Genomic DNA, 72,089 nt, shown 5'->3' on the forward strand with positions numbered 1-72,089 from the left:
CGCAGGAGAAGAATTTGAAGAGTTCCAAGGCCAGCAAGGCAAGTCACCCGGATCCCAAACAACCCTTTGAGCATGTTGATCCCGTTTAAAGCTATTGTTTCTATTCAACTATTGCATTTATTTTCGAATGTCATTGGGTGGAATTAACCTATTGTTTGTTATAGCCCTTTTGTTCTTGATTACTTTATTCGTTGATACCTTGGGTTATTGTAACTTGACTAGTTGAGCTCTATATATTGGTTCAGCTAGATATTAGATATGATTGCTTAGCCATGCTTAGAAACACTAGCTCATATAAATGGGATACTTATGACTCACTATTATTTAATGATGGCTTAATGATAGCTCACGATGGTCAATCGTGATTGGTTAATTAATTAAATTGCCAACTAAAACTTGATAATGGTGGGTTGTGAGCACATGGTTTTGTTGGTCGTGCTCATGACAATTAAGGACCGGTTCACGAGTTTCGGTTGTGAAACATTAACCGTGCCAACCACAAGCCAGCGTGGGCAACTGCTTTACCTTTTGTATAGCATGGTCCATTGCGGAGCACCAGACTGAGAAGTGGCGGAGATAAGCCCACGGGGGTCGCTGGGGAGTCCATGCCTTGTTTATAAGGGGGTGATTATGATCCAGGAACGGTGCACTGTGGTGGATTGTGTTGTACGAGGGGTACTATCACAGCTCCTTTCCGAGGTACCGTGGTGGTATTGAGGCACATGGTGACATGTTGTGGGGCTGTGTCTTGTGGGTACAGTGGTACACCTCTGGCCAGAGTAAAACTATTCGAATAGCCGTGCCCGCGGTTAAGGGCGGGTCTAACAATGTCTTTCGTGATTAGTCTCACACTTCTTATCATAATAAAAGAGCCTATAACTGGTCATGATTTGATTAGCTCCTGGTTTGGAATGGTTAATTCCTGGTTTAGAGATAGAACTGTGCAGCCGGGATGGTTGTTCAGAATGGTTGGGCCTATGCAACAGGGTATGTTGTATAGCGTTGGATTAATATTGTTTAATTATTACTTAACTGTTTTATTAAATTCTGAAATGTTTATTAATTGCTGTTTATGCAAATGAAATCCTATTATGCCATCCTTTGTTATCCTGTGCACTTGCATATTTGTTGCGTGGCTTGCTGAGTATGTCATATACTCACCTTGCAATCATTCATCAGAGGAGGAGTTCTACAGTGATGCTGATGGTGTAGAGGATTAGGTGTAGCCCTGGTCAAGCTGCCTGTGGAGTGGAGTCGTCTGCGCCGTTTATCTTATTTTTCCGCTGCTTAGATCTTTATTGATTGAGAGGAACTATCTACCTCTGTAATGACATTTTATTCGCTTATTAATTAGAGTAATAATTGTACTCTATTATCAATTTGTTATTGTGTGCCTCGGCTGATTCCTGGACGAGGGTTCACACACATGTAAGCGTTTGGAATTTTGGATAAAAATTCCGGGCGTGACATAAGTATATATGATTATTAGAATTTTTATTAATTTTAAATCATATATTTGCTTATTACGTTTTATCCACTTAATTTATTACAGACAACAATAATTTTTCGAAGTAATTGTAATTAATCTTTGTACTTTAAATAATTGTAATGCATTATCTTCTATTTTAGAAACACATATGTAATGGAAAATAATATTCAGTGCGCTGATCAGTAGTCTCGGTTCTTAACCCTAATCGGGTTTAAAAAGAATTTGGAAATAGCGGGAAAATATCTTTAGTCCCGGTTGATGAGAACAACCGGGAGTAAAGATACTTTACTCCCGGTTGTTCTCATCAACCGGGACTAAAGATCTAGGGCTATATATATTCCCGATGCGCGCCCTCGTCTTCTCCACCAACACTTAGAAGTTTTTGCTCGATCGATCTCTCTCGGCTTCTCCTTCGCCGCCACTGCCTAGGGCGTCCCCGCGCCGACGCCGCCGCCGTATCTCGCCGTCGTCTCGCGCTCGTCGTCGTCGTCGCCGCCGCCTCCGCCTCCTCCGCTGCCGTCGCATCTCTGGGGTGAGAGCCGCCGCCGCCTCCCTCTCGATCTCTCTCTCCGATCTCGATCTCTCTCTCTCCCTCTCGGTTGCCGTCGGCTGCCGAGTTTCAGACGCTGACGCCGACCTCGTCACGACACGACGCCGCGCCACGAGACGCCGCGACGCCGCCGCGGCACTGCCCCGGCGCCGCGTCGCCACGCCGCCGCCGCGCAACGCCGCGCCGCGAAACGCCGCCACCGAGCGTAGCGCCACGACGGCACCGCGCCGCGCGCTGCACGCCGCCGCGCCACGCGCCGGACCGATGCAGCGCGCGGCACCACGCCGCCGCCACGCCGCCCCGCCGCCGCTCCGCTGCCGCCACACCGAGAACGTGAACGAGCGAACGAACGTGAACGAGAACAAGGTGAATGAACGTGAACGAGAACGAGCGAACGAACGTGAATGAGAACGAGCGAACGAACGTGAATGAGAACGAGCGAACGATGAATGAACGTGAACGAGAACGTTGTCGGACGAACGTGAACGAGCCAACGAACGTGAACGTGAAATGCAATTATAGGCAGGTTAATGAACGTGAACGAACAAACGTAGGTGAATGAAACGTGACCTTAACGAGAACGCGAACGTGAACGATATGGTGAACGAAACGTGAATGTCAAATGCAATATATGTTACTTCGTGTTTATCGTAATACATCTTTTTGTATCTTGCAGAAAAGACGTTGTCGGAGTCGTCCCTCAAGCCGGAGTGGTAGAGCTAGCCCTCGAAGGAATTCGCCCAGGCAAGTGACGTAATTATATATATATGATTGTTATATTTGTAATGCAATTAAGATTATTAGATTTGTAATTAGACTTAATTAGCATATAAGATTGTGTAGTGTTCTAATATACGACAGTTACACTTAGAATACATGACTATTTGAGTTTTAGTATAAGATTATTGGAGTTTTAATATAAGATTATTATATTTGTAATTAGACTTAGTATATAATTATTGACTAGCTAGGGTCCTATAATATACGTCACCTAGACTTAGCATATATCAATATTTGAGTTTTAGTATAAGATTATTAGATTTGTAATTAGACTTAGCATGTAAGATTGTGTAGGGTTCTAATATACGACAGTTACACTTAGCATACATGACAATTTTAGTCTTAGCATATAAGATTATTGGAGTTTTAATATAAGATTATTATATTTGTAATTAGACTTAGTATATAATTATTGACTAGCTAGGGTCCTATAATATACGTCACCTAGACTTAGCATATTTCACTATTTGAGTTTTAGTATAAGATTATTAGATTTGTAATTAGACTTAGCATGTAAGATTGTGTAGGGTTCTAATATACGATAGTTACACTTAGCATACATGACTATTTTAGTCTTAGCATATAAGATTATTTGGGTTTTAATATAAGATTATTATATTTGTAATTAGACTTAGTATATAATTATTGACTAGCTAGGGTCCTATAATATACGTCACCTAGTCATAGCATATATCATCACTATTTGAGTTTTAGTATAAGATTATTAGATTTGTAATTAGACTTAGCTTCTAAGATTGTGTAGGGTTCTAATATACGACAGTTACACTTAGCATATAAGATTATTTGAGTTTTAATATAAGATTGTGAAAACATAAATGTCTCATGACTTAGCAGATGTTTCCTGTATGAACAGATGGCTGATCGCGATGAGGAACAGATATTGTACGATACAATCGCGGAGGGAAGCAGCCAGTACTGGAACGAAGAAGAGGGGAACGAGGATCCAAACCAGTATTTGAACGAGGAAGGGAACGTGGAGAGGGATGCGGAGGGGAACCAGGAGGGGCACGTGGAAAGGGATGTGGAGGGGAATCAGGAGGAGGCTAGTGGAAGTCAACCCTCCGTTGGACAGAAGAGGGCACGCGGGCAACGAGGTGCCGCGAAGAAGCTTGAGGGTCGGCACATCATAACGGAAGTGGAAGAAGATGGACGACCTAGTGCCCCGGCAGAAGCCGCCAAGAACTATGTATGTCACAGCGGTTGGGTTGTGCGGGATAACGTGCCTGTAAGTACGGTGTACTGGCGAAGAACAAGGGCACGCGGAGATCATGAGAGCTTTGTCCCAGATTCGGAGAAAGAGATGCTGTGGACCACAATGCTCGAGACATTCACCCTTCCCGCGGGTACAGAGGACAAAGTGAAAAGGTGGACTCTGAAGAAAATGGCAGAACAGTTTCAGAGCTTCAAGGGAGATCTGTACCAGAAATATATCTTGAAGGGGCAGACACCGAACTTCGACACATTCCCAAAGCTAAGGGATCACTGGGACGAGTTCGTTGCATATAAGACAGGTGAACAAGGGCAGGCGATGATGGAAAGAAACAAAGAAAATGCCGCCAATAAGAAGTACCATCACCACTTGGGGTCAGGTGGCTATAGCGTCGCGATGCCGAAGTGGGAGGAGATGGAGGCTAACTTGCTTGAGAGGGGTATCGAACCGGCCACCGCTAATTGGCCGGAACGATCGAAGTTCTGGTACTATGCTCACGGTGGAACGCTCAACCCAGCTGATGGCTCACTGGTCTTCGGTGCTCAGATACGAGAGGCTGCGCGTCGACTAACAGACGCAGTGGAAGCCTCTTCTCAGGGCACGTTCCGACCGGACAGAGAGAGGGACGAGCTGTCACTCGCCCTGCAGACTCTAGAGCATCCAGGACGAACACGAGGGAAAGGGGTGATTCCTTGGAAGATTGGGTTCAAGGAGGACATCCACACGTACAGGAGTCGAATGAGGCGCAAGAGAGATACCGAGGCGAAGATTGCAGATCTAGAGTTCAGGGTATCAAGCTACGAGCGCAGTATGCAAGAGGAGGTGGCAAGGAAGGTTGATGAACGCATGGCCGCACATCGGTCCCATGATCCCCAGCCGACCATTCCTCCTGCAATGGTGAGCCCGTCAGGAAACCGTAGCAGCTGCGCCTCAACGGGGCAGGTAGGATCACAGAGCATGGACGCCATGCAAACCCAGGACGAATCCACCTGCCCCGTTGATGACATCACTCAGCGGACACCATGTGAGTTGCATATTCCTTTCAGGAACTTATCAATAAAGGTAAGCTCGTAGTTTATATATTTTAGATTTGCCCATTCCGCTAGTTGCTGCTTATATATGTTGATTACTAATAAATAACCTCTCACCACATGAAGGTGGCGTCGGGCATGGCCATCCAAACGGACCCTTCAGGTACTTACCACTGCAGGCCGATTCCAGCAGGATACTCCAAGGTCGAAGTTGAGTTGGTCGAAGGCACGTACGAGGACCTCGAGCCGGATTACCCTGGAGGAGACGGTGAGATGCATCTACGAGACACAAGCCATGCCATTATTCTATGGCGCAGGCGGTACATCATCCTCCCTGGGCGACAAGCGGCGTCTTGTGCACCATCTCCTCCGGCTCCGCCATCTCCTCCTCAGGATCCTGCACCGTCTCCTCCTCATGCTCCAGCACCGTCTCCACTTCAGGCTCCTGCACCAACTCCTCCTTAGGGTCCTACACCAACTCCTCCTCGGGCTCCTGCACCGACTCCTCCTTGGGCTCCTACACCGACTCCTCCGCAAGCTCCTCTTCCGGCACCTTCAAAGTCAAGGGCCCCCCAAGCTCCACCGCCTGCCCACACAAGGGCAACGAAGAAGGCGAAAGTTGACGCTGCCAAGAACAAGGACCCGGGGTACGATTGCACGCAAGAGGAGCTTGACGCTTACGTGGCATGAGAAGTCAAGAGACAATTCAAGCCTCGAATTCCAGAAAAGAAGATTCCTATAGACCCGAGTATCATGAACTTCTTCAGGGGTATGTCTGCACCTGCCAAGGAGGCCATTAAGCTATCGGACTATGAGCGAACGCTGAAGAAAGCATCTTCTGGAAAGTCCAAACCAGTCCCTCAGCTTGGAGAGCAACCAAACCAGGAGATCGAGCTGTTGGTGACCGGTAAAGAAATGACGATAGAAGAATTTATTACTGACACCGGTCTAACTATGGATCAATTGCTAGGAGTCGCACCAATCGAAAAGGCGGAAGTGAAATACATGTACGAACTCGGTAAACCGCTTGTCAAGCCTGAGCTGCTGCAGTCCCTACCCACACAAATGAGCGCCACCGGTAGAGAGATGATCGGAGCGAGGATCAGGGACACGGACTTCTTGCAAGGAGATGATATTCTCTGGATCAATTTCAAGGGAATCTACGAACTATACCAGCTAGACGCCCTCGACGTCTCTATTATGAGTTGCTGGATTTTGTAAGTATATCGTTCAGTTAAATTTCTTACTACGTCTCCTTTAATTAATTAGGTCCTTGTATATAAGTAGACTATAGAAAATAATATACTCCCTTTTATCGTTGTAGAATGGAGATTCAAAGGGCCCGACGGCGGGGGGTTTTCGATACAGGATTCATCGACCCTCGGAAAGTAAACATCGCAATGCTCGACCAATATCCGCAAGCCACAGAGGACAATCTCGTCCATCTCCTGAAGTAGCAGCATTACAAGACGTTCATACTGTTGCCGTACAACACAGAGTTAGTATAATTTTACTGTCTTCCTATACCAAATTTCATTCCCATACGAACTTGCTAAGTGTTTCATATGTAATGCATCCCACGCACATTGCAGATTCCACTGGGTGCTTTTACTCTTCGACCTGTCGGCCTGCACCGTCAACGTATATGACTCAATGGATAAAAAAGAGTCTACGTTTGACAAGGTTTTCGAACTTATGGACAGGTACCGTCATAATTTCCTCTGTTAATTAAGAAAATCTTGTTATGTTAATTGCTACTACGAATCATAGCTTTAACTCCATGTAGGGCTTGGTATCGGTTCCGTCATTTGGTCCGCGGCAAATGGAGAGAAAGACTTAGGCGGAAGTTCAAATTTCCTGTGAGTACACATGCTCTACATTTATATTTCTCCGATTCAAATACATACAAGTGTATATTAATTAGATCTCTCGTTGTTTGTCATTTATTTGTAGTGCGCAAAGCAAAAGCAGGGAACTAACTTGTACGGCTATTACGTGTGCGAGTATTGCCACTGCCTTGCAGACCAAATCATCACCACAAGAGAGCTCGATGTACGTACAAATAAATTCAAAATTTCATTACGTATCGATTTCTTGTTTAATTACTAATCAATTTCATACATTCATATAGTTTATTCGCATGAGGGATAACCTGATCACACACAAAGGAATTTATCGCGGCGGTTCAAGAACAACTCATGGGATTCATCAACGAACAAATCCTTGATCCCAAGGGTGAATTCTACTACGACGGAAACACAATTCATAGGTCCTTAGCTTCTGAGCTAGCGACTACTACTACATCGAAATCGTAGCTAGCTAGGACATATAATGGATTGTAATTAATACATGACTACATATGTTTCTATATGCATGTGTACACATTTTCTATAATGTAAATATATTTTGGTCATATATATATATATACATATGCATTTGCATAACATATATATGTATAAATACATATATATTATGCATGTACATATGTATTGAAACATATATAAATATAATGTAATATATATATATATATATGCATATATATGTACTGAAACATATATATGCATGGTTTATATATGCAGCAACAGGGCCATGAAAAAAAAAAGGTCAACTCGATCTTTAGTCCCGGTTGACTAAAGATCGATCTTTAGTCCCGGTTGGTAGTCCCGGTTTGGAAACCGGGACTAAAGGGGGGTTACGAACCGGGACTACAAAGGGTTTCTCCACCAGTGTTTCTCAGTTACACCAAAAACACACACCCACACATTCTATGCGCTTTACTTATATACACCCTACACATACCCGCGAATGTAACACCTAACATACACAAAGAGATGGAGTGAATATTTGGTATGGAGCACGTGAATAGAAAATAATTTGTGATTGCTAAAGTAATTCAAGGATATGTCCCACGCTCGAGAATGAAGTACAGAGTCAGAAATCAATAAATCTTCTTAGTCAAAATAATTGAAGGATTTATTGACATGTTGATACATATACAATACGATCTGTAAATAAATATAACCCTTCTACCTTTTAGATTTTATCCATAAATAAAGTATTTATAAGGTACTTTTCACTTTTTTTTTTGTTTCACCCCATGTTTTAACTGTAGATCACACTTTCCACGGTTCAACTTCCTAGGACACGTTGAATGTGTTTCGAGTAGAAATTGCGAGAGAGAAATGATTTTCATTGATCATCTGGGGTTACAATATATACGGGCAAAAGAGGCAGTAACTATGGGCGCGATGGTTGGGGAACCATAGCACCCGTTGCAAGGAGCATCACAAGAGCAAAAAGGCATGGGGCACGGCACAACCACCATGCGTAAGACATCCACAGTTGCCGATCCATCCTATATATATGGATTAGATCACATATCTTGTTTCATAACACAATGAAGGTCATCATCGTGAAAAACATTGCCTCGATTTATTTTACAATATATTTAATTACTAAAAAAGATAGGGAATCCTTATATTTGTCGACATGTGGATCATATTATTAAGTACGTTGCTTGAACTTTTATCATAATTAGTTTGGGATTTTGCCATCATTCTGTCTCGATCATGGGTAGACCTCAATGACGGATATAAAACCTAAAATGGGCTTGATTTTGTAATCACTGAATCCTACTTCAAAAAAAATCTTTTTCCACTCATGCTCCTCACGCTCACCGCCACCTATACCCATCATGTACACATCAAACAACACTTGCGTCTCTTTGAGAGCATTGTCTTGTGGTTCTCCAGACCCGACCACCGCATTTATGATTATCACTTTTCCTCCGTCACCTCTGGCAGGAATTGCTTTCTTGCACTGTTGAAGTATTTTGATGCAATCCTCCTCTCCCCAACAAGGTAGAACATACTTAAAAATTATACACGCAATTCATCAATGATTAATTATGCACCCAAGTAATTAAAAGATAGTTAAGCAATTCATCAATGATCCGGCGAAGGTGAGGGAGCTTGGCCGGGTGCACGCCGGTGTCGGCGGCGATGTCGGAGATCGTGGCGGCGCCTCCCCGGCGGTGGATGGCGCTGGGGACGCCGAGATCGGCGGCGCACCGGAGTGCCATGGACTTGAGGTAGCCGAACAGATGGTGGTGGAGCTCGATGTGGCCCTGAAGCATGTCCGGCGTGCTGAGCTCTTGCTCCGCATGGCACGACATGTTGTGCGTACAAAGGCTTAGCTGGCGTGGGCGAGATGTTGCTAGTTTGATAATTTACTAGTCATATGTTCTTTTGATGAGATATATTGTGAACGGGATGTATGGCCATATAAATAGGCATCGAACCACGCACTCATACAGAGTATAAATTTGCCAGACTGTATATTTTATTTTTCGGAACACTCCTAATTATATGAACACCTTCAAATATAAACCCATATATCTTGAGATTAATGAAATCAGACGATGACCATCAACAGATACACTATCTACAACTGAAAAATAATTAGCCATAATTACAAGCACTCATGTTAAGTTTAGAGCTTAAACTTGAACAAGTTCCACCACCAAGAGCGTTTATATGCTCGCCTCGCAGCATATATACTATCTCCGTCCCAAATTAATTGTCGCTTTGACTTTTTCCTTATAATGTTTGATCATTCGTCTTATTTGAAAAATTAATGCAAATATAAAAGAAAAGATAAGTCATACTTAAAGTATTTTTAATAATATAAAGCAAGTCACAAACAAAATAAATAATAATTTCATAATTTTTTAAATAAGACGAATGGTCAAAAGTTACAAAACAAATATTCAAAGTGACAAGTATTTTATTTTATAGGGGTAGTATTATTCTAAAATGTGATGCGTTTGATTTGTACAGAACTACAGATAGCTAGCTGAGTAGCTAGGATTGAGTCTTATAATCAAGGAAGTGCAACTAGACACATTCAGACAGCTCACAGGCACAGCCGCACAGGTCCCAGCAAATTGCTAACCCTGCAGCCCAACGACAATACGACATTTACCATCCTTGAAGTGCGTGGGAGCTACCCAATCATATCCTTGAAGTGCGTGGGAGCTACCAAATCATTGTGCCAGATCTGCCATGTTGCTAGTTTGATAGTAATTTACAAGTGATATGTTCTTTTGATGAGATATATGTTGTGAACGGTATATATGGCCATAGGCATCGCACCACGCACTCAGCAGGGCAAACTTCTACGTACTCTGTATATTTTATTTTTCGAAACAGTCCCAATTATATATATATATACACTAATGTGCACCTCTAAATATAAACCGATATATCTTGAGATTAACGAAATCGCGATAGACATCTTGTGATGTCGATCAACATATACACCATCTACAACTGACACTGCTGGGAAAACCCTCTTTAATCCCGGTTTGCAACCCCTTTAGTCCCGGGTTGCAAACTGGAACTAAAGATCGCTATCTTCAGTCCCGGTTGAAATACCGGGAGTAAAGATGCATCAGTAAAGACTTAACCATCTTTAGTCCCGGTTGAGGTTACCAACCGGGAGTAATGTCTTTTTTTTCCTCCTTCGGTTTCTTTTTCCTTTTTTTTTCCTTCTCAGATTGATTCGCAGATCACAAATTCATCCATAACATCACAAATTCAACAGATCATCACAAATTCATTCACAACATCACAAATTCTTCATTCATAGGCTCACAACACATTACCACAAAGTTATTCACAGAAACATTCACAAACACATTCACAGATCAATAAGAGCCGGCGCTTGATTTTAAATCTTTGGACGAAATTGGCAAAACTGCAGACCAGGGGCGGTCAGACCGGCATTATATGGCCAGTCTGACCGATGGACACCTGTGGTCTGACCGGCCGAACGCCACCAGTCTGACCGGCTAGCCTGTGCGGTCTGATCGGCCTTGTGTGGCCGGTCTAACCAGTTTTGGATAAGATGCTGGGGGCACGATTTAATTAAAACAGAGGCCAAATTAATTGTAAATTCGGACGTTTGTGTTCAGGAAACAGATTGGAGAATTCCTTTGATTAGATATTTGAAAGATCCTAGCCTTAAGGTTGATCGGAAAATTTGGCGACAAGCATTCAAATACATGTTGCTTGATGGAGATCTATATCGCCGAAACATAGATGGAGTATTATTAAAGTGCTTAGACAATGATCAATCTAAGGTTGCTATGGGTGAAGTTCATGAAGGAATTTGTGGAACTCATCAGTCGGACCATAAGATGAATTGGTTATTTAGGAGAGCGGGATTATATTGGCCGAGGATGATTGATGATTGTTTCAAGTACTATAGGGGATGCGAAGCTTGTCAACGGTTCGGCAATGTTCAATTGGCGTCCGCCGCCGTGTCGAATCCTATCATCAAACCATGGCCGTTCCGAGGTTGGGCTTTGGATTTCATTGGTCAAATTTATCCTTCGTCATCAAAGGGGCATAGCTTCGTGCTAGTTGCAACGCATTACTTCACCAAGTGGGCCGAAGCCGTGCCGCTCAAGAATATGACTCATACGGAGGTAATTGACTTAGCTTTATTTTGAAACATATTGTCCATAGATTTGGCATTCCACAAACATTGACTACGGATTAAGGAGCTTCTTTTATGTCTAAGTAAGTGAAGAATTTTGCTGAATCTTATGGTATTAAATTGTTGAGTTCTTCTCCTTACTACGTTCAGGCTAATGGACAAGCTGAGTCGAGTAATAAGACATCGTTGAAATTGGTCAAAAAGAAGATTGAGGAACACCCAAGAAAGTGGCAAGAGGTGCTTTCTGAAGCATTATGGGCACATAGGATATCTAAATATGGTGCTACTAAGGTCACTCCTTTTGAGTTGGTTTATGGACAAGAAGCTGTTTTGTCGGTTGAAGTAAATCTTCGCTCTCTTCGATATATCGAGCTAGATGATTTGTCGGTTGAGGACTACAAGACCTTGATGGGGGATAATCTTGATGACGTCTTCGACAAGCGTTTGAAGGCTTTGAAAGAAATAGAGAAAGAGAAGAAGTGAGTGGCTAAAGCATACAACAAAAGGGTGAAATAAATCAATGGGAATACATATTTTTTGGAGACACTTCAAGGAGAGTGTTTTCAGAGAGCAATCAATGGGAAATAATTGAAGAAATACTTCCCGAGCGTTTGGCAAGATGCTTAGGGAGTTCTATGACCGGTAATTGGATTATCGCCCTAAGACAACATGTTCTATGCTTTTAGATTCACAATGTTCATAAAAAAGGCAGGAGGGCATGCATTTACACCCAACTTTGGCACCTAGGATTGAAATAGGAAAAATTGCCAAGATTTGGGAAATCTGCTGGTTTCCTCCAGAGGGCCGGTCTGACCGCCTTGTATGGGTCGGTCAGACCGGCGGCATGTGGCCGGTCTGACCGGCAGAGTCTGAGCCCGAGTCTGTTTCGTCGGGTCTCGAGTTTTCCTTACTCGGGAAGGCATGTTTCGGGTTTCCTCTGTTTTTAATCCCGACTTGGACGTGGAGGAGGGCTTGTAGAGTGCAAGACCAACCCCTATATAACGGACAAGGCCGGTTCTTGTAAAATATCCTACAATCAATCAATAAAATCGTTTTTTTTCAATATTGCTTTCTACTTTCAATAAGTTCTAGTTTAGTCCGGCCATCTTTGTCAATTTGCGCCGTACATCGTCCGCCGCCGCTACGAGAGTGCAACACCTCTTTGTAGGTTTATCCTGAAAACCTTCCATTTTGCCCACGAGACGGGTAGTTATCTATCATTTTATCTAAATCAGCTCCGCTAGCCGGTTTGTTCTATCAAAACCCATCTTGATCTAGCAATTTTGTTGGGTTATGGTGGTTGGCGAGTCTACAATCACTGCAAGGCGTTTAGGTGCTGCGATCGTGCTTGTTGACTTGTCACAAAAAGTTGCCAACAGGTATCGGTAGGTACAAGATTTGTACATGTGAGCTACTCTCAATTTGTCCCAAAATATTTTTTTTTCATCATCTTAACTATCCTAAAATAAAATCTTTCAAGTTTGTGCAAGCGAAGAGCAAATACATTGAGACTAGATAAAATCGAAGACAATATATATGGATTGTGTTATTTATATTTTGATAAAGACAAATAATCTTCTTTCGTATTGGTATGCATGAGATGGTTAAGAAATAAAGTTATTTTCGAACGGAGGTAACCTTCCGTTCATCCGCATGTATTTTGTTACGGAAAGTGCAAAACTATGTTGGCATTTTGTTAGGAGGAATTTCGATCAAACTCATAAAAATATGAAAAATGTGGGAACAAGAATAATGCAAGCAGAAATTAATTTATACTAATTTTCCAATCTTAGATAACAAACTTTCTATATTTTCTCTCAGTCCTACTGAAAGAGTTTTTACAAATAGCCATAGTAAGAGGTCTACGCAAGCAGGTAGAGCAGCCGCTTGCCCTCACGTATGTTACGATCAATATATTTCAAGCGGCCAGCACAACCGAGCGTGAAAAGCGACTTTCGCACGTGCTCCCTCCGTTTCATATGATAAAGATTTTCTAGCATTGTCCATATTTATATAGATATTAATGAATCTAAACACATATATATGTCTAGATTTACTAACATATATATGAATGTAGGCTACGTGTTTAGATTCATTAACATCTATATGAATATGAGCAATGCTAGAAAGTCTTATAATATAAAATGGAGGAAGTAATCAGTTATGCCACTGGCCTAAATAAAGTCAAAAATTCCAAAAATGCGAAACCCTAGTTCCAGTGGTGGTGCCTCCGTACTACCCCTACCACTGACCCCGCCCGCCGTCGTCACAGCGAGCAGTCGGCAGGTAGTTGTAACCAATGTTATCTTTGTCACGGAGATGAAGCTGCCATCATCGGTAAATCCGTCACGGAGATGAAGGGTGGGAGGGGAAGTAGGGCGAAGTAGATGTAACACCCCAGGTATCCTCTTACCTAGCATGCTATACACTACAAAACAAAAACCACTAAGTCCTAAATTCATTAAGAAATTTCAACAGAGTCTCCCTTGTAAATATAAATCTCCACGACAGACAGTAATAAAATTAAACTAATAATAATATCATTCCCACAGTGCTATCCATCCATATAATCCATGGAAAATAATTAATACTCCCTCCGTTTCATAATGTAAGACTTTCTAGCATTTCCTACATTTATATAGATGTTAATGAATCTAGACACATATATATATTTAGATTCATTAACATCTATATGAATGTGGGCAATGCTAGAAAGACTTACATTATGAAACGGAGGAAGTAGATATCTAAAAGATTATTACAATACCAAACTAGGATATAGATTAAGTGTCATTATGGACCTAAGCAATATAGTTTGATAGTGTGCAGATAGATTTGTATATAAGGGTGATACTTCCCGCTCATGCATGCCGATCTCAATGTATACCTAAAACCAAATAAATACAATGGTGAGTACGAAAATACTCAGCAAGTATAGTATGGTACTAGAAAACACATATACATATCATTATCAATAAAGTATGAACAGAAAGCTTTCTTTCTTTGATAAGAAACATATTTTCAAGCACTAAGTCAAAGAAAATAGTAGTTCCCATACTGGCAGACATGAATTGAAACAGTAGTTTCTATCCCGGATAATTGTGAATACATCCTAGCATTTGCTGGCAAAGTCGAGTAAGCGTGGTCAGCACTTACCAACAGGAACATGAATAAAACCAGATAGCACATCCAGGACTCGCATGGAACATGAATAATTGAATCCGGAAACAGAGAACCAAATTGAAACCATATTGCACATCCATGGCAAGCATGGAACTTGAATTATTTAACCAGAACCGGAGTCCGGAATATTGAAACAAGAATAACATCGTAAACATAAGATAAAGTTAAAATCTAAATGGTGTGAACAACAATCTGAACATAAGCAAACACATATCATACAGAAATATATCGAAAATAAATAGATAGAGCAAACAATCCATGAATCACACAATTAGTTCGTCATGTACTTGCCTTTAACTTTGACGGCAACCCGACGCAACACTCTCCACTCCAGATCTCTCCACACCTATGGAGCAAAATTACGAATAAATCACTATATTCAACTAATGATAGTTACAAGGGATATTTACTAAAATCAAAACTTAGAACATATAAACTTTTTGCCAATTTGTATTAAACAACCTATAGCAGTTCTATTACTGTTTTATGCATAACTCGCAAACCGTCTAACAGAATCTAGCAAATAATACAACTTTAGTCATCTAGACAAAATTGTCTACAATATTCATGTTGTGCGAAAAATCAGGTTAAGCTTATGTAGGTCTCAGATTAAGGAAAACGAATTGCTGTCCCTATTTTTAGACCCGGCAACAGTACTGTTTTTTGTTATTTCTCCTAAACCGTCTATCAGAATCGAGCGAAACCAGCGCTATTGGAAAGATATCGACGATGGCTACAAACTTTATTTAGGACTCCTAACCTGAATCCCGATCGTTTGATACCATATTTGAAAATACGGTTTCAAACCCATAATCAAGAACCTCAAAAATTGTGAGCAGCTGTCGAATCAATTTCTATTTGAATATTTTACTTTTGGGACTAAAAAGAAGTTGCCCTTCCAGAGGAGGGACAGTAATTCACAACAAATTACACTGATTTGCGAAATCACCCAAAATCCCCAATTTCTCCTATTGCTTTACCTCTGTCCTCCCTGTTCCTTCTCTGCTCTTCCTTTCTCTGAACTTGGGAGGCTGAATCAACCCATAGCAGCAACAGATCAACACACACAGCAGCATCAGAAGTTGGAGTCCAACACACAGCAGCCAAAAAACAGCTGGCCACACATTAGCAGGAGCAGCGGCAGGAAACGCAGCAGCAGCTCACCGAGAACAAATCAAATTGGCGGCGAAGGACGACGACGGCTGTGGCGACCGACGTCGGATGCGGCAGCGATGAGGCGGGGATGGGGACGATGGCTGCTAGCGCTAGCTGCTAGCGATCCCCTTTTTTTGAATCTTTTTTTTTCTCTGTTGGTTAAATAGAGAGACTAATGAAGATCGAACGGTCCACATTAATGCAGCAAACCGACTAAATTTTCATATGCGGTTCTCTTAACAAGCCCGTCTACGAAAATAAACCTATTTTTATAAGTGGGTTTGTTAAGAGATCCACATATGAAAATTGATTTTCGTAGGCATGCTATTATTAGACATTTTCCAAATCTTTATATATAAGGCATTGAGGCTATTATTTACCCGTTTGTAAGAAAGGAAGATGTTGTTCGCAATTCATTTTTCAAGCAGTGTCTCTACAACTCGTACAAAAGAAAAATTTTTGTTTGGTTTTACTATACTTTATTGCTACAAACAAGATGTCAATTGTAAGAATTAATCTTAAGAGTACGCATGTAAACCCAAAGTAAAAAACATATATAAAGAGTGGTAAAGAAGAAAACTATATACATATATATTACAATCATGCAAAATAACCCAGCAAGTAGATATAAGTGAATGGCCCCAACATAAATAATTGAAAATCATTCATTAATGTTAGATAAAAGTAATACATAAATGCGTCCTTAATTAGTAATCTTGTATGCGCGCGGGAGTGGCCACGTGTCCCCCAGTTCCCGATTTATTTTTTTTCTTCGGTTCTTTTTTGCGCTTTATTCGGTTTTCCTTTTTTTATACGTACGGGATATAAAGTTTATATATACGTATACAAGCTTTGTATACGTATACGCGTATACAAACTTTTTATATGTGATATTTTTTCTGGGTTTTTTCTGATTTTTTAATATGTACATATATAAAGTTTGTCTGTGTACATATACAAAGTTTGTATACGTATACATGTATATATTTTATACGTTAAAAATGTATACATATTAAAGAAAATATATATTTTATATATACGTTTGTACATACTTTATATACATACGTATAAACTTTAAATGAAACTGATTAGTTTGGCAATGATATTATACAAATGTTTTATTGGCACAATAGTTATAAGAGATAAACTTAACACAATTACCTTACACGGAACAATTATTATATATATGCATGTTGTGTTACATTTTGCAAATGAGCTACCGATACTCGCCAAGGCTAATAATCTATAAAGCCAAGTAACAAACCCCTTTATAGCTAATCGATTGAGAAACTATCCATTTATAGTTTTTACTGGACATGATCATTATGCAGTGAATGAAAGGAGGGAAACAAGTACACACGTGATCTTATTACTATATGTTACTATTATGTTTGTTCTCTTTATAAGCATAAGGGGTCTAAGGCCATTTATTGCTAGTATATTTTCTTCAAGGACATGACGATAAGTGCAAACTTTGTCTTTTCCCTCTTAAGGTGCTGGGCCACAAGGGACCTAAACTCTTGAAACAACGCATCGAGTATGTTTCCTCCAAAATGGCTTGCTATCAAGGACTCCAGCACTGACCTAATGAGATTACTGATATTCAGGCTGCTGTTGGCACCGTCAAGAACAACATCACCTTCTGAATCGTCATAAGGATCCCAGTTTGCCTCAAAGAGTTTGATGTGATCCAAGTCGAACATATGGCTTTTCGTAACAATTTCCTTCACTTCATCAACTGATGGCCCATAGGTAGGTAGGTTGAAGGATTCCAACTTTCCTTGCTCACCAGGCCCTATCATGATCAATCAAAAGTTAATTCGTACAAGCACACCTCTTCTCAGTGTATTAATTAGTGATATCACTACTTTTAATCACCTTCCCGACAAGTGATTCTAACGCCTTTGTGACAAATCCATACATATGGTTGAGATCTCCTTTATATACATCCTCATCCTTCCTTCCGAGAAATATTAACACCATGCGTCCTCCATTTACTAGTTCTTCATGGCGGAGCTGAAGGAAAAGGGAAAAGTCCTTCTGGAACTGTTCTTGGAATAATTTCACCACTAATGGTGATGTGGTGGAGCTGATGTATACATCCTGATTCAAGAGAGATTTTCCACTAGCCTCTAGTCCCTCAGGCACCTATAGGTACATATTATTTCAGAAAATTACCCACAACTATTCAGGAACAAAACCAAAATTGCATGCATGCAAGATGATTGGTACAGATCATATAAGGAAGATATATGCAAATGCATAAACAACTTATTTACATCAATAGTTGTACCTGGGAAAGCCAGTGAAGACTGTAGGAGGAGTGGAAAAAATGAACACTTTGTCGTGGGAAAAGTCTAGAGTAATAGGATTTTGGCAAACCGGATATATAACATGATGGAGGTAAACCTCCCTTGTGACCTGTTGTAGTTGAGTTTTTGATATTTTCGAGTGATCGAAAGAGTTGGTTGAAGTTATTGCCTGGTAGGTCGTTAAGGAAGAACTGAAGTTCGACATGATCATGTCCATCCAACTTACTACAGCAGTGTGCTATCATGTTGATGACATTGGACATGAAGAGCATTGTATTTGGTCCTGTAGAGCAACCTAAGTCTGCAATGACCATGGTTTTCGGGAGAAGAGCCTTGTACACTTCTATTGTAGCTTTCTCGATGACTGGCTTAGTTTCATTTGTAACAATTGTCTAGCAATGAGAAAAAAATAAAATTTTGAGCTCTTAATCATGACTATACACATATTATAAGGTTGTATAACTGCTACCTTAAAAAAATACATGTCAACCTATGTTTAATATATACATATGTAGGTCATACATAAAAAATTGAGGCCCTAGTGTGAAATATAAATTCAGACCCTATATTTAGAAAAATAGCCAAGAAACAGAAGAATAAATTAATGGTGGTGTCGGTGACTAAGAATGAGGGTCCCAGGCAATCAGGCTTGCTATTAGGATACCATATATTGAAACGTGTGGCCCAAGATCCAAGTTCGGATCGGAATGAAGGTGGATGTGGCGTGTGGCCCATCTTGGAGAAAAAGGGACATACCCCTCGGGGCTCCTGAGGGATGGTATCCCCAGTCAAAGTATGAGCTGTGCGTTCAGACCATTCTTGGGTACATAATCTAACTGACTTACTCGTATGTTTGATGGGAGTGTTAGAGCAGGTACAATAAGCCACTTTAGTTGGCGATACTGCATGCATGCATGCTAATGTGCTGAGTTGGCAAACAAATTAGGGGAGAGAGGGTGTGAGCCGGCGACTAAATAATCGCCGGCTGCACACAAGCTCCAACACAGACCAGTAGCAGATGCATCACTAGACAAGACTAGCAGTAACAGTTTTCATTGGGCTCTCGGTGGTCAGCTTCCTTCTCGAGAAGAACGAGTGGACAGAATAATTTGAAATGAAGAAGAAAGAGAATGATTGGATTAAAAAAAATCAAGAATGAATAAAAATTTGTGTGCAGGTGATCTAATAGCTAACTATTGTCTACCTATTGTATGTATACTACTCTTATTAATTATTTTTATTAGTGATGTGGATATTTTTATAGCTAACAGTGGGCTATATTATTAAACTTGCTCTTATCGACCCGGGGGCAAAAAGCATGGAACGCAGGGCAGCAACTACGGTAGCTACTGCCCATCACTTTGCTGTCAGACCTAACACAGTCATGGTGAACTGGAGGGCACGGTTGACTACCATGTCCTGTCTAGGGCCCATTTCATTAACAACATTTCATCAGACGATAACAGGTGGACCCACAGCCAACTAGCCAACTACATGCATGCGTGAATTTGGTGGGGGGACCCCCGTATGTGACACTGGTGGAGAAATCATCTTTCGTCGGTCGGCCGATTTCCACAATAGTCCCAGATGCAATAAAAACCGGGGCTAAAGATAATCTTTAGTCCCGGTTCAAAAGGGTAACGGGCATATTTGATCTTTAGTCCCGGGACTAAAGATCATCTTTAGTCCCGGTTCGAATGCTGTCAGGGCATGTCAGGCCCCCGCGAGATCTTTAGTCCCGGTTGGTCGTAACTTTAGTCCCGGTTGGTAATACCAACCGGGGCTAAAGATCCTGGTGATCTTTAGCCCCGGTTGGTGCTACCAACCGGGACTAAAGTCCCACCCCTATATATATGTTTTCTTCCTCCTTCAGCTGCCCGAGCAAGCTTCAAAATTTCTTCAAAAAAGAGGGGAGGTCATGCCAAAATTTTTATTGAATTTATTTTGGTGATTACATACAAATCGGAGGTGCCTAAAAGGTTTGCAACTTCATCGTCCAATGTTTTTTTTGTCATACTACATTTGCACCTATGTTTTGCACACTTTTTTTGTCTCCAAAATTTAGTTGTAAGTTGATGAGAGAGAAAATGTGTGTGGGGAAGAAAGAATATATAGAAATTTAGTTCATTTGCTAAACAAGGTTTTATAAAATAGTTGAGAAGGAAAACTCTAGTGAAAATTAATCTTAAATAATAGAAAACAAACTAAAATGAAAATTAAAAGAAGTAAAACACATTAAAATTAGTTTAAAACTTTACAAATAGTTTTTAAGAATTATTTGGTGTAATATTTTATGATTTTTGTATGAATAAAGATATCTTATAATTATTGTATGACTGTCATTATTGTAAGAATAATTATTTGTGTACGGTTTTTTTTGACTTATGTAGATGGATCGGCAATGGATGTACGCTGACCAGCGGTCCAAAGAGTTTATTGACGGTGTGCACTATTTTTTGAGAGTGGCCGAAGCTAACATGCAAAGGGGTTTTATTTGTTGTCCATGCAATAAGTGTAAGAATCAGAAGGAGTATTCTGCATCCAGGACTATTCATTTCCACTTGTTTGAGTCGGGGTTCATGCCAAGCTATAATTGTTGGACATCCCACGGTGAGTAAGGTGTTGAAATGGAAGAAGATGAAGTGGAAGACGACAATATTCTGGACTTTGCTCAGTATGTTGGATTTGAAGAAAATCAAACGGGCGAGGAGCAAATAGCTGCTGATGGTAACGACGTTGCGGATGATCTTGGTCAGATGTTGCAGGACGCTAGGGAGGATTGCGAAAGTGAAAAGGAGGCCCATAAATTGGACAAGATGTTGGAGGACCACAGAACTTCGTTGTACCCAGGTTGCAAGCAGGGGCACAAAAAGTTGGATACCACTTTGGAGTTCTTGCAATGGAAGGCAAAAAATGGGGTTAGTGACAAGGCATTTAGCGATTTATTGAAACTCGTCAAGAACATTCTTCCGGGGGGAAACAAATTGCCCGAGACAACGTACGAGGCTAAGAAGATAGTCTGCCCGTTAGGACTGGAAGTTCATAAGATTCACGCATGTCTGAATGATTGTATCCTATATCGTGGTGAGGAGTATGAGAACCTAGAAGCATGCCCTGTTTGCAAAGCACTACGATACAAGATTAGACGAGACGATCCAGGAGAAGTTGACGGGAAGCTAACAAAGAAGAGAATTCCTGCTAAGGTGATGTGGTATTTCCCTATAATACCACGGCTAAGGCGTTTGTTCAGGAACAAGGGAAATGCTAGAATGTTGCGATGGCACGCTGAAGAGCGTCAACAGGACGGGATGCTGAGACACCCCGCCGATGGTTCGCAGTGGCGAAACATCGACAGAAAATTTAAAGAATTTGGAAAGGACGCACGAAACATACGGTTTGGTTTGAGTACGGATGGCATGAATCCTTTTGGAGGGATGAGCAGCGGCCATAGTACTTGGCCCGTTACGATGTGTATCTACAACCTCCCCCCTGGCTATGCATGAAGAGGAAGTACATAATGATGCCGATTATTATTCAATGCCCCAAGCAACCTGGTAACGACATCGATGTGTACCTAAGACCACTGGTCGAAGATCTTATACAGTTGTGGAAGAAGGAAGGTATCCCCGTGTGGGACGAGGACAAACAGGAGGAGTTTAACCTACGAGCGCTGCTGTTCGTAACCATCAACGATTGGCCTGCACTTAGCAACCTATCCGGACAGTCCAACAAGGGGTACAAGGCTTGCACTCACTGTATGGATGAAACAGAAAGTATGTATCTTAAGCACTGTAGGAAGGTTGTATACATGGGTCATCGTCGATTCCTTGCAGCAAACCACCCGGTACAGAAGAAAGGCAAGCACTTCGAACATAAGGCCGACCACCGTATGAAGCCTAAACATCACAGCGGGAAAACAGTGTTTGCTATGGTTAAAGATCTTAAAGTAGTGTTCGGAAAGGGGCCTGGAAGCCAGCCTATAGAGAGCGAAGATGGTCACGCGGCGATGTGGAAAAAGAACTCTATATTTTGGGAGTTACCATATTGGGAATTCTTGGACGTACGCCACGCAATCGACGTGATGCACCTCACTAAGAACCTTTGCGTAAACCTTCTTGGCTTCCTAGGTGTATACGGAAAGTCGAAAGATACACTGGAAGCACGTAATGATCTGAAGCATATGGAACAACGCGGCGACCTTCACCCGGAACCAAAGGAGAAAGGAAGCCATTACTTGAGTCCAGCCAGCTACACTCTTAGCAAGGCAGAGAAGGAAAGTATGTTTGAAGGCTTGGAGAGCATAAAGATACCGTCTGGATACTCCACGAATATCAAGCGAATAATAAGCACGAAGGAGAAGAAGTTCACAAACCTAAAGTCTCATGACTGTCACGTGTTGATGACACAATTGCTACTAGTTGTAATAAGGGTTATCCTTCCAAACAATGTCCGGGCAACAATAACAAAGCTATGTGCATTCATGAACGCAATTTCGCAGAAGGTCATCAATCTGGATAGATTAGAAGCCCTTCAGAATGAAGTGGTGCAATGTCTCGTCAGTTTTGAGTTGATATTTCCACCTTCATTTTTCAATATAATGACGCATCTGCTTTGTCACCTTGTGAAAGAGATCCGTATTCTCGGGCCTGTGTACCTACACAACATGTTTCCTTTCGAGAGGTACATGGGCGTTCTGAAGAAGTATGTTCGTAACCGTGCTCGTCCAGAGGCAAACATCGCCAAGGGTTATGGAATAGAGGAGGTCATCGAATTTTGCGTAGAATTTATCGAAGACCTTCGCCCAATCGGGGTACCTGAATCACGCCATGAAGGGAGACTACGGGGAAAGGGAACTCTCGGAAGGAAAGCAATAATGAGGGTAGACAACAATTTATTCCGTAAAGCCCATTTCACTGTTCTGCAACACTCTTCATTAGTAGCTCCTTACATCGAGGAGCACTTGGCTCTAGTTCGCGCCAGGAACATCGGTAAGTCCGATGCATGGATTACACGGCATCACATTGATACTTTCCCCACGTGGCTACGGCAACATCTCATGGGTAACGAGTCGATCAACCAACAACTTGCCTTCCTGGCGAGGGGACCGTCTGGGTCGATCGCGACATTCCAAGGATATGAGATCAATGGGTACACATTCTACACGAGATCCCAAGACATGAAGAGCACGAACCAAAACAGCGCTGTTCGTGTCGATGCCATGGGACACGATGGAACAACTGCCACGTATTACGGTGCCATCGAGGATATATGAGAACTTGACTATGGTCCTCTCAAGGTTCCTCTATTCCGGTGCCAATGGGTTAGGTTGACTGGTGGAGGCGTAATGATTGATGACAGTGGTATGACAACTGTTGACCTTAACAAGGTTGGATACTCGGACGAACCTTTTGTCCTTGCCAATGATGTAACGCAAGTCTTTTTCGTGAAGGACATGTCTAGCAAAGGAAAGAAGGGTAGAGGGCCTGATGAGCCTAAGCGTCAAGTGGTTCTCCCAGGCAAAAGAAAAATCGTTGGAGTTGAGGACAAGACTGACGAGGATTACGATCAGTTGGATGGGCAACCCCCTTTCACGGTGACGATTGACCCTAGCATCCTCCTATCAAATGAAGACACCCCTTACTCACGCAGCGATCATAAGGAGGGAACAATATGAGGAGAAAGTACGTGCGGTCAACCGTCACCGCCGATGTAATGCCGTAATTATTGTGTACACGATGTAAACTATTTTGGATGTATTGATTATCCATATAAATCAATTGATGTATGGCATAATTTACTATCATTCATATGCTACATTTAATTGAATATCATTCATATGCTAATTATAATTGACTAGAGAATTTTTAAAAGTATTAAATCATTCATGTGGCATTTACAGATGTTAATTAGAGTTTTTCAAAATTTAATTTACTATCTTTCATATGCTACTTATATATGACTATTCGAATTTTTAAAAGGTTTAAATCATGCATGTGGCATTTACATATGTTAATTATAGTTTTTAACATTTAATTTAATATAATTCCTACGCTAAGTATATATGATGATTACAATTTTTATTAATTTTAAATCATGCAGTATGTACATACAAATCTTAATTAGAGTTTTTACCAATTTAATAATATCATTCATATGCTAAGTATATATGATTATTGGAATTTTTATTAATTTTAAGTCATATATTTGCTTATTACAATTTATCCACTTAATTTATTACAGACAAAAATAATTTTTCGAAGTAATTGTCATTAATCTTTGTACTTTAAATAATGTTAATGCATTAACTTCTATTTTAGAAACACATATGTAAGCGAAAATAATATGCAGTGCTATAATCTTTAGTCCCGGTTCTTAACCCTAACCGGGTTTTAAAAGTATTTGGAAATAGCGGGAAAATATCTTTAGCCCCGGTTGATGAGAACAACCGGGAGTAAAGATATCTTTATTCCCGGTTGTTGAGAACACTGGGAGTAAAGATCTTTTCTTTAGTCCCGGTTGTTCTCAACAACCGGGAGTAAAGATATCTTTACTCCCGGTTGTTCTCATCAACCGGGACTAAAGATCGAGGGCTATATATATTCCCGATGCGCGCCCTCGTCTTCTCCACCAACACTTAACATTTTCGGCCGATCAATCTCTCTCGGCCTCTCTCCTTGGCCGCCACTGCCTAGGGCAAATCCCCGCGCCGACGCCGCCGTATCTCGCCGTCGTCTCGAGCTCATCGTCCTCGCCGCCGCCTCCGCCTCCTCCGCCGCCGCCGCATCTCTGGGGTGAGAGCTGCCGCCGCCTCTCCCTTCATCGCGATCTCCGATCTCGATCTCTCTCTCCGTCGCGCCGCCCGCTACGAGACGCCGCGCCACAACGACGCCGCACCACGCAGCCGCCGGCACGCCACGCCGCCGCCTTCGCCGCCGAGCGCGCAACGCCGCCGCCGCCACGCCACGCCGCCACCTTCGCCGCCGCGCAACGCTGCCGCCGCCGCCTGCAATGCCACGCCGCCGCCGCCGTCGCCACGCCGCCGCCGCCGCCGCCGCCACGCCGCCACGCCAAGCGCCGGCCCGATGCCGCCACACCGCCGTTAACGAACACGTGAACGAGAACGAACACGTCAACGTACGTTGCCGCGAGAACGTGAACGAGAACGAGAACAATCGAACGAACGAGAGCGAGAACGAGAACGATCGAACGAATTAACGTGAACGAGAACGACAACGAACGTGAACGAGAACGAACGTGAATGAGAACGAGCGAACGAACGTGAACGTGAAATGCAATATATATATGTTACTTCGCATTTATCCTAATACATATTTTTGGTATCTTGCAGAAAAGACGTGTTGTCGGAGTCGTCCCTCAAGCCGGAGTGGAAGAGCTAGCCCTAGAAGGAATTCGTGCAGGCAAGTGACGTAATAATATAAATGATTGCTATATTTGTAATGCAATTAAGAATATTAGACTTGTAATTAGACTTAGCATATAAGATTGTGTAGTGTTCTAATATTATTTGAGTTTTAATATAAGATTATTTTATTGCAAATTAGACTTACTATGTAATTATTGACTACGGAATTGGTGCGACTCATAGCAATTGACTATTGTAGTCTTAATTAGACTTAGCATATACGCACAAAACACTTAGCATACATGACTATTTTAGTCTTAGCATGTAATATTATTTGAGTTTTAATATAAGATTATTTTGTTTGTAATTAGACTTAGTATATAATTATTGACTACGGAATTGGTGCGACTCCTAGCAATTGACAATTTTAGTCTTAATTAGACTTAGCATATATGACAGTTACACTTGGCATACATGACTCTTTCAGTCTTAGCATGTAATATTATTTGAGTTTTAATATAAGATTACTTTATTTGTAATTAGAATTAGTATGTAATTATTGACTACGGAATTGGTGCGACTCCTAGCAATTGACTATTGTAGTCTTAATTAGACTTAGCATATACACACGAAACACCTAGCATATACATGACTATTTTAGTCTTAGCATGTAATATTATTTGAGTTTTAATATAAGATTATTTTATTTGTAATTAGACTTAGTATATAATTATTTACTAGCTAGGGTTGTATAATATACGTCACCTAGACTTAGCTTATATCACGATTTGTAATTAGACTTAGCACGTAAGGTTGTGTAGGGTTCTAATGTACGACATTTACACTTAGCATACATGACTTAGATTGTTAAAACATAAATGTCTCATGACTTAGCACATGTTTCTTGTATCAACAGATGGCTGACCGCGATGAGGAACAGATATTGTACGATACAATCGCGGAGGGAAGCAGCCAGTACTGGAATGAAGAAGTGTCACGACCGGAAATAACCCAACGGGCGTTCCTTACGTGCGTGTATTATTCCTTGTCCCAGGAGGCAAGGTACACCAAAAGTTGATACAATTCAGAGTTTAACAAGCGGAAGCGTAAATAGTTAATTATTACATGGGCAGCGACGGCCCAGCACACTCAAAGACAACGAAAAACAGCGGAAGACTAAGGCGACGACCACAGGCGCTTGACGGCAGGCACGAGCTAGACACCAAAGCCTTCATCATCCAGGGGCTCCTCTTCTGGGTTTGGGAAAAATTGAGCAAGACTGAGTACAACCACCGTACTCAACAAGACACACCCACAAGTGCAGCATAAATGCAAAGGAGTACAATGGAGTTATAATATAGGGGTTAGGTTTTGCAATAAACAGCATTTAAAAGACCCTTAGTTGCTCAAAGCTATTTTGTAAACATGATTCTAGAGCTGTACAATATTATTAACCAAGGCCGTGAACCCACACGAACCTGCCTTAACCCAAGGCCTACGATGATTCAGACCGAACTGGCAACCCGACCCTGGGTCCCAGCTCGTCCCAAGCCAACCCAGGCCAACCATTCCACATTTTAGTTGTTAAGCAGGTTTTAAGAATTAAAACACTAACTTGGGTACATTGCTCGGCTTGCCCATAACCGAGGTCGCGGCTATTCGAATAGATTATACTCTGATCAGAGGTGTACATCTTTGCCCACAAGACACATCTTCCTCACGTGCAACCACGTGCCACATACCACCACGGCATATGGACGGAAGACATGACATAGTTTCCAACCCATCCTAGCCATAGACAAGAGTACCGACCCAACCCCACCTACGGCCGGAACCCCTGGGACAGGTAGGCAGGACTGAGCCCCTAGCAGCAGGACACCGGTCCTGTGCCATGACATCTCGACTACCGGGCCGCGGCTCGTGTAGCCTTCATTTGTCCTAGAGATGTCCATCGACCCCCGACTTCGTCCATCTCCATCCGTGTACTTTTGTTTATAACCAGACTGAGCCACAAACTAAGCCTTACCCATTAGACATGTGGAAGTACGGTAGTGCTTTGCAACAGAGGCCCGAAGACCGGTCCTTATATGGCCGAGGTGCTACCATCAAAACCATGCACCCCGAGCCCAGCCTAAAACCATTTTGAGGATTTTGAATAGAGGGAGAGGTGTGAATCCAATTCCACAATAATCCAACCATTCCATGGTGTCCAAGTGATATGAATATTCCCAAAGTCTAGAGTTATAAAACCACCTAATGTTGCCTAATTAACCAGCGAAGCATCTACCTAAATTCATACTAGTGGAACCATGAATAAAATGTCCACTAGTTGGGGTTTTGTTTATCCTAGGGTGAACAAGGTAATAATAACAATAACAACAATAATAAGGTCATAACAAAGGTAAATAGGCATGGCTAAATAAAACAGTGATAACGCGGGAATTTAAATAAAGCGATAATGCAACAATTTAAATCAAAATAATTTTATAAACTAGGATCCAATATGTTCAAAGAATGATGTGACTTGCCTTGCTCGCTTTCCCAAACGTCGGCTTCAACCTCCACGAAGAGCGGATCTTCCGAAGCTGCAGCGTCTACACGACCAACGGAAAATAAAAGGGCTTTTACTCTAATAAACTCCATATAACAAGCAGGAACAAAGCACAAAAATGGGTTCTTGACTTCTTAAGGAAAGATTAGAGACTTGAACGGTCCAATTCCGAGTTCAAATGGCCAAGTTATGGCCATTTGAAGTTTATATGCTCTTTAAATGAATATTTACGAATTTCTTCATTTAAATTTTAATTTAAAAATATATTTATTGCGTCAGCCGGGAGAGAGGGCGCGCGGACCGGGTCCACGGGAGTGGGACCCACGCGGCAGCCTCACGGTCCACGGTGGACCGGGTGCACCCGGCTCACACCGGCCGGCGCCGTGGGCCCCAGGCGTCAGCCGCACCCGAGGGCGCGGGCGGCTGACGGCCGGGCCCCACGCGGCAGCCGCTAGGCGCGCCCAGAGGCGGCCACGTCGGCGCGGCCGGTGGGAGGCAGCGCCCGCGCCCCGATGGTCGCTGCCGGCGACCACCGGCACGGCGGAGCAGCGGCCGAGAGAGGGGAGGGAAGGGGGAAAGGAGGCGGCGGTCCACGGCTCACCCCGGGTCGACGGCGACGACGGAAACGGCAACCGGAGCGGAGGAAGGCGGCGGCGCGGCTCGGGTGGACGGGGTCGACGGCGCTCCGGCGGTCGGCGAGCGAAACGGAGGGGTGGACGGGGTCGGCGAGGATGCGGCGAAGCCGAAGGAGGCGGCGCCGAGGTGGGAGGTGGTCCGGGGCGACGACGGCGGCGGACCGGAGCTCGGCGGCGACGGCGGAGAGAGAGGGCGACGGCGCGAGCTCGATTCCGGCGAGGAGAGAGGGCAGTGAGTGGCGGAAACGGTGGTGGGGAGCTCGGGGAGGGTTTATATAGGGTTTGGAGTGAGAGAGGGCGGCCGGAGGGGAAGGAAACCGGCACGGGAGGTCCGGCTGCCATCAATGGCGCCGGCGAGATTTGCGGGGGCAAATCCGCCCGTTTGAACGCGAGAGAGAGAGGGAAAAATGGGGGGAAAGGGAGAGGGGATCACGGGGAGTGATTCCCCCCACTTTATTGCTTGCGGGGACGGCGGGAGGCGGCGGGATTCGCGGCGGCGGCGGCGGGATTCGCGGCGGGAGCGGCGGGAGGAAGGGGATGACGGGTGGGCCCCACCCGTCAGCGAGGATGGCGGGCGGGCCCGCCCGTCAGCGGCGCGCGCGCGGGGAGGGCCGAGTGGGCCGCGGGGGAGAGGAGAGAGGGGGAGGGAGATGGGCCGAATTCGGCCCATTAAAGGGGAGAGGGTCATTTTTAGGGTTTTCTTTTTATAAAACCTTTTTAACTTTGTTTATTTCTTAATAATTATTTGTAACACCCTGAAAATTCGACCGACAAAAATCTAAACTCTAAAAATACGGATTTTCAAAAACTTTAAAAATTAATTGCATCATGCCGATCCTATTCGCTTATTTTATTTGGATTTGATCTCGAAGTTTACTAACCGTGAGTAAAGAATAGTTAATTAGGAATAAACCATAAAAACAAGTTGGTAAAATAAATATAAACTAAAATAAAGATTAGGTGTGGATAGGAATAAATAAAATATTATCGCGACCGTATTTGGATCAATTAAAATACGATGGAATAAGAGTTAACCCTAATTAAAAAAAAAACTCAAATAAATCATATAAAAATAAAAATGGGTAATATTAATTTTAAGTGAATCCATTAGTCGGAATAACACAAATGTTGAGTAAAATTCATGAATACAAAGATTAGAAATTATAGAATCAAATTTATAGGGGAAATAGACTAAAAGTGGAATAAATAAGAAAATGCACTGTTCATTATGGCGAAGGTGTTCGATCGCGTCCCTAGCCCTAACCCCTCCCCGCCGCTCGCGCTGCTCGCCCGCGCGCTGCCCGCCCGCCGCGCCGCCGTCGCCATCGTCGCCGTCGCGTCGCCGTCGGCCTCGCGCCCCGCGCCCGCGCGTCCCATCGCCATCGCGTCGCCGCTGCCGCGCCGCGCTGGTGTCGCGTCGCCGCCTCACGCCGCGCGCCGCCTCGAGCGCCGTGCCGCCCCTGCCGTGCCGCGCCAACGTCGCCGCGCCGTCGCCATCGCCGCCCGTCCATCGCGTCGCCGCTGTCGCGCCGCGCGCCGTCGCCATCGCCGTGGGTCGCCATCGTCCCGCGCCTCGTGCCGCCGCCGTCGCGTCGCCGCTGCCGCCCGTCGCGTCATCCCGAGGACCGTGCCGCCGCCTCGCGCCCCGCGCCCGTGCCGTCACGCGTCGCTCGCCGCCATCCCGTCGCGCCGTCCCATCGCCGCCCCGTGCCGTGCTGCCTCGCGCCCCGAGCCGCCCGCCCGTCCCATCGCCGCTCGCCCGTCGTCTCGCCCCGTCGCCGCCGCGCCGCGCTACCGTCGCGTCACCGCCCGTCGCGTCCCGCCCCGAGCCGCGCGCCGCCGCTGTCGCCGCCGCCGTCGACGTCCCGTCGCCGTGCGTCCCGTCGCCGCCTCGCACCCCGCGCCGCCGCGCCGCCGTCGCGTCGCCCCTTCCATTCTCTTTCCTTCCCCTCCTCTCCCCTATAAAACTCCATCCCCTCCTCCACCCCACTCCATTCCCTCCTCCTCTCCCTCTTCCCCTTCTCCACGCACCGCCGTCGTCGCGCCGCCGCGCCGCGTTGTCGTGCCGCCGCGCCGCCACCTTCGAAGCCGCCGCGCCGTCGCCCCGGAGCCGCCGCGCCGTGCGTCGCCGCCTTGCGCCGCCGTCGTCGCCGCCACCGCCGCCGCCGGTGAGCCGCCTTTCCCCCTTCGCGTCCACCGCCGTCGCCGCTCGGGTAGGGAGAGAGGGAGCCGAGAGGGAGAGAGACAGGGAGGAGCCGGGTGGAGGAAGAAGAAAAGAAAAGAGAGAAGAGAGAGGAAGAAGGAAGGAAAAGAGAGAAGAGAGAGGGAGAAAAGAAAAGAAGGAAGAGAAAAAGAAAAGAAAAGAAAAGGAAAAGAAAAAGGGGGAAAAGAGAAGGAAATAAGTAGGAAAATTAGGAGAAATTTAGGACACTTAAAAAAAATATTAGAATTTAAGTATAGGATTAACGAAAATATAGTATTTGCAAAATAATGCTATAATCATAGATGTATTTAAAAACTAAACAATTAGGTGAATTATATAGATTATTGTAGATTGTTTTTAATGATCTCTACAAATGATCAATTCGCGGTAGTAATTTAGATATAATTAATTAGATGAATTCTTATAGGCTATTATAAATTATATTTGGGTAATCTCTATAAGAAATCGATTCACGATAGAAATTCGGATTTAATCACTAGGAATTTTAGACGTATATTATATTTAATCATTTAGCCATAGACTAAATTAAATCGTATAATATTATAAGATAATTTTAGGATTCCGTCCGATGTTTAGCTCGCAATAGAAATGTCTAACCTATTATATGGATATAATGCTCGGTTAGATTAAATTAAAAACTTATGACAACAAAATATTTATACCCGCAAAATAGTTTGAATCGAAATTGGGTTTGCCTTAGTTCGCGAATAATAAAGTTAATATAAAGAAATCGACTTTCGCATTCGACCTTTATTTGGATTTATTTGGATTTTAATTTGAATTCTAACCGAATTCAAATCAAATTTTCGCACGTAACTATAGAGCCCGAGGGAGTTGCGGATCCAAGCGAAGGTCAAGACCCGCAAGACATTGAGCAAGGCAAGTCATCACTATTCCTTGAACATGTTGATCCCAATTGCGAAATTATTTTGTTTACAAATAAAATTGCATGCAATGATGAACATCCTACTTGTGATTATGCCATGCCTTGATTATTGTTTGCCCTTATTCCTTCGTAACCATGTTTACGTATGAGTCCCTAGTCGTCAATTATGACAATTGCTTAGAAATGCTATTCTAGAATTATGCATACTCATATTTATCAAATGCTATATGCTTGGGCAATTACCTTTGGGAAGGTAATTGAGATGCGGCATGTGGAGACATGAGCGCCACATTGCCATGATATTGATGACATGATTTGTGAAAGGAAAAAAAAAAAATAAAACTGAAACAACTATTTTCGACTGGGGCGGACGGAGGATTTGGGTGGTATCTGGAAAAGGCTAGTACCGTCCCCGGTCAATTAAGGACCGAGCCATGAAGTTAAGCATGAAACGACCCCCGTACAACCGTACTTCTCGAATGGGTATAGACCTAGCGGATTAGATAGCCGAGCGGAGGCAGTATCCCTGCATAGATGGTTCACCCCTGAGTGAGGCAGGTGCGCTACGATGGAACAGCCGTTGAGGTAGGGCCGAGAGGCGTGCCCTACATCGGTGTCGCCATTGGAAGGACTGCCATGAGTGTGTGAGAGAGAGAACTTAACTTGAACTATAATTTAATATGTGTGTGAGACTTCTCTTTCCCGGGAGCGCCAGAACTCCTCTCACTGCTAGAAACATGGACACCTAGAGTGCATGAGGATTTAAGTTCATGGAGCGGGTACTGCCAATGCGAGGTTATCGAAAAGCTTTGCCGTGACGCGTCTCATGTGTTGGGACGAGGCTCATGTGTTGGGCAGTTGCGGAGTGCGGGTAAAGTGTACATCCACTGCAGTGTGAGTAAACCAAATCTATTCGAATAGCCGTGCTCGCGGTTATTGAGCACCGGGACATGTATTACACTTGGCTAGACTCTAAATTCTTAACCTGTGTGGGATGGGATATTGCATGATGATTTTTATGCTGATGGAGCCACTTCCTGAGAGGTGGGAATGTGGACGTCCTCAGAAAACCATAACGACTCGATGGCGGGAAGCTATCCTTGGGATCACAATGGATGGTGGACAGAACCGTCATTGTTTAATATGAACGCTGGTACTAAAATTTGGTTAGTCTGTGCTAGGTCTTAGGCTTGCGAAAAGAATTACAAAACTGGCTTTGCGCAAAGGAACCATAGCTATCCTTTGAATACCCCTATCATGTGCATTTCTTGCTGTGGTGGCTTGCTGAGTACGGTTGGTACTCACCCTTGCAAATATAAAATTAATCAGAAGTGGGAGATGAAGCTTCGGAGGATCCCTATGCCTACTACCAGGAGGGAGATGAAGACGATGGCGCTCAGTAGGTCTTAGTTACGGTCGTTGCCTGTGGCAATGGCATGCCGCTGCCTGAATTCCGCTGCCTCATCTATTTCTGCTTTTGGATGTATTCCGGACCGCTTGGTTCGATGATTTAAGAGAATGCCTGCGGGCTTATGATGTAATAATTAGCACTAGACTCTCGTGTATGTGCTTTTGGTATTTCAGCTATGAACTCGTGTGTACCAGACTACTTGATCCAGGGAAATGGTACTGTTTACACGAATGATTCCTGTTATAGAAACGGGGGTCCACATTATTATTTGTGCTTTGAAAATTCCACTAAAATTTATTTACACATTTTAGGCTCTTAGGAAATATACAAAAATCCTCCAAGCCCTATTTGACTTTTAACTTTGCACATTTTAATTTTTGAAGGCTTTCACAAGCATTTTAATCATTCTAGGCATGATTTAGAGGATGTATTTTAGGGTCGATTTGGGACGCGACAAACCTACCCCCCTTAAACGGAATCTCGACCCCGAGATTCGGAAGAACTGGCGAAGAGATCTGGATGGGCTGCCTTCAGCTCGTCTTCACGCTCCTAGGTAGCTTCTTCCTCGGCGTGGTTGCTCCATTGGACCTTGCAAAAACGGATTACCCGATTCCTGGTCCTGTGCTCCATGGTGTCCAGGATTTTCACTGGTCTCTCCACGTAGGTCAAGTCTTCGCGAACTTCAATCTGCTCTGAGTCGGCCTGCTCGGACGGTACTCGAAGACATTTCTTGAGTTGCGACACATGGAACACATCATGCACGTTGCCCAAGGAAGCGGGCAGCTCCAATTGGTAAGCAATGTCTCCTCGTCGAGCAATGATGCGGAAAGGACCCATGAACCGAGGGGCGAGCTTCCCTTTCGCTTGAAACCTATGTACACCCCGCAACGGCGTTACCCGGAGATACACAAAGTCATCCACTGCGAATTCCAGGTCACGGCGTCGGTTGTCTGCATAACTCTTCTGCCGAGACTGTGCCACCTTTAGGTTTTCCCGAATGGTCCTGACCTTCGCTTCAGCTTCTCTCAAGATATCGGTCCCGAATACTTGGCTTTCCCCGACTTGGTCCCACAATAGTGGTGTCCTGCATTTGCGGCCATACAACGCTTCGTATGGTGCCATCTGTATGCTGGCTTGGTAGCTGTTATTATAGGAGAACTCGGCGTAGGGGAGACTCTTATCCCATGTCTTCCCAAAATCTAGGACACATGCGCGAAGCATATCTTCGAGGATCTGGTTCAGACGCTCGGTCTGCCCATCTGTCTGCGGGTGGTACGCGGTGCTGAAATTTAATCGGGTTCCCAACTCTTCTTGGAGTTTCTTCCAGAAATGAGAGGTGAACTGGCTTCCCCGATCAGATACAATTTTCTTGGGGACGCCATGCAGACTTACGATCCTAGCGAAGTAGAGTTCAGCTAGTTTGTTCCCTCCATAGGTGGTCTTTACGGGAATGAACCGTGCTACCTTGGTTAGTCGATCCACGACTACCCATATAGAATCATATCCGCCTTGGGTTTTTGGAAGTCCGGTGATAAAATCCATCCCAATTTCATCCCATTTCCATTCTGGCACTTGTAGAGGTTGGAGAAGTCCGGCCGGTCGTTGGTGCTCGGCTTTGACACGCTGGCACACATCACAAAGGGCCACGAACTCTGCGATTTCCCGCTTCATACTAACCCACCAATATTTCTCTTTCAAGTCCAAGTACATCTTCGTGCTGCCAGGATGGATGGAATAGGGACTTTCGTGAGCTTCCTGAAGTATCAACTGTTTAAGTTCCCTGACGTCTGGAACGCATACCCGATTTCCATTCCATAGGGTTCCGTGTTCATCCTCTGTGAAACCAGCGGCTTTACCCTGTTTCATATTCTTGAGGAGCCCATGCATATCCGGATCATTCTTCTGAGCCTCGCGGATTTGATCGAGCAAGGTAGGCTTGGCTTCCAATGTGGCCAAGAATCCACGACCAACTATGCTTAGGTTCAGGGCTTCCAACTGTTGATTAAGTTCCGGTGGAATGCCACGGACGCCAAGAGTGTTGCAATGGCTTTTTCGACTTAGAGCGTCAGCGACTACGTTGGCCTTGCCAGGATGATAGTGGATCCCCACATCATAATCCTTGATGAGTTCTAACCATCTCCTCTGCCGAAGATTCAGATCCGACTGAGTGAAGATGTATTTCAAACTCTTATGGTCAGTATATATTTCACAGCGATTTCCAATGAGGTAGTGCCGCCAGATCTTTAGAGCATGAACCACAGCGGCCAATTCCAAATCATGGGTAGGGTAGTTGCCTTCATGAGGCCGCAGCTGGCGTGAGGCATAGGCTACCACATGACCTTCCTGCATTAATACGCACCCCAAACCTTGGCGCGAAGCGTCACAGTACACCAGGAAGTCCTTACGAGTATCCGGTAGAGTTAATACTGGCGAGGAAACCAGCTTCTCTTTGAGAGTTTGGGATGCTTTCTCACACTGCGGACTCCACACAAATTTTTCTTCTTTCTTCAACAATTGTGTCATGGGTCGAGCGATTTTGGAGAAGTTCTCGATGAATCTCCGGTAGTACCCGGCCAAACCCAAAAAGCTGCGGACTTGAGGGACCGTCTTGGGTTGCTTCCAATCGGTGACGGCGGTCACCGTTTCGGGATCCACAGCAACTCCTTTAGCAGATATCACGTGCCCTAAGAACTTGACTTCGGACAACCAGAACTCACACTTACTAAGCTTGGCATACAATTGATGTTCCCGCAGTTTTCCCAACACCAGACGGAGATGCCTCTGATGGTCTTCCTCTGATTGTGAGTACACCAGGATGTCGTCAATGAAGACCACAACGAACTTATCCAAGTATTCCATGAACACTTTGTTCATTAAGTTCATGAAGAAGGCAGGAGCATTGGTTAGACCGAACGACATCACCGTGAATTCATACAGCCCATATCGCGTGGTGAATGCGGTCTTCGGGATATCTTCTTCACGAATACGCAATTGGTGATATCCGGAGCGAAGATCGATTTTAGAAAAGACGGTGGCACCTTTGAGCTGGTCGAACAGATCATCGATCCGAGGAAGAGGGTACTTGTTTTTGATAGTGACTTCATTGAGAGCTCTGTAGTCAACACACATCCTCTTTGTCTTGTCCTTCTTTTCCACAAAAATCACGGGAGCACCCCAGGGGGAAGTGCTCGGCCGAATATACCCCTTTTCCTTCAGCTCTTCCACTTGCTTCTTGACTTCGGCAAGTTCATTCGCGGCCATACGGTAGGGCCGCTTGTATAGAGGAGTTGTTCCTGGAGCAAGATCTATCCGGAACTCGATCTCCCGCTTGGGCGGCATACCGGGTAGTTCTTCCGGAAACACGTCACCGAATTCACTGACGATGGGGATTTCTGTCAGTCCTATCTGATGAAGTTCCGAACTGCCAACAGAGGTTGGGGGTGCAAAGAACACAACTGGTTGTTCTGGTCCTTGATACAGAGTGACAGTGCGCCTTGCGCAATCCACTACACCTTGGAATTGAGCCAACCAATTCATCCCAAGGATCACATCCAAGTTCTTGGTGTCCAGAAGAATCAAATCCGAGGGAAAAGGGATTCCCTGGATTTCTATAGGGACGGCTGGGCTATAATACTTTGCTGTCATATCCCCTCTAGGGGTGGTGATGAGCAGAGGGTTTCTAAGCCGTTCTACCCCCAGTTGATTTCTTCCCACGAAAGGCACAGATATAAATGAGTGGGAAGCTCCAGAGTCGAACAAAATGGTAGCAGGAATGGAATGAATGAGGAACGTACCAACGATGACGTCCGGAGTCGTCAGCATATCCTCGGCAGTCACGTGGTTCACATGACCCCGAGCGACGTCCTTACCACCGTTGTTGGGGCGGGGAGGCGCTTGGCCTTGCTGGCGCCGCGGCTTTGGGCATTTATCCGCAAAGTGCCCGGGCTCGAAGCAGTTGAAGCACAGACGCTGCTGTCCTTGAGCGTCTCTGCGGCCTTGACCAGGCTGCACAGCTGGCGCAGGAGGACGGGGTGCACGGGTACCTTGCTGACTCTGCTGTTGCTGCAGCTGTGGGACGCGCACCACGAATTGAGGTCGGGGCGCGGAGCGAGGTTGCTGCTGCTGCTGCTGCGAGGAGGATCCCCCTGGATAGGGATTGGTGTAGCGGACCCTTTGGTTAGCCCCCTGTTGATTGCGGAAATTCGCCAAGCGACGCTTGTGCGACTCCAGTTCCTTGTGCTTGGCTTCCAAGCGGATGCTCTTGTCGACCAGACGTTGGAAATCCGGATAGTCCCCGGAAACGAGACGCACCGATAGCTCAGGGTCCATTCCCGCCAAGAACTTCTCCTGCTTTTCCTCATCTTCCCGAACATCCTCCGGAGCGTACCGGGCCAAGTTGTTAAACTTATGCAAATACTCCATCACAGAGCGGTTGCCTTGCTTCAACTCCCGGAATTCCCTTTTCTTAAGGGCCATGACTCCGGCGGGCACATGGGTCCTCCGGAAAGCGGCGGTGAATCGGGCCCAAGTAATAGGCTGCCCCTCTGGTTGTGTAGCCTGGAAGTGGTCCCACCATAGAGATGCGGGCCCCTGCAGTTGGTGAGCGGCAAAGATGACTTTCTCCTCATCGTTGCACTGCACGGTGTCTAACTTCTTCCCCACGGCATGCAACCAATCCAAGGCATCCACGGGGTTATTGGAGCTAGAGAAGGTAGGCGGGCGGATGCGAAGGAACTCGGCGAGCTTAGTATGTTGCGGGGGTGGTGGTGGAGGTGAAGCATTATGCTGTGGTGGATTTTGGATGTGGTGGAGGAAAGCAGCCATCATGTTGGCCTGCTGGGCGAGGATTTGGGTGAGGAGGGTGTTGGTGTCTGGTGGTGGCGGTGGAGGCGGGGGAGGAGGGGGAGGTGGGCTGCCATGGTGGTTGTGGTTGCTGCCTTCGAGTTGGTTGCCATCACCGGTAGCAGCACTTCTCCTGGTTGTCACCATCTGAAATACCCCATACAGAACCAGCCAAGAGAGAGAACAGACTATTAAAACTAATCACCCACGACTACCATAATTCTTGAATTTATTACTGCTATTGAAATGGGTTCATTAAGGTTCAAGTTGCTTAAGCAAATAAAATGAAGACAGGCTCCGACACAGTCATACCACACACCGGTACAACCATGCCCCACACGACTCCAACAGGAAGACAAACGAGAAAGAACACACGCGCAAGCCTACTAACTGCTCGTCTACTTCTGCGATGGGCCAGGGCGGAAGGTGAGCAGCAGCGCATCCTCCGTGCTACCAACGCCGGAGGCTTCCCCCTCCTGAGGAACCACGGGCGCGGGCTCGGCACGAGGGGTCTCCACAAAGCAGGTCCACGCCAGGGACTGACGAACAAGCTCAGGCCTGGAGGTGCTCTTGCGGGCGGTGATCTTCTGGCTGCGGCAAACGCGGCGGCGCTTGGGACGGCAGACCTCTCCCTGGGCGACCTTGAGCTGACACAGCTGCGCCTCCAACGCGTCTAGGTCCTTCTTCAGCTGCAGATTCTCCTGACGCAGGTCCAGGATCTTCATGTTGTTCTCGACCATCCCACGGCGCACCATATGATGGAAGTCGATACGAGCCGCGTCGTACGCCTCCACCATGCGCGCCAGGTGCATGATGGTAGCGTCATCCTCCGAGCTAGCATCCCGGAAGGTGGCGTAGTCACGGGCTCCTCTGCGACGAGGGTGGTAGCGGTAGGGCGAGTGCTGCAACTCGTCCGGGTAGCGCTGGTGAAGAGTGCCGATGGCGAGGAGTGCGGCGTTCTGGCAAGCGGCGGAGAAGGAATCTCCTCCCGCGGTGACTGCCAACGAAGTCCTCTCGGGAGAGCCAGTGAGGATCACTGCAGTGACCTCCCAAGCAGCGTGGGGCTCGGCATCGTCACCCTCCTGCTCCGGGAGCTGCTTGCCCTGGTAGTCCACTCTATGCGGATATCCCAGGACAATGCACATGCCCCGCAGCTCCAGAACAAAGCCGGTCAGGCCCAGGCCACGACGGTTGATGCTGCCGGCCATCTACAAGCAAGGACAAAAGAGATAAAAATATTTTAGAGATCAGCTTCTGATGACAAATGAAGCAGCAAGACAGAGAGAGACTAAAGGATTTTCACAAATAAGAGAGGATTTTTATTTCGAAAATATTGCTAAGGCTTGGGATCTAAGGCTCGTCCTAGGGTCAAGGGGGCTCTGATACTAACTTGTCACGACCGGAAATAACCCAACGGGCGTTCCTTACGTGCGTGTATTATTCCTTGTCCCAGGAGGCAAGGTACACCAAAAGTTGATACAATTCAGAGTTTAACAAGCGGAAGCGTAAATAGTTAATTATTACATGGGCAGCGACGGCCCAGCACACTCAAAGACAACGAAAAACAGCGGAAGACTAAGGCGACGACCATAGGCGCTTGACGGCAGGCACGAGCTAGACACCAAAGCCTTCATCATCCAGGGGCTCCTCTTCTGGGTTTGGGAAAAATTGAGCAAGACTGAGTACAACCACCGTACTCAACAAGACACACCCACAAGTGCAACATAAATGCAAAGGAGTACAATGGAGTTATAATATAGGGGTTAGGTTTTGCAATAAACAGCATTTAAAAGACCCTTAGTTGCTCAAAGCTATTTTGTAAACACGATTCTAGAGCTGTACAATATTATTAACCAAGGCCGTGAACCCACACGAACCTGCCTTAACCCAAGGCCTACGATGATTCAGACCGAACTGGCAACCCGACCCTGGGTCCCAGCTCGTCCCAAGCCAACCCAGGCCAACCATTCCACATTTTAGTTGTTAAGCAGGTTTTAAGAATTAAAACACTAACTTGGGTACATTGCTCGGCTTGCCCATAACCGAGGGCGCGGCTATTCGAATAGATTATACTCTGATCAGAGGTGTACATCTTTGCCCACAAGACACATCTTCCTCACGTGCAACCACGTGCCACATACCACCACGGCATATGGACGGAAGACATGACATAGTTTCCAGCCCATCCTAGCCATAGACAAGAGTACCGACCCAACCCCACCTACGGCCGGAACCCCTGGGACAGGTAGGCAGGACTGAGCCCCTAGCAGCAGGACACCGGTCCTCTGCCATGACATCTCGACTACCGGGCCGCGGCTCGTGTAGCCTTCATTTGTCCTAGAGATGTCCATCGACCCCCGACTTCGTCCATCTCCATCCGTGTACTTTTGTTTATAACCAGACTGAGCCACAAACTAAGCCTTACCCATTAGACATGTGGAAGTACGGTAGTGCTTTGCAACAGAGGCCCGAAGACCGGTCCTTATATGGCCGAGGTGCTACCATCAAAACCATGCACCCCGAGCCCAGCCTAAAACCATTTTGAGGGTTTTGAATAGAGGGAGAGGTGTGAATCCAATTCCACAATAATCTAACCATTCCATGGTGTCCAAGTGATATGAATATTCCCAAAGTCTAGAGTTATAAAACCACCTAATGTTGCCTAATTAACCAGCAAAGCATCTACCTAAATTCATACTAGTGGAACCATGAATAAAATGTCCACTAGTTGGGGTTTTGTTTATCCTAGGGTGAACAAGGTAATAATAATAATAACAACAATAATAAGGTCATAACAAAGGTAAATAGGCATGGCTAAATAAAACAGTGATAACGCGGGAATTTAAATAAAGCGATAATGCAACAATTTAAATCAAGATAATTTTATAAACTAGGATCCAATATGTTCAAAGAATGATGTGACTTGCCTTGCTCGCTTTCCCAAACGTCGGCTTCAACCTCCACGAAGAGCGGATCTTCCGAAGCTGCAGCGTCTACACGACCAACGGAAAATAAAAGGGCTTTTACTCTAATAAACTCCATATAACAAGCAGGAACAAAGCACAAAAATGGGTTCTTGACTTCTTAAGGAAAAATTAGAGACTTGAACGGTCCAATTCCGAGTTCAAATGGCCAAGTTATGGCCATTTGAAGTTTATATGCTCTTTAAATGAATATTTACGAATTTCTTCATTTAAATTTTAATTTAAAAATATATTTATTGCGTCAGCCGGGAGAGAGGGCGCGCGGACCGGGTCCACGGGAGTGGGACCCACGCGGCAGCCTCACGGTCGACGGTGGACCGGGTGCACCCGGCTCACACCGGCCGGCGCCGTGGGCCCCACGCGTCAGCCGCACCCGAGGGCGCGGGCGGCTGACGGCCGGGCCCCACGCGGCAGCCGCTAGGCGCGCCCGGAGGCGGCCACGTCGGCGCGGCCGGCGGGAGGCAGCGCCCGCGCCCCGATGGTCGCCGCCGGCGACCACCGGCACGGTGGAGCAGCGGCCGAGAGAGGGGAGGGAAGGGGGAAAGGAGGCGGCGGTCCACGGCTCACCCCGGGTCGACGGCGACGACGGAAACGGCAACCGGAGTGGAGGAAGGCGGCGGCGCGGCTCGGGTGGACGGGGTCGACGGCGCTCCGGCGGTCGGCGAGCGAAACGGAGGGGTGGACGGGGTCGGCGAGGATGCGGCGAAGCCGAAGGAGGCGGCGCCGAGGTGGGAGGTGGTCCGGGGCGACGACGGCGGCGGACCGGAGCTCGGCGGCGACGGTGGAGAGATAGGGCGACGGCGCGAGCTCGATTCCGGCGAGGAGAGAGGGCGGTGAGTGGCGGAAACGGTGGTGGGGAGCTCGGGGAGGGTTTATATAGGGTTGGGAGTGAGAGAGGGCGGCCGGAGGGGAAGGAAACCGGCGCGGGAGGTCCGGCCGCCATCAATGGCGCCGGCGAGATTTGCGGGGGCAAATCCGCCCGTTTGAACGCGAGAGAGAGAGGGAAAAATGGGGGGAAAGGGAGAGGGGATCACGGGGAGTGATTCCCCCCACTTTATTGCTTGCGGGGACGGCGGGAGGCAGCGGGATTCGTGGCGGCGGCGGCGCTAGGGCGCGGGAAGGCGGCGGGAGCGGCGGGAGGAAGGGGATGACGGGTGGGCCCCACCCGTCAGCGAGGGTGGCGGGCGGGCCCGCCCGTCAGGGGCGCGCGCGCGGGGAGGGCCGAGTGGGCCGCGGGGGAGAGGAGAGAGGGGGAGGGAGATGGGCCGAATTCGGCCCATTAGAGGGGAGAGGGTGATTTTTAGGGTTTTCTTTTTATAAAACCTTTTTAACTTTGTTTATTTCTTAATAATTATTATTTGTGCTCTGAAAATTCCACTAAAATTTATTTACACATTTTAGGCTCTTAGGAAATATACAAAAATCCTCCAAGCCCTATTTGACTTTTAACTTTGCACATTTTAATTTTTGAAGGCTTTCACAAGCATTTTAATCATTCTAGGCATGATTTAGAGGATGTATTTTAGGGTCGATTTGGGACGCGACAAGAAGAAGGGAACGAGGATCCAAACCAGTACTTGAACGAGGAAGGGAACGTGGAGAGGGATGCGGAGGGGAACCAGCTGGGGCACGTGGAAAGGGATGTGGAGGGGAACCAGGAGGAGGAGGCTAGTGGTAGTCAACCCTCCGTTGGACAGAAGAGGGCACGCGGGCAACGAGGTGCAACGAAGAAGCTTGAGGGTCGGCACATCATAACGGAAGTGGAAGAAGATGGACGTCCTAGTGCCCCGGCCGAAGCCGCCAAGAACTATGTACGTCACAGCGGTTGGGTTGTGCGGGATAACGTGCCTGTCAGTACGGTGTACTGGCGAAGAACAAGGGCACGCGGAGATCATGAGAGCTTTGTCCCAGATTCGGAGAAAGAGATGCTGTGGACCACAATGCTCAAGACATTCACCCTTCCCGCGGGTACAGAGGACAAAGTGAAAAGGTGGACTCTGAAGAAAATGGCAGAACAGTTTCAGAGCTTCAAGGGAGAGCTGTACAAGAAATATATCCTGAAGGGGCAGACACCGAACTTCGACACATTCCCAAAGCTAAGGGATCACTGGGACGAGTTCGTTGCATATAAGACAGGTGAACAAGGGCAGGCGATGATGGAAAGAAACAAAGAAAATGCCGTCAAGAAGAAGTACCATCACCACTTGGGGTCAGGAGGCTATAGCGTCGCGATGCCGAAGTGGGAGGAGATGGAGGCTAGCTTGATTGAGAGGGGTATCGAACCGGCAACCGCCAATTGGCCGGAACGATCGGAGTTCTGATACTATGCTCACGGTGGAACGCTCAACCCAGCTGATCGCTCACTGGTCTTCGGCGATCAGATACGAGAGGCTGCGCGACGACTAACAGATGCAGTGGAAGCCTCCTCTCAGGGCACGTTCCGACCGGACAGAGATAGGGACGAGCTGACACTCGCCCTGCAGACTCCAGAGCATCCAGGACGAACACGAGGGAAAGGGGTGATTCCTTGGAAGATTGGTTTCAAGGAGGACATCCGCACGTACAGGAGTCGGATGAGGAGTAAGAGAAATACCGAGGCGAAGATTGCAGATCTAGAGTTCCGGGTATCAAGCTACGAACTCAGCATGTAAGAGGAGGTGGCAAGGAAGGTTGATGAACGCATGGCCGCACATCGGTCCCATGATCCCCAGCCGACCATTCCTCCTGCAATGGTGAGCCTGTCAGGAAACCGTAGCAGCTGCGCCTCAACGGGGCAGGTAGGATCACAGAGCATGGACGCCACGCAAACACAGGACGAATCGACCTGTCCCGTTGATGACATCACTCAGCGGACACCATGTGAGCTGCATATTCCTTACAAGAACTTATCAATAAAGGTAAGCTCGTAGTTTATATATTTTAGATTTAGCCATTCCGCTAGTTGCTGCTTATATATGTTGATTACTAATAAATAATCTCTCACAACATGAAGGTGGCGCCGGGCATGGCCATCCCAACGGACCGTTCAGGTACTTACCACTGCAGGCCGATTCCAGCAGGATACTCCAAGGTCGAAGTTGAGTTGGTCGAAGGCGCGTAGGAGGACCTCGAGCTGGATTACCCTGGAGGAGACGGTGAGACGCATCTACGAGACACAAGCCATGCCATTATTCTATGGCGCAGGCGGTACATCATTCTCCCTGGGCGACAAGCGGCGTCTCGTGCACCATCTCCTCCGGCTCCGCCATCTCCTCCTCAGGATCCTGCACCGTCTCCTCCTCATGATCCGCCAGCACCGTCTCCACCTCAGGCTCCAGCACCGACTCCTCCTCAGGATCCTGCACCGACTCCTCCTCGGGCTCCTACACCTACTCCTCCGTAAGCTCCTCTTCCGGCACCTTCAAAGTCAAGGGACCCCAGCTCCACCGCGTGCCCACACAAGGGCAACGAAGAAGGCGAAAGTTGACGCCGCCAAGAACAAGGACCCGGGGTACGATTGCACGCAAGAGGAGCTTGACGCTTACGTTGCATCAGAAGTCAAGAGACAATTCAAGCCTCGAAGTCCAGAAAAGAAGATTCCTATAGACCCTAGTGTCAGGAACTTCTTCAGGGGTATGTCTGCATCTGTCAAGGAGGCCATCAAGCTATCGGACTATGAGCGAACGCTGAAGAAAGCATCTTCTGGAGAGTCCAAACCAGTCCCTCAGCTTGGAGAGCAACCAAACCAGGAGATCAAGCCGTTGGTGACCGGTAAAGAAATGACGATAGAACAATTTATTACTGACACCGGTCTAACTACGGATCAATTGCTAGGAGTCGCACCAATCGAAAAGGCGGAAGTGAAATACATGTACGAACTCGGTAAACCGCTTGTCAAGCTTGAGCTGCTGCAGTCCCTACCCACACAAATGTACAAGTTCCATCAGCTGTACATGGAGATGAGCGCCACCGGTAGAGAGATGATCGGAGCGAGGATCTGGGACACGGACTTCTTGCAAGGAGATGACATTCTCTGGATCAATTTCAGGGGAATCTACGAACTATACCAGCTGGACGCCCTCGACGTCTCTATTATGAGTTGCTGGATTTTGTAAGTATATCATTCAGTTAGATTTCTTACTATATGTCTCCTTTAATTAATTAGGTCCTTGTATATAAGTAGACTATAGAAAATAATATACTCCCTTTTATCGTTGTAGAATGGAGATTCAAAGGGCCCGACGGCGGAGGGTTTTCGATACTGAATTCATCGACCCTCGGAGAGTAAACATCGCAATGCTCGACCAATATCCACAAGAAACAGAGGACAATCTCGTCCATCTCCTGAAGGCGCAGCATTACAAGACGTTCATACTGTTGCCGTACAACACAGAGTTAGTTTAATTTTACTGTCTTCCTACATACCAAATTTCATTCCCGTACGAACTTGCTAAGTGTTTCATATGTAATGCATCCCACGCACATTGCAGATTCCACTGGGTGCTTTTACTCTTCAACCTGTCGGCCTGCACCGTCAACGTATATGACTCAATGGATAAAAAAGAGTCTACGTTTGACAAGGTTTTCGAACTTATAGACAGGTACCGTCATAAGTTCCTCTGTTAATTAAGAAAATCTTGTTATGTTAATTGCTACTACGAATCATAGCTTTAAACTCCATGTAGGGCTTGGTATCGGTTCCGTCATTTGGTCCGCGGCAAATGGAGAGAAAGACTTAGGCGGAAGTTCAAATTTCCTGTGAGTACACATGCTCTACTTTTATATTTCTCCAATTCAAATACATACAAGTGTATATTAATTAGATCTCTCGTTGTTTGTCATTTATTTGTAGTGCGCAAAGCAAAAGCAGGGAACTAACTTGTGCGGCTATTACGTGTGCGAGTATTGCCACTGCCTTGCAGACCAAATCATCACCACAAGAGAGCTCGATGTACGTACAAATAAATTCAAAATTTCATTACGTAACGATTTCTTGTTTAATTACTAATCAATTTCATATATTCATATAGTTTATTCGCATGAGGGATAACCTGACCACACACAAGGAATTTATCGCGGCGGTTCAAGAACAACTCATGGGATTCATCAACGAACAAATCCTTGATCCCAAGGGTGAATTCTACTACGACGGAAACACAATTCACCGGTCCTTAGCTTCTGAGCTAGCGACTACTACTACGTCGAAATCGTAGCTAGCTAGGACATATAATGGATTGTAATTAATACATGACTACATATGTTTCTATATGCATGTGTACACATTTTCTATAATGTAAATATATTTTGGTCATATATATATATATACACACACACATATGCATTTGCATAACATATATATGTATAAATACATATATATTATGCATGTACATATGTACTGAACCATATATACATATATAATATATATATATATATATATATGTATGCATATATGTGTATTGAATCATATATATGCATGGTTTATATATATATATATAAACCATGCAGCAACAGGGCCATGCAAAAAAAAAAAAGGTCAGCTCGATCTTTAGTCCCGGTTGGTAACACCAACCGGGACTAAAGATCGATCTTTAGTCCCGGTTATTTCATCCGGGACTAAAGATAGCGATCTTTAGTCCCGGATTGGTACTCCCGGTTTGAAAACCGGGACTAAAGGGGGGTTACAAACCGGGACTACAAAGGGTTTCTCCACCAGTGTGAAGAGCTACCACTGTGCCCTGTCTTTGGTAGGTCCCCTGCTCCTAGCTTTCCCGAGGCCATAGTGGTTTCAGTGGCTTAGAGTGGAAGGCTCTAATCATTCCCAGCTAATAGCAGGCCATGCTATGGTAGGCCCCAAAGCCGGTGGAGTTGGCAAGACAACGAGTTATTAACAAGACTTACCATACTTATTATATAGGGGTACGAATCAAATCTTCCCTTGGAACATTGGTCATGTGGTGTCTCACCAAAGCAAGTATAGGGGAGAGAGGGGACCAAGGGAGAGGGGATTAGGAGAGACTTCAACACAGTTAGAAAACAGTTATTCTAAGTTCTTAAGAAGCCTAGAAGAGAAAAGAAGAGAAAATACTCTAAGTACAGAAAAACTTGTAATATTCTTGAATTGAGAAAAGAGAAATCACCATCACGATAGGAGTAAGTTGTTACACCTTCAGATGGCTTGAACCTGTATAATTTCGTGTCTATCTAGCTTAGCGTTGCAGGATTGAGCGTTGCAGGATTGGGGGCCTCTAAGGGCCTGTTTGGCACAACTCCAGCTCCAGCTCCACCTCTCCTAAAGCTGGGTGGAGCGCTATTACAAAATGAACTAGAGAGGTGTAGCTGGGTTTAGGCAGCTTCACAATTCCACTCCAGACTCAACTCCTGAAGCTAAATTTTGAATTTAGACCTCTACCAAACAGACCCTAAACCTCAGGCTCACTCACACCAATTGCACGGCGGAACTCACTGAAAAAGGGTCCCACCAGATCCTTGCTATCGGGGTCAATTCCCTAACAGGTGGCCCTTTACCTAAGTTAGAAGAAGATTGGTTGGTAGAAGAATTATGTCCTGATGTTTAATTAAGTGAAAAAATAAATTTTCTGAAAAGCACGTTTATATCATTGTCATGAGCCATAGCTCTTTGAGGTGGCCATAAAATACCATCAAACACTCACCCGAGCTAAAAATAGACCCGTTGTAGACAAATCGAAAGAGGAGTAAGAGTGATGCTTTTTTAAAAAAATGGTACGAGGCACCTTTAAATATATTGAAACATATTGATATGGATTATGATATTTAAAAAAATGTGGTTTTTAGAGGTCTCTTGGGTCATCCACTCTGCACTAGCTTGCACATATTTATGTATCTTGTATGATATATTTTAGGTCAATCAATAACCATAACAGATGTATCCGTACATGTAAACTCATTTCTTCGGTGGTACCAACGATTATGGCTACTTGTGAATTGCAGCATATATATTGAGTGCGATGAGGACAGAGATTGACGTTTTTAGCAAAAAAGAAGACATGGCACCGTACCTTAAGTGCAGCAAAAATATATTACAATTTTAATTTGATAATTCGAGGAAAACCTTGTTTAATTTATATATATCTGATAAATTAGAAAAAAATATTTTTGCCAAGTAAACCATGTATATATGACATGATTTCATTGTTATTTGTAACACCCCAGGTAACCACGTATCTAGAGTGTCACATCAAAATACACTCAAAACCACTAACTCTCAAAATTATTAGAAATTTTAGGATAGTCTCCTTTCTTCTATCTAATTTCCCCTTCTCTCACTCCTTCCTGTTCTTCTCTGCCTTCTTACCCTCCTCCTCTCTGTACGATGCAGATGATCAGCAGCAGCAGCATCAACGAAGATCAGCAGCACCAGCAAACCATGCATCACTAGCAAGGAAGAGAATCAGATCGGTAGCAGCAGAGATCGACAGCAGCAGGGAAATTAACAGGAGCCGCAGCAGCTCATCAGCTACCGGCTGCATGTGGACGACGACGGCTTGTGGCGACCGGCGACGGCTGCACCGGCGGCGTCGGTGCAGAGACGGCGACCGGAACACAGCAGCAGCGGCAGGGTGCAGGAGCCTGACGGCTAGGGCTACAGGATCTATCCCTCGATTCCTTTTTTTTTCTGTTTTCTGTTAGTTAAATAGAGAGACTAATGAAGATCGAACGGCCCACATTAATTCGATAACTGGCACTTCGTTCGGACTCCGATTCATGTGAACTTATAGTTTATTTCGCACTACTTGGCGAGCTATACGCATTCACGGTTCCTGATCGTCTATTCGAACAACGGTTTACAAGTTGAATTTTTACGTGATTGCTCTAAGATTCTCCGAAATACACTAATTCGAAACTCTGGGTATTACATTATTTGTACATGCGACCTGAGAGAAGAACATAAAGGGAAACACGTACATATATATATATATCTGTGCAGTGTGCGTGACTGAGAAAAAACGAAGAGCAATCACCTGACGCCTGGAGTACTTGGCATAGCTACCTTCTCCTTCCCCACTGGTCATATGTAAATCACATTCGACGTTCACCATGGCTTGTCTTGGACTAGCAAGAACAGCCAGCAAGCTAATATGATATGATGCATCCTCCCCATCGCTAGGTGCCATTATTTATACTAATCAATCTAAAATTAATGTGCAAGAGAATATCTGTGCCTGTCCACATGCTAAATTGTCCTGCCGTGTCACTCTCTCATAATAAGCCATAAGGCTCGGTTTGAAAGCCTGCTTAGCTTTAATTTTACAATTTCTTCGTGTGTTGTGATGGCCACGCTTCCCAAATAATTAAATGATATGTTTTTAAAGAAACTTTTAATATAGAAGTTTCTTAAAAAATTCAAAATTTTTGTCTGAGTCCTAAATATAGCACCTTAAAACTAAACGGGAGATTGATCCTTTATTTAATTAGTTAGATTAGTCGTACTAAATTGTGTCATGTCCAGTACTGAGAGAGTAGTTAATACCCAAGTAATCATATATAATAGTCATACATATCATTTTACAAAATCTTCAGCCAAAAACACCTTCTAACTGAGCATATTATCTGTTCACATACAGTGCTTTGAGTTGTCTGACAGTAGGTTTGAGCAGATAACAACAGCTACCAAGACGACATCACCCGCGTATTTTTAATCTGAACCACGGAAGGCTTTGGTTTCCAGAGATGAGGCAACCCAATTGCAACACGTAGCATGCATGGAACTCACAGGTTAATTATCTGTTAGCTCACATAGGCACCCAATTAAATGGCAACAATGCAAGTAGCATGAAACTCCATATCCATATGCATTCTACTAATTAAATGGCAAAACGGATAGCCTTTAATTGTTATTGGCCACAATATATATGGCTGGAGGACCATATATATGCTGATATGCGTCTTGCTGAAGTGACTCATGTGATAATACACAGTGCGTAGCATGTTTTACAGCTAGCGTGCCTAGTCAGATTTGTCCTACTAAGATTGTGACAAAAATATTACATACTAGGTGATTCCCCATGCTTTGTTGTTTCGGGAATTACTAAGCAATTTTAAATATATTATTTTCAACAATCGAGCTAGTAGTAAAAGGAAAAGAAAATAATGAAACATACTGATGTGGAACAAAATGATACCTGTGATTTAATGTGGAATATATTCATACGTATATGTTAAATATTTTGAAAATAATAGATATATTTGTTAAAATATTATGGAAATGATGTGAGGGGTAATGATTGATATACTTGCATGTTGATTTGTAGAATTAAATAAATTATAGATGGTGTTGTATGTTTGCATGAGGTTAAATTAAATATATAATTATTGTTAGTAGGTGATGGTGTGGCATGGTTGCATGTTGAGCTTTATGAGTTAGTGGGCGTCAACTTTATAGTAAGATAGGATATATATATGTAGATTAATTAGCCATGTGAGGTAATTAAGTTTGGATTTGTCACCCGACGTATCTCTACTATTATAAAAATTAGAGATGTTTTTGCCGGTATTTTGGTACATCATCTGTGTATGAGTCGGTATTTAATTTTGTTTTCTTTTGGAAATACATATCCGTATTTGAGTCGGTTTTTAAGATCGTTCACTTTTGGTAATACAGAAGGAATATAAGAAATCTGTTTAAAAAAAGTCGCATGCTAACTTGAGACGATCGGACTTCTAACTGCAGCTCAAGATTTTTAAAAATATATATATATCCAAGCGAACTTTGTCAGGGTTACGGATAAGGTATACCCTCTACCCTTGGATATACGTTCTATACCAATACGATATGCCTGCGCGTATACGGGTAATCCCTGTAAGCATTAAGGAAATCTATCGCGTGATAGATACGGAGTCCATCAATGGAAGGAATCCTGCTCGGACAGAACTGGGTCATTACCATATCATGTGGGGTCCGATGTCTCCGAGTTCTACTTGGAGATCAAGTGACCCGCGGTATAAAAGAGACCCCCCGGGGAGGACCTAAGGCATCGAATCTCACCGCCAACACACCCACCACAGCCTACGAAGTCGAAGCCTACAGGAGCCAAGTCGCTGGGTGATCTAGTCGAACCAACTCGACTACGGTCTCGTCAATATCATCGAGTTCTGTTATTCCCTTTGTAATCTGTGGTTTCCATTACATAATCCCATACCAACTGGATTAGGGCTATTACCTATCAAGGGGCCTGAACCAGTATAATCCTTGTCTTTTATTTGCTTGATGTCGTATTACGTAGATCCTCGTACCAGCGTACCCCAATACCCTCTGTATCCGGTCTACGGGTATCCCCCGTCGACAGTGATACGCCAGGTAGGAGGACTTGGTGCTCAAGGTTCTACTACTATGTCATCAAGCTTCGTCGACAACAGCATCAATCCCGACATCGACCAAGGAGTTTCTACTTCAACAATGCTGGTGTGGACTCAAGTCGGCGAAATCATCTTCCCGGTTTACACCACGGTGCCGATCTCGACTGGTCCATCAATGACCAGAAGCGAGAACGCCGTGGTTACAACCCTGGACGGCTCCATGTCGAAGGATCCTCCCGCAGAAGTGGAGAACGGAACATCGACGATATCCGAGCCCGAGAAGGATCCTAATACGGCCAAATCTTGTCCTTCCGACGAGAATCACGAGCCGACAAGGACAACTTCCGAGGCGACAAGGTCTTGGTGTCCTATCCACAAAACCAGGAAACACATCTTGCAAGCTTGATGGGTTTTTCTCGACGTACAAGCTGAGATCCGTGCCTGCAAAGAGCATGGAATTCAACGTACTTCTCTAACCCGTGATGTCTATTGTCCTATTCACAAGACAAAGAATCACGACCTCTCAAGTTGCAAGGTTCTTCTCAGCGCCATGAGGACATCACCTCCTAAGGTCCAGCAGTCACAAATCTCTCTTAGAGATACAAACAAGGAATGAGGAGCGGCAGCTATTTCAGATCGATTCATTGGGGTAATCGACATCGACCCCCACGAGCCGTCGGTTCTATACTTGCTCGAAGACCAGGACTCATCGTCGACGAGCACACCACGCGATGTGTTCGCTATCGATGGGACCAGTACGTCTGCGCGCGCTAACGCGGAAGCGGAGGATCAAGTGGTAACACCGGCCCAGCACATCAGGGCCATCAACACAATACTGACGGAGACCCCTTACGATCCCGTTCTGAACGATGATCTCGCACAATGGACAGAACGACTACAGGAATCAGTGGCCAATCTCAGCAACGCGTTCGAGGAGGCCGCTGCTAGGATACCGCTAGAACAACCGCCAACCGGTGGCGCTAATGGCGAACTACCTAAACAGCGGGCGTCACCTCGTTAAGCCACCCCCACCTCGTGGCACCAGCGATCTCCGTGGCCATCTGAATGGCCACCGAGAAGCACGACGCACGCGAGACGACGATAACCGTTCCCGACATCGCGTCTCTTCACGACGTCGCGAGAACGAAGAGCGAGGAGGACACCCGAGCGAAAACCAAGACCGTGATAATCGCCACAACCGCCACGATCGCGACGATCACGAATAGCGGTGCCGGGCGATACTGGTCGAGGACACCGCCATAACGATGACGATGACGGAGATCGGCGCCAGGATAACAACGGTGGGCGACGACAGGATTCTCGAGAACCCGGACGCCATCCTCGTAATCGTACCCCGGAACCAAGTCACTCATCGTCATTGTCATCATCGTCGTCATCAGACAGACATCCACGAAGGACATACGATTACCGACAACCCACTGCCGTGGGCGGTGGGTGTAGGGCCTTCACTCGTGCCCTACGAGATGTCCGATGGCCTGAGAGATTCCAGCCGGGAGCAATAGAGAAGTATGATAGGAGCACCGACCCTGAGGAGTTCCTTCAGGTCTATTCCACAGTTCTCTACACTGCCGGAGCAGACGACAATGTGTTAGCAAATTATTTGCCGGCGGCATTGAAAAGGAACATACAAGCGCCACGCGATCGAAGACGATCTACACGTGTTGACACAGAATCCGGGTGAATCACTGAGGGACTACGTTCGGCGCTTTAATGAGTGCAGAAATACGATCCCCGACATCACCGGCGCTTCCGTCATTCGCGCTTTCAAGACTGGTGTCAGAGATCACTACACCACCCAGGAGTTGGCGACAAGGCGAATCACGACTGCTCGAAAGCTATTCGAGATTGTAGATCGATGCGCTCACGCGGACGACGCATTGAGACGCAAGAACGACAAGTCGAAGACAGGAGAAGAGAAAAAACTAGCCAAAGACGCACCTGAGTCAAGCAAGAAGGGTCACAAGAGTGGGAAAAGGAAAGCTCAAACGGAAGTCCTCGCAGCAGAGTACGCGGACCCGCCCAAGCACCCAAACCCACAAGGCGACGACATGAAGAAAATATGGTGCCCTATATATACACAAGTCGGACAGGCACTCTCTAGAGGATTGCTTCGTCTTCAAAAAGTCGTTCACAAAGCAACTGGCATTGGAGAAGGGCAAGCGAGTAGGTGTAGTCGAGACGGCCGCGGAAGCAGCTACTCAGGACTCGGACTCAGCATACCCAGACTCCGACCTCCATGTCTCACACATCTTCGGAGGTTCCATGGCGTACTCCTCAAAGCAAGAGTACAAGAAAGTGGAGCGCGAAGTTTGTTCGACATGGCAGGGGGCTGCACCCAAGATGAAGTGGTCAGAACAGAAGATCGAATTCTCAGAAGCAGACCACCCCAAGACTGTTGTCACCCTAGGGCGATATCCGATCATGGTCGAGCCCACCATTCGGAATATCAAAGTTGCACGGGTTCTCATCAACGGCGGTAGCTCCATCAATCTACTCTTCGCCAGCACCTTGGACGCGATGGGGATCCCACTAAGCGAGTTGATGCCCACTGATCAACCCTTTCATGGAATTACCCCTCAGTCGTCGTCTAAGCCGTTGGGCAAGATCATGCTTCCTGTGACTTTCGGCCAAGCAAACAACTTCCGAACAGAGCAGATCTCCTTTGATGTTGCTGAGTTTGACACAGCATACAACACCATCATCGGGAGGACTGCACTCGCGAAGTTCATGGCCACATCTCACTACGCGTATCAAGTGCTCAAGATGCCCGAGCCGAAGGGAACAATTACTATTCAGGGTAACGCAATGCTGGCGGTGCAGTGCGACAAGCGGAGCCTCGACATAGTCAAGCACATGCCCAACCCACCCGCCACAGCTGAGCCACCCAAGAAAGTGAGCAAAACAAACAAAACGCCGAAGCCAGACGGTGCAATCCAGATCGTTCCGCTCTCCAGTGCCAACCCCGACAAGACCGTCAAGATCGGGGCATCACTGGACGAGAAATAGGAACTCGCGCTCATCACCTTCCTCCGCGATAATGCAGACGTGTTCGCTTGGCAGCCGTCCGACATGCCGGGGGTCCCCAGGGAGGTGATTGAGCACAAACTCATGGTGCGACCCGATGCCAAACCAGTAAAACAAAAACTGCGGAGATTTGCACCAGACCGGAAACAAACCATACGAGAAGAACTCGACAAGCTTCTCAAAGCTGGCTTCATCAGAGAGGTTCTCCATCCAGAGTGGCTAGCCAATCCAGTCATGGTGCGAAAGGCCAACGGGAAGTGGAGGATGTGTGTCGATTTCACCGACCTCAACAAGGCGTGTCCCAAGGATCACTTCCCTCTTCCTCGAATAGACCAATTGGTGGATTCAACAGCCGGTTTTGAGTTGTTAAGCTTTCTTGACGCCTACTCCGGTTACCACCAGATCAGCATGGCAAAAGATTACGAGGAGAAGACAGCATTCATCACGCCGTTCGGTGTATTTTGCTACGTTAAGATGCCATTCGGACTGATAACTGCAGGAAATACTTTCCAACGCACGGTCCAAGGGGCACTCAACGATCAGCTTGGGAACAATGGCGAGGCCTATGTCGATGACATTGTTGTCAAGACCAAGACAAGCGACTCATTGATTGACGATCTCTAGGAAACGTTCGACAACCTCTGACGATATCGCCTCATGCTCAATCCAGAGAAGTGCACGTTCGGAGTACCATCGAGCAAGCTGCTCGGGTTCCTTGTCTCTGGAAGAGGAATCGAAGCAAATCCTAAGAAGATCAAAACAATCGAAAACATGAAGTCGCCCACAGGGCTCAAGGAAGTCCAGAAGCTAACTGGGTGCATGGCGGCACTGAGCAGATTCATCGCTAGGATGGGAGAGCGTGGACAACCATTCTTCGCTCTGTTGAAGATACAAGACAAATTTGTATGGACACAGGAAGCCGAAGAGGCGTTCATCGCACTCAAGCACTACCTGTCAAATCCCCCTGTACTTGTCGCTCCTCAACCTAATGAAGAATTATTCCTCTATATTGCCGCCACGCCATATTCTGTGAGTATCGTCATTGTTGTCGAGAGAGAGAAGGTGCAAAGACCAGTCTACTACGTCAGCGAAGCTCTCCACGACGCAAAGACAAGATACCTGCAGATCCAAAAGCTGCTCTATGAAGTAATCATGACATCAAGAAAGCTATGCCACTACTTCCAAGCCCACAGAGTCACAGTTGTTTCCTCCTTCCCACTTGGTGAAGTCGTGAGAAACAAGGACGTCGTCGGCCGCATCGCGATATGGGTAGTCAAGCTAAGCTAGTTTGATGTCCACTTTGTGCCACGAACAGCCATCAAGTCCCAGGTCCTCGCTAATTTCGTAGCTAACTAGACTATGCCCGAAAACAGGTCGGACAGTCAAACCGACAGCGAAACATGGACAATGGCGTTCAACGGCGCACTCAACAGCCAACGAGCAGGAGTAGGGTTCATCTTGACATCACCCTCGGGAGATCAGTTCAAGAATGCAATTCACCTCAACTTCAGGGCAACCAACAACACAGCCGAGTACGAAGGACTACTCGTTGGGATAAGAGCAGCAGCCGCACTAGGAGTCAAACGACTAATCGTGAAAGGAGATTCCGAACTAGTCACGAACCAGGTGCACAAAGACTACAAGTGCTCTAGCCCCGAGTTATCCAAGTACCTCGTGGAAGTCAGGAAGCTGGAAAAAAGGTTTGATGGGATCGAGGTCCGGCACGTGTACCGCAAGGACAACATCGAACCTGACGACCTAGTGCGACGCGCGTCCAGACGAGAGCCACTCAAACCAGGCACCTTCCTGGACATCCTGACAAAACCATCGGTGAAAGAGGCAAACGACGAAGATAGCACAGTCGCCCCTGACATCAGTTCGGGGGCTATAGAGGCAGAACGCGCCGTTGCCAACGTCGAGACCACAGACGACTAGCGGACCCCACTCATCATATTCCTGAGTAGCGACGAGTTGCATACACGAAAGCAGTTTGAACCCACAAAAGTTTTACAAGCACATTTGATTAAGGAGTACAAGGGAATTAAAACCCAACTCTTCAAAAAGGGGGAGAACAGATTCCCCCAGGTCACCGACTTCTTCCATCACACCCTTACACGCGTCATTAGCAGCCCCCTGATCAAGGATCCTCTAGAGGTCGAGATCAGGGTGCGCCAACCTTACACACGCGAGGACGTCACATGCCTCGGTATAAATCCCATTGGACGTCTCCTCCCCGATCCCAGCCGCATGCTTGGAGGGGATCTCCTCCATCGCCGTGGCCAGCTCCGCGAGTGAGGACGTCAGCGAGAACTCGTCGGGGTTCGCGGGGATGGTAGTCATGACGCCGCACTCCCCGGCGAGCTGGTGCAGCCCGGTGTAGGTAACCCGTAGCGAGCCACGGATTTCCGACAAGTTGTTCTCGAGCTCCGACATGCGGTGCTCGAGTCTTTGCCGTTGCCCCTCATTGCCGGCGACCAGCTCCCTCATCTTCTGGAGGTCTTCCCGGACCTCCGCCAGGTCATGCGTTAACTTCTCGGCGCGTTCGTTCGCCGACGCCGCCGCCGACGCCCTGGCCTCCTCGATTTCGCGGCCTATGCCGCGAGCACCTGCCTAGAGGATACGCTCCATCTCGGATTGGAGCTCCCCCTAGGTGAGGACATCAGTAGGCGGGCCCCGAGCGGGTACAAGGCCACCGGCAGGGCCACTAGGCGTCGCCTCCCGCTCCCTTGCTACGACCACGACATCTGTCGAGGCCGCTGCCGGGGACGCACTGGAGATTGCACCGGACTCGTCTTGCGCGGCCTTCGCCCGCGCCTCCCTGTGAAGGATTTCCGTGATTTTCGCGAAGTTAGGCTACCAAAATTTGGTAAATTAAAAGACCTCAAATCCATCTACTTACATTTCGCCAAGCGTCACCAGCCTTTGCTGTCGCCGAGGCGGGGGAGACGCGTCCAAGGCCTAAGTAAGATAAGCATGGTGTGAGGTCAAGATCTTCCGACTACGCGTTAAAGGACAAGAGAGGCTTACCGATGGAGTAGACGCCTTCCGACGGGTTCCGAGTAAGGAGGAAAATTTCCTCCCCTTCTTCGGAACATGGCTACCACTCGTCGTGGCAGCAGCAGCAACGTTGGACGCCTCCTTGGTGACGCCCTCCTTCAGCGACGCCGCCGCCTGATGGTCCGCAAGTGGCCCGATGACATCCGTCAGAGGTAGTGCCTGCGTACATGAAGTCAAAATGCGAACCGGGGAAGACAGAAATAAAGGAGTCGTCGAGTACACTCACATTAACCACGGCTTCGCGCTCAGCCGGCCCCTTCTCACAAAGGGGGACGGGGATGTTGCTCGCCGTCGTAGGGCCGCTGTCACACCCAGAATTTCTATCCAAAATTCCAAATGCTTACATGTGTGTGAACCCTCGTCCAGGAATCAGCCGAGGCACACAATAACAAATTGATAATAGAGTACAATTATTACTCTAATTAATAAGCGAATAAAATGTCATTACAGAGGTAGATAGTTCCTCTCAATCAATAAAGATCTAAGCAGTGGAAAAATAAGATAAACGGCGCAGACGACTCCACTCCACAGGCAGCTTCACCAGGGCTACACCTAATCCTCCACACCATCAGCATCACTGTAGAACTCCTCCTCTGATGAATGATTGCAAGGTGAGTATATGACATACTCAGCAAGCCACGCAGCAAGTATGCAAATGCACAGGATAACAAAGGATGGCATAGTAGGGTTTCATTTGCATAAACAGCATTTGATAAACATTTCAAAATTTAATAAAACAGTTAAGTAATAATTAAACAATATTAATCCAACGCTATACAACATACCCTGTTGCATAGGCCCAACCATTCTGAACAACCATCCCGGCTGCACAGTTCTATCTCCAAACCAGGAATATACCATTCCAAACCAGGAGCTAATCAAATTATTACCAGTTATAGCATCTTTTATTATGGTGAGAAGTGTAAAACTAATCACGAAAGACATTGTTAGACCCGCCCATAACCGCGGGCACGGCTATTCGAATAGTTTTACTCTGATCAGAGGTGTACCACTGTACCCACAAGACACAGCCCCACGACATGTCACCATGTGCCTCGATACCACCACGGTACCTCGGAAAGGAGCTGTGACAGTACCCCTGGCACAACACAATCCACCACAGCGCACCGTTCCTGGATCATAATCACCCCCTTATAAACAAGGCATGGACTCCCCAGCGACCCCCGTGGGCTTATCTCCGCCACTTCTCAGTCTGGTGCCCAGCAATGAACCATGCTATACAAAAGGTAAAGCCGTTGCCCACGCTGGCTTGTGGTTGGCACGGTTAATGTTTCACAACCGAAAATCGTGAACCGGTCCTTAATTGTCATGAGCACGACCATCAAAACCATGTGCTCACAACCCACCATTATTAGGTTTTAGTTGTCAAATTAACTAATTAACCAATCATGATTAACCATCATGAGCTATCATTAAGCCATCATTAAATAATAGTGATTCATAAATTATCCCAATAGTGTGCTAATGTTTCTAAGCATGGCTAAGCAATCATATCTAATATCTAGCTGAACCAATATATAAAGCCCAACTAGTCAAGTTATAATAACCCAAGGTATGAAGAACAAACAAGAACAAAAGGGCTATAACAAACAATAGGTTAATTCCACCCAATGACATTCGAAAATAAATGCAATAGTTGAATAGAAACAATAGCTTTAAACGGGATCAACATGCTCAAAGGGTTGTTTGGGATCTGTGTGACTTGCCTTGCTGGACTTGGAACTCTTCAAATTCTTCTCCTGCGAAAACGGACTCTCCGGAAACATCGGAATCTAAAGAGTAAAGAGCAAAATCACCAAAACAGCACATAAACAAGCATGAACAGTACATGTGGATATTTTTAACATATAGATCTCAATTTTAGAAAAATTTAGAGACTTGAACCAACTAAATCCGAGCTAAGATGAATTAGTTATGAATTTTTAAAGATTAAATCGGATTAAAACACTTATATGGATTTTAATTGAATTATGACGCAATAATGAATTATTTTTGAAAAGGAAAAGGGAATTATTGTATCAGCGGCTAGGGTTCGCGGTGAACCGGGTGCACGGCGGCGGCTCACGGAAACGAATGGCCGAGATCGATCCTAACCTCAACGGACGGCCCAGATCTAACGGTCCACCGCCAGACCACGAGAGACGACGACGATGACGTCAGCGGTGACGTCATTACCGGCGGCGGCTCGGGTGCGCAAGCTCGCCGGCGAACGACGGTGCGACGACGTGAACGGAGGACACCAACTCGTAGAGGGCGATGCGGCGAACTCACCAGTGACCAAAGCGACGGCGGACGATAAACGGACGGCGACGGCGTCGAGGAAGAAGCGGCGGCGACCTTCGGCTTGACGACGGCGACGGTGTTCCGGCGGTCGACAGCGACGGCGGAGGAGTGGACGAGGACGGCGACATGACGGCGACCACGATAGCGACCTCCCGGAGCGACGGCGACGACTGGAGCGACGGCGGCGCACGGCTGGAGCGGCGGCGACGATGGCGGCGCGGGGTCTCACGGGGCTAGGACGCTACGAACGACGAGAGACGAAGGCAAGGGTGGCGACGGGTAGCGGCGGGCTTGGGGGTCCTTTTATTGGGGTTGGAAGGCGGCGGCGAAGGCCCACGGCGACCGGCAACGCGAAGAAAAGATTAGGGTTCGAGAGAGAGACGAATCCGATTCGAGATCGAATCCATGGATTTCCAAAGCGATTTAGACGATGTTTCCAAAAGGGAAAAGGTAGAGTGGATCACGGGGATCCTTTCCCCTCAATCAATTTCACCGGAAACGGAAAGGGGCGGCCGGATTTGGAATGGCGGCGGCGGCGCGGCGCAGCTAGGGTTTCGTCGGGAGGAAGACGACGACCCTGACAGGCGGTCCCCACCTGTCAGCGGGCGGACGCGCGCACGGGCGGCGGCTGCGGGCCGGCTTGGGCCGAGGGAGAGAGAGAGATGGATTGGGCCAACTTTCGGCCCAAAGCCAAAAGAGGATTTTAAAAACCTTTTCCAATTTAAATTATTCATGAAATGCAATTCCATTTATTAAAAATACTTCCTTACCTCAAATAAATCCCAGAAAAATCTAGGAATTATAGAATTAAGCAAAGTATTTAATGAAATTTTATCTGGCCCCATTTTATATTAGAATTTATTATTTAAAAAATTAAATCTTCTTTTCAAGGCTTTTAAAATCATTTCTAATAATTCCAATTAAACAACAATTTATATATTTAGGATTTTTAGGGTGTGATAGCCGCTGATCATAATTTGGCCGACACGGCGGGCCATGGTGTCGCTGTTTAAACCTGTAGATCGAAAACAAGAACTCGATAAGTCAGGGGAAACATGCATATCCTGAACAAAATTTGGAACACAAGAAAAATACCCCGAGGAGAAACCCAGGTCGCGTCCTCCGGCCCAGAGTAGCCAAAGGCTGGGAGGGCACGCGCCTGGAGCGGTTGGATCCGCCTACTAATGAAGTCGGCAGCGACTTCGTACCCCGACAACCCTCGTACTCGGAGGTCATCGACAATGTCGATGAAAGACTGGAGGGAGGGAGTTAGGGCGGGTTTGGCAGTCCACTTTGGAATCTTGTCTGGTTGCTCCTCAGGGACAACAAGGACAGGATCCGAGTCTTCTATCTGAAGATAGAACCACCTCGCCCGCCATTTTTTGCGAGAGGAAGGGCATTGGATGGGGATGTAGCGCGACTTCAGGCCATCCTGAAGTCGGAATCCGACGCATCCAGAAACCGTGTTGGATTCCATCCAGCGCAGCTCGTAGTAAAAGCAGAACAGATCAAGGAATGGCTCTACCACAATGTAGGCCTCACAAAGATAAGAAAAGACGCTGAGGAACGCGATGGAATTGGGGTTGAGATGAAGCAAGGAAAGACCATAGAAATTCAAGACGAGAAGAAGAAATTCGGAAGGCGGAGGAAGAAAAACGCAAGAAATATAATCTTCAACCGCAACCATGCGGCCCAAGATGGGTTCGGGTTCAGTACCTCCCGATTCCCTCTCCATGGTCCCGCGACCAGGGAGGGCGCCGTCGTCCTGCAGTTTCTTTAGGGACACGATGGTGGAGGTGGACTTGTCGAGATCCATCGCCGATGTAAGATCGCCGGAGAACAAAGCAAGATGAGCAAGCTAGGGTTTTTCTGCAGGAGCGGAGAAGACGAAGGGCGTTTGAAGGCTGGAGAGCTCTGCGGCAAACGGACTTCAAAATGGATCCCCAAAACTCCTTTAAATAAGCGCATTACCGACGGTACGCATTCCAAGGAAAGGAGAGAAGTTGCCGCCGGAAATTTCTGGTCCGTTACACGCAGCAGTTTTCGGACTTCAATTTAAATTCACTCATGACCGTTGAACTTCAAACAATGTTGTCGATAACTCTTTGTCTCTACCGTTCTCACACCGAGATCGACTGGATGAGAACGACAATGATTCCGACATTAGAAGTCGCGATCGGTTACATGAGTTCATTTAAGCAGAAGTCGGGGGCTACTGTCAGGGTTATGGATAAGGTATACCCTCGACTCTTGGATATACGTTCTATACCGATACGGTATGCCTGTACGTATACGGGTAATCCCTGTATGCATTAAGGAAATCTATCGCGTGATAGATACGGAGTCCATCAATAGAAGGAATCCTACTCGGACAGAACTGGGTCGTTACCATATCGTGAGGGGTCCGATGTCTCTGAGTTCTACTTGGAGATCGACTGACCCGCGGTATAAAAGAGATCTCCCGGGGAGGACCTAAGGCATCAAATCTCACTGCCAACACAACCACCACAGCCTATGAAGTCGAAGCCTACAGGAGCCAAGTCGTCAGGTGATCTAGTCGAACCAACTTGACTACAGTCTCGTCGGTATCATTGAGTTCTGTTATTCCCTTTGTAATCTGTGGTTTCCATTACATAATCCCATACGAACTGGATTAGGGCTATTACCTATCAAGGGGCCTGAACCAGTATAATCCTTGTCTTTTATTTGCTTGATGTCGTATTACGTAGATCCTCGTACCAGCGTACCCCAATACCCTCTGTATCCAGTCTACGGGTATCCCCCGTCGACAGTGATGCGCCAGGTAGGAGGACTTGGTGCTCAAGGTTCTACTACTATGTCATCAAGCTTCGTCGACAACAGCGTCAATCCCGACATCGACCAAGGAGTTTCTACTTCAACAATACCCTCTGTATCCGGTCTATAGGTATCTCCCGTCGACAAACTCCCACAGTGAATTTCATCTTAACTAAACCATATAATAATAATAAGATTAAAATAGACTTAACCGTTGCAACACAAGGGCATTTTTTCTTGTACACTTAATATAATCATAAGGATTTTACATAGCAATATGCATGCATTAAAATATATCACTCAATGCCTAGCCCTTTCACTACTACAGAATAGTATTTTGGTGCCGATTGAGAAGCGGCCTGATCTTGGATTCGCAAACGGCATCCGTCAGATGGTACTAATCAGGCGCCTTGGTGCCGATGTTAGAACCAGCACCAATGACATCCCCATTGGTGCAAGTTCTAATTTAGAACCGGCACCTATAGAGGGTGCACCCATCTTTTATTTTTCTAGGCACGGAAAACCCCAAAAAAATAACTACAATGTGTAAATCTCAATGAGCTCTACAAATCTATGGCTGTGTTTAGATCCAGGGGTAAAAAGTTTTGGCGTGTCACATCAGATATACGGACATGCATTTGAAGTATTAAATGTAGACTAATAACAAAACAAATTACAGATTCCACATGTAAACTGCGGGACGAAACTATTAAGCTTAATTAATCCGTTATTAGTAAATGTTTACTGTAGCACCACATTGTCAAATCATGGAGCAATTAGGTTTAAAAGATTCGTCTCGCAATTTACACACAATCTGTGTAATTAGTTTTTTTCGCCTATATTTAATACTCCATGTATGTGTCCAAACATTCGATGTGACATGGTGAAAAATTTTACCGGGGAACTAAACCGGCCCTATATCTCTAAAGCTGGCAGCTGATCGGTGCTTCGCTCCCCCTCTATTTGTTTGACACAAGTCTCTAAACAACTAGTTGGCACCCCGTGCCTTGCCGCGGGATTTGCTAGTTTTATCGTCAAATAAAATCAGTGTTTTAAATAATTAGATGTAACTCTGTATATATACAAAATAAATGATAATGTGGCTTCATATATAGCCTCTACTACTACAATACAATTCATGTTTTATTTTTTTAAATCGTCATTGTGTATTGTTATGATATACCAAAGATATTTTCATGCACAATCTGGATATCATCATAATTAGGGTAGTTTGCACCTCTTTGCTTTTATCTAAAGCTTATTTCAATGATGCCTAATTACTCTGTGTTATCCAATTGTTTATAGCAAAACAAAACTCACATGTTGTCGGTGATATGGGCCCGGGGGTATCATGTTTAGAGGGAGGAGGCTGCCCAATGCCACGTGGCCCTCCCTCGAGAGGGGTCGGGCCCAAGGTGGGGCGGCGGCCACTCCCTGGCCGAGACTAGAGGGAGGAGGCTGCCCCAGGCGCCACGTGGCCCTCCCCCGAGGAGGGATCAGGCCCGAGGTAGGGCGGCGGCCGCCCCCTCCTGTGACTAGGGGTCGGGTTCCCTCGACCACATCTCTAGGTCGCCACGTGCGATGGGTTAGATGGCCGTCTCTAGGCGCTCACCTACCCGCTTTTATGGCGACCTGAGCGGTTGCGCCACGCCGCATTTAATGTGGCGTGCAGTGCACTCAACCAATCTTTGACCGATTTGTGACAGGTCCATGACCGGTCGAATGACCGATGGGACGGCGGCTGTGTACCCTCGCCCTGTCTGTTTGTCAGGCGGCGTGCGGCGTGCTCCGTCCCATCCCATCATAATAATGAGGGGCTTCACAGCCTCTTACCCTGGTCAGAGCTGGTCCAACCACTCTGAACTGACCCGGGTTCCCGTTTCCTGGTGCGAACAAGAACCCGGAAGTCTTCACCTATTAAATGGTGAATGACATGGGTGCCCCCCGTGTCAGGCGGCATGGTGTGGTAGGCCCCACGACCGAGACGACGTGTATGCGGCTTCCAAGCTAAGGCACAAGACATGTAATTAATATGGAGAATATTTTCCCTTTTCCCTAGGTAGCACTCGCAGCACATGTGGTATCCCCTTAGAGTATAAAAGGAGGACCATACCTAGCGGGAAGGGGGATCGAACTCTGGATCCCCAAACTAAAGCTTCTCTAACCCTAGCTTGTACATGGGAGATTCAGAAGCTTTGCAAGCATAGAAGAATCATCATAAGCACAGGAGTAGGGTATTACGCTCCTTAGCGGCCCAAACCTTTATAAACCCCTTTTGTCTCATCATCTTTGAGGGGCCTAACCCCCTCAAGATCGCCCAATTCCACGCACAAAGGAACCTCGGATCTCACCCGCTGCCCCCGGCCGAACTAACCAAAGGGGGATCCCACGATCACCCGCTAGAGAGAATCACTCCTCGACACATGTTATATAATAATTTGAGTTGTATTAAATAAAGGAGATTAGTTTGCATTATCTTGGAGGACTTAGGAGGAGAAAACATAGTATTATGTGAAGAATGGATAACAATGTCGCGCGTGATTATGATCTAAAGGGAGGTGACTGGATGAGTAATCAATGATTAAATTAGATCGATGAGTAGCTTCTTGATCCAACGGGTGATAACTATGTACTAATGCGATCCCATGGCTCATAATTATTGATGATGTGGCTTTTCACATGCCTTGCTTTATAAGAGTAAATGCTTCTTAGTGGGTACCAACTATATAGCTAGGAAGATAAGATTGGGTTAAAAAAAGGTCCTAACAAGTCCAACCAATTAATGCCATGCAGGGCACCAAGTTCACCAAAAAATATCTTTTTTTTTCATGGGTGATATTTTACTTTTGAGAGGCCCCGGTGATTTATAGAAGAAATATATATATGAGTACATTACAACTTACAGGTTGCAGGTGATTTAGTTCATCCGCATGGCCAATAGAAAAGGAAAAGGCAACATATATCCTGGTCTAAAATATAAACAACGTGGGTTAGAAATATATGGACACTAATGATAGATTTGTGATTTATATTACATCTGAGATAATTTTGTTTGCAAATGTTTTTAAAAAATCATGTATTTGAGAATTTCATTCAGTAGACAATTCAATTATAGTTTTACATAAATAAAGGAGCCTTAATTTGGATGAAAAATAATGTAATTTGAAGGATTTTCATAATAATATGATTTACTTTGGATTTAATTAAGAACTAAGGGATCGTTCTGCAAATTGTGTGGTGCTAAATTTTAAAAGTAGAATTATATATATTCAATATACAACACTTAAATTTTATTTTTGTAAATATAATTGTATTTTCTAACCAATAGATTTTTAAAATATGCTTGGATTTCATATATACAACTGCTAGCTTTTGTTTCTATAGCTACAATTATATTTTGTATCAACATTGTTATAATGTATTGTATCTACGTTGTTATAATCTGTAGAGCCATCATGATCTCATAGTCCAAATCTTTTCTATTTGAGTGAATTCCACAAAACTACAGATAATTTGACTAAATTATCACAAAACTACATATTTAAAATGATATATCACAAAACTAGAAATCTAACAACAAGTTTATACAAAAACTATAGGTTTAATGCTAAATATCGCAAAACTACATATTACTAATGAAATTATCACTAAACTTCAAATTTTGGGGTTTAAATCCTTAGCACTAATTCTATATTTGAGTTATATATTTCCATTTTTTTATTAGATTGATATTAAAACTATAGTTTTGTGATAATTTTGTTACAAAATCTATAGTTATGTGATATTCCACCTTAAATCTGTAATTCTATGGTAAATTTAGTGTTAAATTGTAGTTTTGTGATACATTATGTTAAATTTATAGTTTTGTGATAATTTGACCAAAATACCTATAGTTTTATAAAATTTCTTAGTGACTAATGTTAAAATTTTTAACATCCAGAGTGAACATGATAACTTTTTCGAACTATCTTAATAATATAATAATATATTATAAAATAATTAACACGTTCCATTTGAAACATGCCTTATTTTTAATTGTGCCTTACAAAATATATATGGGCTAGCGCGTCAATTTGCTAGTCTACTACTACCTCCGTCCCAAAATAATTATAATTCTATGTTGTTTAGTATATATTAAGGTTTGAGATAAAAGACTATGGTGCCCCTCATTAAATGGTGTTTATGTGAGAGTGGGAAGATGGTTAAGGGTATAATAGGGAGAAATTTGAATGAGAGATGATTGATGAGGCAATTAGTACTCTAGAATTACAATTATTTTAGGACAAAGTTTGAATAATAGAAATACAATTATTTTAGACGAATGTAGTATTCTAATGCTGGCGGATGTGCCACCAGCTGATTGGTGGAGTTGTAGCTCTACTCTTCAATCGACACGTGTCCTAGATCAATCTTATACACCTAATTCTGAGTGCAGATCTTTGCATCCTATTGGGCCACGTGGCGCCCTATCAATCAGGCAAAGTCCCATTTCAAAATCTGTCACGTGTCCAATGATGCTCCAGTATAGTACACATCTGTGAATGTTCTAGAAAAAAGTTCATGGCCCTCTGAATTCTCTACTCCATCTGTCCCATTTTAGGTGCAACCATAATTTTTCGTACTAATTATAAAAAAATTTCAAATAAGACGGACGATCAAAGTTGGACGCGAAAACTTATGGTTGCACTTAAAATGGGACGGAGGAAGTACTCACTCCATTCAAAAAAAACTAACCTAGTAATGGATGGGAAATTTCCTAGTACAATGAATCTAGACAAGCTTCTATCCAGATTTATTGAACTAAAATACATCTCATCTAATTCTAGATTGGTTTTTTTAAACGGAGAGAATAGAAACATAGAGAGATTATCAAGAGAAGACGCAGGTATCCCCTCCACACACACACACACACACAACAATCAATCCCAATCAGCTATCAACCTGTCAATCGCTTCAACCTGTCAATCCAATCGCTTTATCATATTCTGGATGAATAGCATATGGTTCATAATTTTTAATGGAGAACTTCCTGTAGTTAATTTTATCATTTTCTGAGTAAATTGATATAAAAGAATTATTTATCGGTAAACATGCAGGGGGAAGACGCAAGGGAAAAAACCGTATAAAGGGAAAACTAAAACAAAAGGCAAATTTAAGAAAGTTAAGTGCCATTAATAAATAATAATAAAATTATTACTTACTACAAATATATAAATACAATTATTAATCACCAATAATTATGTTATGCTGGGTGTGCTGAGTATATTTCCTATTGGCTAGCCCATTACGTGATTTTGTCGCGTTTCTTCGTCCGATTTGCAGCGCACCACGCCGGCCAGCCCCTGCCTCCTCGTGCGTATGCTAGGCTCGGCTGTCTTGCTTGCACCTCCGGAGTCCCACTGGGCCCTGCTGCTGGCATCGGGAAGGCTAACGGGCGATCAATCGCTGCCAGTGATCGGTTTTTTTTCTTTTCCTGTTTAGTAAATTTATACACCTAAAATTTACACATCTAAAGATTATCCACCTAAAGTTTGTAAAGCGAATATTTATAAGACAAAAGTTTATATACCTGATTCAAATTCAAATATTTTATATTTTCTTTTTAGGAAGTTTATACATATAAAGTTTACACATTTAAAGTTTATCCACTTAAAGTTTGTAGAGCGAATGTTTATAAGTCAAAAGTTTATATACCGATTCAAATTCAAATTCAGATTCAAATATTATATATATAAAATATTTTATACATAAAGTTTTATGCGTGCAAAGTTTAAGGTATAAAGTTTATGCACATGAATGAGAATGAGAGTATTAGATTTTCTTTTTCTAATTTTTTTACTAACTTTATGTGTTTTTTTTTGAATTTTACGATGAAAGGACATAATAGAGAGGAGTATAGGGGGAAGGGGCGGTTTGATCACTCCCAGTGATCACCCGCCCATTAGATTCCCCCAACTGGGCTCAATTCGTTCCTGTGTTGGGACTGTTGGAAGGTGATGTTCTAAACTGGTGAATACAAGGAAAAAGTCCACTTTGACTCTCGTAAAAAGTAGGTTAAATCTAATTCATACCCCCTCAACCAGAAAATCAGATAGGATGACTCTCCGAGTTATTGAAACCAGTGCAATTTGACTCCTCTAATGGTTTTGGAGGGCGGTTTTACTAACGTGGCGTTTACGTGGCGGCGTTGACCCAGTCTTCGTTCCACATGGCGTTTATGTGGCATTAAGTTTAAAAAATTAGCTATGGAACCCATAAGTCATTTAGACAAAAAAAAATATATTGTGAGACCCACTAATATGTGAAGCCCACGTGTCATCCTTTCTTCTTTCCTTCTTCCTCGCCTTCCCCTCTTTATTCTTCTCACATGTCAGAGTATCCTCTTTATTATTCTTCTCGCTTTCTTTCTTCCTCACCTTTCCCACACACGCACACGGCGACTCAGAGGCGGACTGCGGCAGCGCGGCCCATGGAGGTCGCGTGATTGGGGTCTTGCTAATGCTATTATCGCCTTGGTGAATCCATGGAAATGCCGCGAAGAAGGCGAAGAAGAAGCGGGCGGGAGGAGATGTTTGCTTTGCAGTTTGCAGCCAGTGCAAAGGAGGAAAAAGGCGGGAGAGGCGATCGATGGATCCCCATGGATCGATGGATCCGGTTCGGAGTAGACAACAGATGGGATGGATGGGTAGGTGGTAGGAGAAGACGGCACAAACAAGGTTAGTAGTAGTACCAGTAGAATCCATTAAAGACGAGAATAGGAGAGAGAGCTCTGCCTCCTATTACTCCTATCAATCGGCAGCAGGTGGCATTGGATAGCAACGAAATCAAACAAATTAACAAACAGCAGCATGAAAAGAAAATATTAGGATTGATTAATCCTTTGTACATAGGAGTTTTTTCACTGACATGGAGTGTAGAGAGAGCCTGCACTGGGCTCTAGCTTTGAACATGCCCTTAGTGGCCAACCTGAAAAGCCGCCTTTTTTTTGGACGAAAGCGACGGAAGGAACAGTTGGTCACCTCCCCGACCCCCAAAACGGCAAAATAAATACGCTCTCTTCGCCGCCAGCGAGCCCGCCATTTCCGCCGGTGACCAAAGGAGAGATACGTTGTGAGATCTTAAATGGCGCCGGATGGATTAATCTTCCCATGGAATCGATCTAGCAGTAAAGGGTGGGGGCGGCGACCATCGCCGCGTTTGTCGCTCGCCGGTCGCTTAGCACTGAGGTGGTGGACGGGCGGAGGGGTCTCTCTCACTCGGGGAAGGGTTGCGCCCTCTCCCTTTTCTCGCGCGACGGCGGCGCATGTCCTTTCTTCTCCCCGTGTCCTGCTGCCCTTGTCGTCGAGGTGCTGGGAGCTCGACGGCGCGGAGGGCGCACACGAGCTCAGCGGCGTTGCGACCGACCCTCGCCCGCCGCCCGCCGCCGCTCTCGTCCTAGGCCTCCTCGGCCGTATACGGCGAAGGGGGAGAGAAAGGGGAGAGAGAGGTGGGGAGGAGGAGGAAGGGAAGTAGAAAGGATGACATGTGGGCCCCTCATGTCAGTGGGTCCCATAATATATTTGCGTGTAAATGATAGATTGGTCCCACAGATATTCATGTCAGCAAAACCGCCCAACAAAACCGCTAGAGGAGTCAAATTGTACTTGTTTCAACAGTTCGGAGAGTCATCCTATCTGGTTTTCTGATTGAGGGGTATGAATTAGATTTGGCCTACTTTTAAGGTAGTTAAAGTGGATTTTTTCATGAATACAATGATGATCTGGCCCATGTCTTTTTAGGCAAATAAATAAAGCCCATAAATTGTTCCTAGACCGTTTAAATAAAGCCCACAAATTTATTCAATCATTCTTGCATAAAATTTAAACTATTATAAAGAAATACACGTCAGTAGGATCATGGGCTAAATTTAACCTAAATCTGGGGAGCATATAGTAATAAAAAGATACAGAAAAAAACTTTAAACATTCTATAGGCTTTAAAATATAATCTGGCATGCAATATAATGCAGAAAAATATGAGAAGTAAATTAAATAAATAAAAAGGAAACTAAGAAAAGATGGAAAAAAATATGACTTTTAGCTTTTCATAAAAAAATGTTAAATCAAAACTGAACAAAGTAACTAGCTTCATCATGATAATATTCTACGTTGAAATGAAAAAAAAAACAAAAAAGAAAAATGGCAGCAAGAACTACATTATAACCATTGTTTTTTTATAAATATAATAAACATTAAATTTATCCAAGAAATAAAAAGTAAGCAATAAATTTATCTTAATGAAAACAATAAATAGGGAAACTAAATGTATGGAAGTAATTAGTAACAAGAAATTGCTAGGATCAATGAAAATATTTGCATAAATTAAAACGATTATGCATGGTTTTTTCATGCAGTTTCAATGCAAAATGATGGGCATGAATCAGTAATCCAAGATACATTTATTTTGGATATATAGTTCCTGCTATTCTATTACTCACGTGTGAAACTATCTATTTTATGGAAATAGCCCCAACTTTTCCCTAACATCATATATATCCAGTGATTTCTCAAAGTTAAAAAGTCTATATAGCACAATAAACCCACAAATCAAGATATATTATTATTCATTTGAGATATTAATGGTAAGCCATATAAAAAATGAACTAAGCAAACTTTTTTTTATAATATAACTATATTATTAGTGGTTAAAAGAAAACTGTGGAAAATAATATACTATTAAAAAAACTAAAACCAAGTCTAAAATTAAGTTCCATTTTTTTTTAAAAAAAATGGCTGCAACAGATAAACTAACAAGCAGATGATGAGAAGTAACAAATATGAGCTATAAATTTGTTGGCGCGCTCGTTATCTAGTTTGATATAAAGTTTATCTTCAGTCGATTTCATGTAAAAAGTTAGCTAAAATTAAAACACACATATATATGCGTAGTGTCATCATAAGTGCTGGTTTTAATTGACAACTTGTACCTGTGAACACATGTGCGGGTTTTTATTAAGAACTGATACAAATGTGATGACCATATCTGTTGGTTCACAACAAAAACTAGCACTTGTTGCGTTGTATTCATAGGTGCCGATTTATTAGAAGAACAAACATCTTTGTGATGTTCATATATAGGTGCCACTTTATTGTAACAACCAGTACCAATGACTTGGGGTACTGTTAATAATGGTTTATTTATTCACTTGGCGTCCATGAGTGGTTATAGTTGCCGGTTTTTATTTATACACCCATATAAAGGCGATAAAAGCCTCATATGTGCTCGCTTTCTATGTACCGATATTTATGATGACGCCCCTTATTAGATTTTTTGTGTAGTGTTTGGTGGTGGAATAAACGTATATCGCACCTTACTCTATCAGATTTCTTACCACTAGTTTCACCAAACTTAGATTTTAATAAAGAGTTTTTACAGCCTAATAACAATCTTAAACTTTATTTTGATC

The 72,089-nt window shown here is 45.1% G+C and overlaps 2 protein-coding genes and 1 long non-coding RNA gene across 3 annotated transcripts; all 3 read right to left on the reverse strand.

Annotated features, from left to right (window-relative positions):
- Window positions 1–14,983: 14,983 nt before the first annotated feature.
- Window positions 14,984–16,037, reverse strand: LOC127775365 (uncharacterized). Its single transcript, XR_008017962.1, has 3 exons — window positions 15,930–16,037; window positions 15,746–15,796; window positions 14,984–15,111 (listed from the first exon to the last, which is right to left on the reverse strand). It is a non-coding gene; the product is annotated as an uncharacterized LOC127775365 (long non-coding RNA).
- A 1,316-nt stretch (window positions 16,038–17,353) lies between these two features.
- Window positions 17,354–49,207, reverse strand: LOC127776353 (benzoate O-methyltransferase-like). Its single transcript, XM_052302715.1, has 4 exons — window positions 49,108–49,207; window positions 18,214–18,624; window positions 17,789–18,068; window positions 17,354–17,700 (listed from the first exon to the last, which is right to left on the reverse strand). The coding sequence occupies exons 1-4, from the start codon at window positions 49,183–49,185 to the stop codon at window positions 17,354–17,356; spliced, it is 1,116 nt and encodes a 371-aa protein (XP_052158675.1). The 5' UTR covers window positions 49,186–49,207.
- A 7,926-nt stretch (window positions 49,208–57,133) lies between these two features.
- Window positions 57,134–61,664, reverse strand: LOC127776354 (uncharacterized). Its single transcript, XM_052302717.1, has 6 exons — window positions 61,565–61,664; window positions 60,827–60,863; window positions 57,771–57,858; window positions 57,515–57,703; window positions 57,387–57,445; window positions 57,134–57,305 (listed from the first exon to the last, which is right to left on the reverse strand). The coding sequence occupies exons 1-6, from the start codon at window positions 61,662–61,664 to the stop codon at window positions 57,134–57,136; spliced, it is 645 nt and encodes a 214-aa protein (XP_052158677.1).
- Between the last annotated feature and the right edge of the window lie 10,425 nt (window positions 61,665–72,089).

This window comes from Oryza glaberrima, chromosome 6, assembly GCF_000147395.1.
Source record: "Oryza glaberrima chromosome 6, OglaRS2, whole genome shotgun sequence".
Classification (NCBI taxonomy): Eukaryota; Viridiplantae; Streptophyta; class Magnoliopsida; order Poales; family Poaceae; genus Oryza; species Oryza glaberrima.

Bases quoted from the DNA above. Each gene is read 5' to 3' on its own strand.
- LOC127776353 (XM_052302715.1), bottom strand. From the start codon at position 49,185: ATGGTGAACGTCGAATGTGATTTACATATGACCAGTGGGGAAGGAGAA. The intron at 18,625-49,107 runs GTGATTGCTCTT...TCTCATTGCTAG, and splicing joins CCAAGTACTCCAGGCGTCAG to ACAATTGTTACAAATGAAAC. The intron at 17,701-17,788 runs GTAGTGATATCA...CTGGTGAGCAAG, and splicing joins TGTCGGGAAGGTGATTAAAA to GAAAGTTGGAATCCTTCAAC.
- LOC127776354 (XM_052302717.1), bottom strand. From the start codon at position 61,664: ATGGATCTCGACAAGTCCACCTCCACCATCGTGTCCCTAAAGAAACTG. The intron at 60,864-61,564 runs GTACTGAACCCG...TTCGATCTACAG, and splicing joins CATGGAGAGGGAATCGGGAG to GTTTAAACAGCGACACCATG. The intron at 57,446-57,514 runs GTAAGCCTCTCT...TATCTTACTTAG, and splicing joins GGAAGGCGTCTACTCCATCG to GCCTTGGACGCGTCTCCCCC.